The following is a 65,572-nucleotide window of genomic DNA, read 5'->3' on the forward strand; positions in this document are numbered from 1 at the left end:
TATGCTGTCCTATAAGCCAAAGTATCGTCCAGTCTTTTGGACCAATCTCGTCGGTTCGGGAAAAGTACCTTCTCAAGTATGCCTTTGATCTCCTTGTTTTCCAGTTCAGCTTGCCCATTCGTCTGCGGATGGTAAGCTGTAGCGACTTTATGTTTCACTCCATGTTAATCTAATAACCATTTCAACCACTTGGTCACAAAATGGGACCCTTCATCAGTAATGACGGCTCTTGGGGTTCCAAACCTTGTGAACACATGTTTTTGCAAAAACTTTATTACAACCTTAGCGTCGTTTGTCGGATATGCCTCTGCCTCAACCCACTTAGACACATAGTCTACTGCTACTAATATGTACTTGAGACCAAAAGACGGAGGGAAAGGACCGAGAAAGTCAATACACCAAACATCGAATAATTCTACCTCAATGATGTTTGTTCGAGGCATCTCATTTGTGTTAGTGACATTTCCGACCCTTTGACATCTATCACAAATCTTTACGTAAGCATATGCATATTTGAATAGTGTTGGCTAAAAGAATCTGGCTTGCAATACCTTGGTTGCAGTATGTGTACCTCTGAAGTGTCCCCCATTCGGAGCTGAGTGAAAATGGTATAAAGTCTTATGTACTTCATCTTCTGCCACGCATCTCCTAATCATTTGATCTGCACACTTTTTAAACAAATACGGTTCTTCCCAGAAATAGTACTTCACATCGTGAAGAAACTTTTTCTTTCGATGATATGTCTTACCAATCGCCATCAAACCATAAGCTAAAAAGTTAGCAATGTCAGCAAACCAAGGGGTATTATGGACATGATTTACCTTCAGTATGTGTTCATCTAGAAACGTCTCTCGAATTGGTATAAGAGGAGAGTTCCCTTCTTGTGGCTCCAATCTGGACAAGTGGTCTGCTTCTTGGTTTTCCACTCCCTTTCGATCTTGAATTTCTAGGTTGAACTCTTGAAGTAGAAGTACCCATCAGATCAGTCTCAGCTTAGTGTCTTTCTTGGCAAGTAAATGCTTAATTGTTGAGTGGTCCGTATAAACAGTCACTTTGGTACCTATAAGATAAGATCGAAACTTGTCAAAAGCAAACACAATAGCAAGTAACTATTTTTTTGTTACCATGTAATTCAGTTGAGCTCCTGTCAGAGTCTGACTCCCATAGTAGATGGAATGAAAAACTTTATTCCTTTACTGACCCATGACAACTCCGATCGTGAAGTTACTTGCGTCACACGTCAATTCAAATGGCAAATCCCAGTCTAGTGTGACTATTATGGGTGCCGAGACTAACTAACTCTTCAAATTGTTGAAAGCTCTTAAGCATTCCTCATCAAATTTAAATGCAGTGTCCTTCTCCAATAATTTGCATAAAGGTTTAGCAACTTTGGAGAAGTCCTTGATGAATCTTTGATAGAAACCGGCATGGCCCAAAAAGCTCCTAACACCCTTTAAAAATATTGGAGTGGTAGCTTCTCAATAACATCTACCTTTGATTTATCTACCTCGATTCCATGTCTTGCTATCCGATGCCCTAGAACAATACCTTCTCACACCATGAAATGACACTTTTCCCAGTTAAGTACAAGGTTTGTTTCTTCGCATCACCTTAGTACCTTGGCTAGATTGGCTAGGCAATCATCATATGTATCTTCGAATACTGAAAAATCTTCCATAAAAACTTCCAACTATTTCTCAACTATGTCAGTAAAAATAGACATCATACATCTTTGAAATATAGTAGGTGCATTACATAAACCAAATGACATGCGTCTAAATGCAAATGTACCGTACGAGCAGGTGAATGTTGTCTTGTGCTGATCTTCCAGTGCTACTGTAATCTGATTATACCCTGATTATCCATTGAAAAAATAGTAATAGTCTCACCCTGCGAGTTTATCCAACACCTGGTCCAAAAACTACAAAGGAAAGTGATATTTCCTAGTTGCCTTGTTCAGCTTCCGGTAATCAATGCAAATTCTCCATCCCGTAACCGTTCTAGTCAGTATCAACTCATTATTCTCCTTTTCAATGACCGTGATACCTCTTTTCTTTAGCGTGCACTGGATCGAACTTACCCATGAACTATCTGAAATAGGGTAAATTATACTCGCACCTAACCACTTGATGATTTCTTTCTTGACTTCATCCTTCATGATGGAGTTCAGTCTTCGTTGTCCATCAATCGTCCCTTTTTCGCCATCTTCTAAGATAATCTTGTGCATCCATACAGATGGACTAATTCCGCGAATATCGACTATGGTCCATCCGATAGCCTTCTTGAATTGTTTCAACACCAGGATGAGTTTCTCTTCTTGCTCAGTAGTTAATTCTGCTAAAACAATCACAGGTAGAGTAGAAGAGTCACCTAAATAAACATATTTCAAATGTGAGGGAAGTACCTTCAGTTCTAATTTAGGTGGCTCATCGATTGACAATTTTGGTTGGGCATAATCCCTTTTCTCTAACTCTAAAGATTCAAAGCGGGATTGCAGATTAAATCCCCTTTGATTAGCTTCTAACAAAGCTAAGTATTCATACTCTCTTCATCATTTGGAGTATATAATGTCAAATTTTTTTCAAATGGGTCCTCAACACAATTCAGTTCCTTCTCCACGATTAAATCCTCTAAATCAGACACTATAGAACAATCATCAATTGTGTCAGGAAATCGCATGGACTTAAAAATGTTAAATGTTACTTGATCATCCTGAACACGCATAGTAAGCTCGCCCTTCTGCACATCAATAAGGGTCCTTCCGGTTGCGAAGAGTGGTCTTCCTAGGATGATTGACACCTCTTTGTTTGCTTTAAAGTCTAGAATCACAAAGTCAGTAGGAAAGATAAATTTATCTACACGTACCAATACGTCCTAGATTTTTCCTTCTGGATGTGCTAAGGATCGATCTGTTAATTGAAGTGTAACCATAGTAGGTCTAACTCACCTATCCCCAACTTCCTAAATATTGACATGAGAATTAAGTTGATACTCGCACCCAAGTCACATAGTGCCTTACTACAATATTGCAAGGTATGGTAAAACATCCAGGATCCTTCAATTTTGGGGGTAGTTTGTCTTGAAGATATGCACTGCATTCATTCGTTAGGGCTATCGTCTCAAATTCTCCAAGCCTTCATTTTTTAGACAGGATATCCTTCATGAATTTGACGTAGTTCAGCATTTGTTCAAGTGCTTCAACCAATGGGATGTTGATATGAAGTTGCTTGAGTATGTCTAGGAACTTGAATTGCATTTCCTACTTTTGCTTCTAAAGTCTTTGAGGGTAGGGTGGTGGAGGTTTCTTTACTGGAACTGGTTGATTCGTTTTCTATCGAAATTTTGTATCTAACGGAGTTATTAGTTGATCAGAATTAGATGGTTCAGAAGTTACCTTATCGGATTTTGCAGATTCAATTTTCAGTGAAACTAAAATTTCAACACTCGATCGAACTTCCTTTGAGTCTTGAGCGTCAGCTGGCTCTTTCTCAACTTCGACGGAATTGGGCTCTAAAGTCTTTTCGCTCTTCAATGTTAATGCTTTACAATGCTCCTTCCCTGGATTCCTCAGATTCTTCGTATCATTAGGTAAAGTACCTTGTGGTTGGTTTCTGAGTTCAGTTGTAAGCTGGCCCACTTGATTCCCCGAATTCCTTAGAGAGGAATCATTTTTCGCCATGTATGTCTTCAATAGATTCTCTAGGCTATTGGATGGTTCGGCTTGGGTTGGTTTCTGAGCTTGTTGGGAAAAACTAGGTGGCTGGGTCAATCTAGGTTGGACATAATTGTTACTGGTTCCTGCCCCTTGGTTACTCTAGGAAAAATTCGGGTGGTTTCACCATGATGGGTTATAGAATTTAGATTGCAGCCCTTGCCTTCCTCGATTTTGGTTCTGGTTACCCATGTAGTACACAGATTCTGGGTTCGATGGACATTCTTCGAACAAATGTCCTTTCCCATAATAAACACAGGCTACGTTTTCAAATTGATTCAGTGATTGTGCTGCAAAACTATTACACCTATTAGTAGTAAGATTTTTTAAACATTAAGGATATTGATGATACTTGAGATGTGAGTGAATTAAGAGCGTCTACTTCATGTCTTCAAGCGACTCATCTTCCTGACACTACTCTATTGGTCGGCCATTGATAATTGTTGCTAGCAATCCTCTCAATGATTTCATAAGCTTCATTATAAGATTTAGAAAGAAGAGCACCATTAGCAGAAGCATCCACTACCATCCTCATGTGAGCATTGATACCATTATAAAATGCCTCAAGTTGTATGCAATATGGAATTCTATGATGAGGGCACTTTTGTAATAATTTTTTGTACCTTTCTCATTCCTCATACAATGACTCATCATCCATTTGTTGGAAAGCAGTGATCTCATTCCTCAACTTAGCATTCTTGCTAGGCGGGAAGTACTTCATAAGCAATTTTTCTGCTAACTCTTGCCATGTTGAAATTGAGTTTGGTGGTAATGACTTCTTCACTGTCGAAAAGTTCATTCAATCTCAAGGTCTACAGGGAGTAAATCAATGATTCGATCAATACTCATAAACACCTAAAATAATCATAGAAAAATTAACTAAGTTAAAATTTGAACAAAAAAATAAACCAAAATGCAAAACTAACAACTTCACAAATAATGACTTTTTTAAAACACTGTCCCCAACAATGGCGCCAAAAACTTGGAACGACGGAAATGTGCAAGTGTACACAATTGCAACAAGTAATAAAGTGACAAGTAAATGTCGAGTTATCGTACCCACAGGGACTGTGAAAAGAATTATTTATGAATGCTATTTAAAACACTTTGGTGAAGAAAAATACTTTATTTGAATAGGGTGATTAAAAAGTAAGATTTTAAACTAAGTAAACTAAATAAATAAATCTCAAATGCACGATTTCAAAATACGATTTTAATCAAGATGACATAACTGTGTTAGATTAATTACATTTCTTAACTTAGAATTATTAAACTCATGTTTATATTGTTACGAATAAGTTCACGGCAACTTGGTACTTTTCTAACTTATGAACATACTCACCTACCAAAATCCATTTATCTCTTGACTATATGCCTATGTCAATTCAACCGATTAAACAAATCTTAATAGGCAAATATGCTATTGCACATACATACTTATTAAATCGAAATAATCTCTTGTACATATCCTTATGTCAATTCAAACAATTAATTCGATTTAATAAGCACATAAAAGATTATGTGAGGTAACAAAGTATCCTTACCTTGAAATAGTTAATCATAATAATCTTGCAAGTTATGCAATGAAAATGTATAATCAGATACCGTTGCTAATCTAACCCTCAGCTACCTTAGATGATTAAACATGCACTGATTAAGTACTGTGTCCCTTTCCCAAGAGGAAAAATCGGCAAGAGAGCAAGGGAATTTTGGAATGGAAAAGAAGAGAGAAAGTGGAGAGAAGAGAGGAAAGATGTGAATGCTTGAGGTATGTTTCTAAAATGATCAGCCTAAGGGGGTTTTTATAGCTGAAGAGGGCTGCTAAAAATAGCAATAATTATCAGCAAAAGAGCCCTCCCTTGCCTAGCCTCACATGTGGCAAGTTTGATAGTTTTGACTTTGCTAATTTAGGCTTGGGGAAAATTATCAGCCAAAGAGCCCTCCCTTGGCCGGCCTCACATATGGCAAGGTTGATAGTTTCAACTTTGCTAAGTTAGGCTTGGGGCAATTCTATAAAGCCACCAATTGTGGAGGGGTTTGAATGCAACTTGAACAAGTCTTCAAGGGCCACTTTGCAAGCTTAAATAATCAGCTAATAAGTTGATTTAGTTTAGCTCTTAGGACGATTTTTGGGCTGTCCATTTCTTGGTCGATCAACTGGACCACTTTTTCATAATTAATTAATAATAATTTATTAACCCAAATTAAATTTGATATAAATTAAGATTAATTATATCATGAATTAATACATATAATTTTGGACCGTCTTAGGCTAAAATTTAGTTCACCTCGATGCTTCAAATTGCTTCTCGATTTTGTGCTTCTAGCAGTGTCCGCCGAGCCATTTTTCGCCCTTTGTGCAAATCTATCGAAAATAACCAAAATTCATCAAAATTAATTATAAAATTAACTAAAATTCAACATGTTCATAATTTAAGCACACTTTAATTATTTTGTAAAATTAATTATTTTTTGACAAGAATTTTATTGAAACTGTATGATTTTAAGTTAAAAAGGGTATGTAAAAATTTGTAAATTTTCATGTTTCTAGTCTCACATAAGGTCCAATTAAGAGTACTTTTGAAATTTTTGACCCAATACAATGTAATTTGATCCAACCCGATTTTATTTTTCTATTTCCCAAAATAAACTTCAATATTTATATAAAATAATTTTCTCATCCCAACTTTACTTTCGGTAAAATTATGACAATTTTACCCTTAATAAAATTTTGAGAAAATATATTTAATATTTCACCATTTATCTTGTTCATTATGATCGTATGATTTATTTTCATTTTGGATTTTAAAATAGCGCAAGAACGTACTCAATCTTTCGATCATTTTGAGAATTCCTTGTTCATTTGTAAATGCTTTCATTTCTTATTTTCATTTTCATTTCCATTTTGAGAAAACCACATTCAATTCCAAATTATTTCATTTTCTCCATTTTCATTTTCATTTTGGAGAAATGCATAATCATTTCTTGATTGTTTTCCATTTCTCCATTTCTATTCATTTTGTTCATTTTGTTCATTTTGATTCAACACGTAATTCATTTCTAGTTTCAACGAGTTAGTGGAGGGACCAATTGGACATATGCAATTGAGGCTCAAATGATTTATAGTTAAGTTCTAACTTTTTGCCTGTTCATTGTAAACTCATATAGTTAAGAAGTCATTCCACTATAGTATAGTGATTGTGTAACACCGTATTACCTAACCTGATTGTCGGATCTGAATAATAGGATGTCACATTCGTTGTCGGGGAAACTTTTGTCAAATAATTCAAACTTATATACAAATTATATAACTACAATTCACATAAATTACAAGTACAAAAAGTTGAATCTACATGTACCTAATTGTGAAATCCAGGAAGGAAATAGGATTGAATTGTAAATTTTCAAAATTTTAGAGTTGGTATCGATAACATGTACTTGTTTGTTTTGCAAAATCAAGGGTATCGATATTCATTTTCTGGTATCTATACTTTTTTTTGGAAATTATCGATACTTTATTAGGTATTGATATCATTTTGGCATTCTGTATATTTTAAAAACTATTCATATGGTCAAGTATCAATACCAAATGCCAAAATATTGATACTTATGCTCAAGATTGATAAAGATCTATCTTTAAAATGTCTATTTCATGCCCAAATCACCTAAATCTCAAATGGTACCCTTAGATATAATTATTGACCTGAAAAACATCAACCAAAGAGATACCAATTCATATCCAAACATCATCACATAATTACAAATTCACAATCAACCAAAATTATAAATTAGCCTAATTGATCAATTTCCAAGTATGTTCCTCTAAATTTGAGCAGTTCAATATGGTCCAACATCAACCTTACCGAAACACTTAGGTTCACACAAGAATAGCAATCATTCCATCACAACAAATTATAGCACCTAAAGCCTATAGATGGCATACCACTTATCCACTATTTTAGCTATTAAACACAATTGCCTCATTCACTCATCAAGATCACCAATCGAGATGCATATTCAAATTATTCGCATATAACCATTTCATGTCTGATATATAATAAACATTTCCTTTACCAATTCATAGTAATATTAACATACTATCCTAGTTATCCAAGTCACATATATCATTCATTCATCTCACTACCAAACATTAACATAACCTATTTAACATCTACAAGGTTTAAATCATTATCAACCATCTAAGATAAGTGTATGTACCATATCAAAATATAAAAATACCAAATCATAATCCCATAACATAACATCGTATAATAAAAAACACCCTAAGGTAAATGCCATTAACTAAAAAAATACATCACCAACATGTTGAGTCTGAGATCGTACCTGGATGTTGATTTCGACAAGTGTACATGATCAAAACCTAACCTGTGCACAGAAACAAAATGGCATGTTGAGTATGAACTCAATGGTGTTTCTATAATCCAAAAAGTAAATCATAATATGAATCATAATAGCCCATGAATTAAAATCATAAGATGCACATGTCAATTAATACTAACCTACACTATCACATAATTATTCAAACATGTTTCAACTTTTGATAAATTCATCTCATAGTTGCTACTTCAATAATATATAGTCCCATTTCTCATTTAATTTTGAAAATTTTTATATCATTGAACACAACCAATTTTCTTCTTCAACCTTTTCACAAATTCACTTATTCCATTTCCATAATTTAATTCCCTATTAACCTGACTCAGACTCGAATGAATACATGGATCCAACCATCACACCAAATTGGCACCCAGTACCTATTGGATAAATTCAAAATATTAAGTTGCGACTAGCGTTGGTCGGTATAATTGACAAATAAATGTGCCATGCACTGGTCAGTATAACCAAAAAGTAGGGTGCCCAACACTCCCCTACATATAGTTGTATAACCCTAAACTCTTCCTATCCTATGGCATGCCAATTATATCGAACCCTGCCCAAACAGTTACTAGGGTAACCATTTCTCAATTAAATTTATAATTCAATTTCAAAACACTAATTCATACATATAGCAGCACCATTCATCACCATATTGGCCCAACTTCACATTTATATCAAAGTACAATATTTCTTATAATTTTAATTTAGTCCTTATCGATATCAATCAAATCAAACCAATTCAATTCAAATAAGTTTTTTTCAATACCAACTCACCTTATGATCTTACCATGCAAATAATTCATAATGCAACAAATATTAAGGTAGTTTGGATTATAGAAACACTAACCATAAACTTCAAACTATTCATCGACAATTTGGTCTTTTTCTTTCTTTTCAAGAAATTTGGGTTGATGTTAGCTACGAATTAACATAAACACAAAAATTCATCAATATGCAAACAAATTTGCACTCAATCGCAAAATTATACAACTTTTACATTTGATTCAATTTAGTCTCTAAAATTGGAACAAATATAAATTTCACTTTAAACCTCAAACTTTCAAGTCATTTTTAGTAGAGTCCTTTTAGAACCTCCTATATTCACATTTATACCACACTTTTGAAAATTGTGCACCTTAGTTCCTATAAAAAAACTATCAATTGACTTTAAAGTTTAGTCATTTTTCACTTTTACACCTAAAATCTATCAATTTAGAATCTCAAACTTCAAATATTCATCAATGGAAACTTCCTAAATCTTTAACAGCTTCAAAAAATAAAACACAGCTCAGCTAAATTAAGCTCTTGGGATTCTAAAAACATAAAAATTACAAGGACTAAATTGAGCATACCAATTGAAGCATTAAAGTTTTGGAACCTGATCTGCCACAATTCATTGTGGCAAATTAAGGTCTTTTTGGCACTTAATGAGCTTGTTTGTTAGTTTTTTATATGTTTTTGTTTTGTTTTTGGTTTTTACCTGCTTATGTTTAATTTCAATAAAATAAGCATTTTTACGTCGTATTTAGTATTTTGACGACCCGTAAGGCCAACTCAGGCCTCGGTAGTGATTAATGGGTTATTTGAGTGTGTAAGGCATCAATTTAGGTTTAAGTATGCAAGGAAAAATTACCATGCCGTGACATCAACATCCAACATCGTGACACTGAACTTCGAAGCATGAAGGGCTAAAAATAGAGTTAATGTTGCAACGTGGATACTTCACATCGTGACTCGTGAAGTAAGTGTGACTAAAAATATTACATCAATGGCAGCGTGTTAAAAATTTTAAAGTTTTATTTTGTGTATTAAACTAGGGGTAATTTAGAAATAAATTACCTTAATGTTTCCCTAGGTTTTGCCTACATATACACTCTTATAATCACATTGGGTTGGTTGCTAATTGATGTGATTCCTAGCACCATCACCGAGTCCATTTCTAATGGAATAAATTTTTATGGTCCAACTTTTCAAGAAATGACCAAGTCCAAATCTGAACCTATGCACTTGCCAATTGGACCAATCACAAGGACCCGAGCCAAGTGCTTCAACTAAGCTCTTGTTGGGCTTAGGCGAAGACTTTGGGATCAAGCCCAAGTTGATCATGCCTAAGTTCGGCCAAGCCCAACTCCTATGATAACCCAAGTCATTCAAGTGTTGGACGAATCTTCTAATGGGCCTGATTGATTAATTGTCCAACTTTAAAGACTTTTACTTATTTTGAGTTTTCATTTCATTTTCATAAGTTTGCATTTCAGTCTATGTCACAGATTTTATTATGTGTGATATTTAAGTGTTTCATATGTCATCTTGTGTTTTATTATTGTCCTATGCATGTGTTATTCTTAACATGTTGCTATGTTTGTGTCATTTGATTATACGTGTGTTATCTGCATGTGTGTCTAGAGTCCAAGTCTAAGGTCTAGTTTTTATTTTAGAAGTCTTAGCCGAATTCAAGTGCGAGTTGTTGCTACTGCTTAACTCTTATTTATATGTGTGCAGGTGGTTGTTCTATTGAACCTTGGATGGCTCTTCAATATCCTTCACTAAGCCAAATTCATGCACAAGGGAGTATTCTAGAATTTTCAAGTCCAAGCCTTCAATGTTGATACATATGACCGATCGTATGGAAAGACCAAGTACATGTCTTCATGCATATCATAAATGGGAAAGATTCATTGAAATTAAGGAGATGCATGGATGGTGGCTTAAGGGAGGATTATCGTGGCTAGTCATCTCCCTACATGCATGTTTATATGCACGAATGGAAAGAAAGAAAGTGTAGCCATAAATGTGGGACAATAGATTGTGCCATGCATGCACCGAAAAGGGGAAACGGGACTTCAATGGGACTTCTAGAAGCATGTCACCTTTCATGAACCAACATGCTCATTAACGCGCTTTAGTTGTAAATGCATGTCCTATACATGAATACATTTAGCCAAGGAGGATGGAGAAGAATTAAAGATGTTTATTCATGGAACTTGGAGCTTCCTTCTTGTTTAAGCATGCATGAACGGTTCTAGGGGAAAGAACATGTCTATTCGGCTATGCATGAACCCATATCATTCATGAACATATTTTTTTTAATGCTTTTCTATGAACATGTTTATGGCTTGTGTGAACTCTTTTTGTGCCAAATATGATTAGTCATATTACGATCTATAAATAGATATTAATTGGACATTTTTAAGGTTACACATATTTTATCAAAATATCAAACTTATTGTGAGAATTTTCTCTCTATTTCTTGACCGAACTATCGAACTTATCAAACTTTTCAAGTTTGTGGCATTCAAATTGTCCGATCACTTCATTCCCCATCACGATTTGTGGCGAATTCACTATACCAAGGTTCTAGTAACTTGCGAGTTAAGCAGTTTAGAATTTTTATATAGCTATGGTTCCTTATACTACAACTACTACGGGTTGAGGTTGCATCCATCTTGTTCCTTTTCAAGACGATCCTAACTAATTCGATCAGTTTTCCTAACTTTAAGTTTGAGTCTCATTGGAATACTTTTGAGGTTCGACTCGGGTTCAAGAAATCACATCATTGATACTTATAAAATTAAAAAGTTTTATTTTATTTTTCTTTATAATTTATTTATGTTCGCTTAGTCAAAATTCTTCCTGTTCTGATGTAAATATGATTGCGAGTAAGGATTTCTCCGACACTACTCCTTAATTAATTATCAATGAAAAATTTATTTATTTATTTATGTTTTGTTTCTCTAGCCAATTAATATTTTTATGAATATTAGAATATATCTTATGCTTATTTCATATTTAGCATGTTTCAGTCACGAATCTGATTTATTAATAAAGTAATTATTTACATAAAATTGAGAGTTTATTCAAGAGTGCTTAGCAAATTAAGGAGTGATGCCTCTAATAGAATACCTAGATAGGTGAGACCAAGAGGGTATCTGTATGCCTAGGAAGAGACCGAAAGGGTGAATTAGGAGGTAATCATTAGTGAAGATGAGACCGAGAGGGTATTCTTAGCAAAGTGTAGTTTATAACTCAATTGAGGGTAATTAGTGATTTAATCGAAAATAGGTCAGGAACTCACATCGTCGACACTAGGAATAGGAAATTCCATTAAGTTATTTTAGACTAATTAATTTCATTTAGGTTATTTTAGGATAACTAATTTAATTTGTTTAATTAATATTTTAATTTGGATTTCCACTACCAACTTGTAGATCGATTAGGTTAGTAATTATTTTTTATAATTAATTTAATAATAAAATTTTTAATCTGCAATCTCTTGGGTACGATCCTTAGAATATTTATCGGTGTTCCATTGTAACACAAAACTATATTACAATTTGACCTGTTCACTTGCAGATACCGTTTAATTTTATATATTTTATTTACATGATTTTTACTCTAAATGTTTGCACGTTTGGAGGCAGTCAGAACCCTTGACCGATTCTTCTTCTCCTAACTATAGAGAATCGATTTTGCATGAAAATGAAAGAGTTTTTTTTTTATCTATTTCTCTCCACTATCATGCTAAAGTGTTTTATTTTACTTTTTTATGAAAGTTATAAATTAATTAAACTTAACAAAACATTAACCTTAATCCATTATGCCACCATCCACTAACTTCTTATAGTGGTAAAATTGCCACTTTAGGCCCTTCTTCAAGCTACAAATTAGAATTTCTCTTATAATTGAACTTTTACTACTTTTATGATTTAGTCCCTATACCTTAATTATTCACTAATTTGATAGAATTGGCCAACCAAAATCTAATTCACTTCTAATATAACTCCATAAATATTTAAAGTCTCGATTTATGGAAACGGAGTCTCGAAACCAGATTTTTTGACACCATTGACTTTGGGTCATTACAGACTTAGATCTCCCTAATGACATGCCATTATGAAAGCAACTCGATTAGTGCTCATCCAATGAACTTGAAATAAGTGTGTTACCCTCATAAGATATCATTAATCTCTTCGGGATCATATTCGTTCTCCCAATATGATCCTACTTTATCTCATGGTAACCATTACATCTTCCTTCATGAAAGTCAATTGCTATCAAATAGTAATCAAGTCATTCATCACAAAGACGAACGACTCGTGACCACGTTTACTTTTCATCAACCATGTAATGCCAATGAGAAGATACCATTTACCCATCTCACAGGCTATGAATTTCACTATTGTGAATGACATTGCATACTGCAGAGTCGTACTTAACCGCTATCACGTGTGCGCATTAAAACAAATGATTTTAGAAGAACTATTTTTGAAAAGCGGTTTTAACTACAAGCGTACAATGTCAGTTGTAATATTTATAGTTCCGATGGAACACAAAGTATTCCAAAGGGTCGAACCCAAGGGAGGAGGCGATTGAGCAATTCCTAACTAAGAGCATACAAAAGAATGAGTCTAAACAACTAATGGCTAAAATTTCTATTACAACAAATCATAAAATGAAGAGTGATTAAACTAATTATATATTAACTACCTAAAGGACTAAATTGTAAGGACTGTAAAGTTATGAAATTCACAAATAACTAACAAACAGTGGTTGGTAGACTTTGATGTGGTTCACTAATCATTTAGTTAAGGTTCCAATTTATTTTAACTCTTAAAGTGGTTTCGTTTTACCTCTCTGTCTCAACTTTACCAAATTAGCCTAATTTGTCAAGTTTATCTTTCGATCTCGATCGTTGACCTAAGACTAAAGAATTGGTGCTCAACAAGATTACCTCTCGGTCTCACTTGCCTAAATATTCCCTTAGGGTCATCAATCCTAAGTTTTTATTTTTTATTCAATTTAGTCCAATTTGTTGGAATTTAGTCCCCTAACCAAAAATCAGCTTACCCACATTTCCATCACCTAATCTCCTTAGGAGTTTAGTTACTCATGCTAAAAACTAAACTAACAAGAATAAAAATAACAATCATGGCAGTCATTAAAGAAAAGCTCAAGAAAAGTAAGAAAGTTTGGATTTTTAATGAAGAAAACATAAAAACAAAGTAAAAATGAACATCTAATAGTAAAATAAGAAGCAAAGAACATTAAAGATAAAAGCTTTAACAACTAAACTAGAGAAAACTGAAAATACATTAAACAAAGATGAAAATGTCATTACAAGTAAATAAATGGACTAGAATGTAAATAAACCTTAGCTACAGTATTAACTAACTTAACTAACAAGAACAAGAGTAAGCATAAAGTGTAGGGAAAATAAAACTATACTAAGGATGAAGATGAAAGAAAAAAACCCTAGAAAATAGGAAAAAAACCTAAGAGAAAACTAAGAGAAAACTAAACTAGTGTAGCCTACTCTCTTCTCAGCCAATTTTGGATGATTTAGTAGCAAATTCTAACCCAATTTGTTCACCAAAATGCCCTTGAATAGGCCTTCCCTATTTGGTGCTTTGGTTGTACAAACATTACCCTTAGCATCATTTTTTGTCCCCTCACTATAGTGATATCGTGATACCCTAATTGGTGCTTTGGTTGGACAAACATCAAAGTGTATGAGTCACGCATACATAGTTCGGCATCCACTCTGGATTTAGGTATGTCACACTATGGATGTCTCAAGTGAATAAATCTATAAACAGATTCAAGATCTATTCTTCTGTGGTCCTGTCCAATGTACTTTCAGTCTAGTCAGTCACATCTATATCTCTATCTTTTAGGAGTCATCCACTGTGTTGCCTAAGACAAAGCATATCAATAATTGGAATTGATAGATGAGAAATTAATCTTTCAATCGATTTGCTTGTTTTCGATTAGACTAAGGACATGTTTAACTTTGTCTACTAATACAAGTTGTCTTTCTATATTACGATCCAATCACGGGCTTCCATTTTGCTTTGCGTGAGAAAATCATACGAGGACAATCATAAAAATTATATTTGTAATAGCCTATTTTTTAGTGGTGACGGAATAGTGCTTTTGGGACCACAAATTTCCATCGTGTCAGCTTGTAAATATTATTTATTAGAATATTCACGGAGTCATTAGAGTCATATTAAAATTTTGTTAAGAAATTTTAACGTTTAGATAACTAATTAAGGTAAAAGGTGCAAAACTTGTTAATTATTACATTTAGATGATAAAGTAGCTTAATTAATATATGAGGAATGACCAATGAAGTAATTAAACCTTTTTAGGTTTGTAGACAAAAAAATGGAACAAACAAATTAATTAATTAAAGTGTCATTGATGGTAATTTTGTAAATAAATCAAAAATAAATAAAACAAGAAATGGACATTTATTCTTCATTTTTCTTTATCTATTTCTGAAATGCCATTGAAGGAGGGCTCCAAGCTTCGATTTCATCTCCTTAGTGCATGTGAGCTCAATTCTCACCTATTTCTTGTAATTTTTATGTTTTTGATATTGTTGCAACTAGGTCCAACTAACTCATACCTTTGTTTTTGAATCTATTAAAAGTTTTAGAAGTTTCCATTGATGAATCTTGATTGTGTTTTATGATAATTATATATTTGAAGCTTTGATTGTGGTATTTGGTTGTTTCGTGAAGTATTTTTTATTATTTTTATTAGTTTATGATTTAAGGATTAAATTGTTAAAATGTTAAAATTTTAAGGTTTGATGGTGAATTAGAGGTATAATTGGGATAGTTTCAAGGCCTAGATTATTCAGTTATAAATTTTGAACTTGAGAAAATGGTTAATTTGATAATTTTTGGTTAAAGGACTAAATAGCATAAATTGTGAAAGTTAAAGGAATTGTGTAAATTTTGAAAATAAAGGGTAAAATTGTAGGATAAATTGGAATATGAAATGTAAGCTAATAATTGGGAAATTTTACGTTTTAGATCAAGACCCTATTGATTTATGTGGAAAAGAGAAAATTATGGAATAGTCCTTGAACTTCTACAACTATTACACTTCATTCCAAGTAAGTTTGTTCGGTTTGTAGTTTAATATCTATATGAATTTTATAATGATATGATATGAAATAGTGGACATTAATTATTCTATTGATGATGTAAAGTTGTTTGGAAGATGTTATTGGATTTCGATGCTTAGGCCAGATAAATGTGAGTGTAATGCCCCAAAATCTCTTATAAATATTTTTGTATGTTTGTGACATACAAATTGTATGTCTGCTTCAGTGGTTAAGTGTTCTAGGAAGTGTTTGAGAGGTCCCAAGTTTAAGCCCTAGCTTGGGCAAATTTTTGTTTTTAAATGAATAAACCCCTATCTCTAATCAGTAGGCTTATAAATATATGTTGGGAAAATATGTTAGAATAGGCCTACTGGTTTGGTGGCTAAGGTGTTAGTTGGCATGTGGGAGGTCTGGAGTTCAAGTCTCTGCGCTAGCAAGGGGGATATATTTTTCCTAGTGGTGCCATGGAGAGTTTGAGTAGAACTGAAATGCCGATGTGGTAGAGGAGTAGTGGGAAGTGAAGAGAGAAAATTAAGGGATTTTGGATAGGGAGAGAGAGTAGTGGACGATTTTGGGGTGTTTGAGTTGTAGTGATGGAGTGAGGGAGCAGATTAAGGGATTGAGAGGTTATCTGATTTAGTTCAGATTTTATTTTTTCTCTCTATTTTTGGAAAAAAAATTTTCTCTCTCCCTAATTCCAAATTCTGATTTTTTTGTGTCACCTTACACATTGCCAAAATTCTCTGAACTCCCTCTTCAGACTTGTTTTTCTTTTCTTTCACTCTCGTCAAAATTCTCCTTGAATCCTCTCTTGCCGACTTTCATTATCTTCTTTTTGTTTGCTGCCAACTGCTTGTTAATTTTTTTCTTCTCTTCTCTCTGCTTTAGTTTCTCCATTTGTCCATTCCTTCTTTAATCTTTGTTGCTGCATTTTTTCATCTTCGATTTGCTTTCATGTATTGGTGGTAAGTTTCGTAACTGTGGTGTATTTTGATTTATGGATTCTTGTTAAATCGGTCAATCATTTCTTTGTTGAAAGTTAAGGGCTGGAGCAATTCGGTTAGCGTTGGAGCAGTGTGGTTCCACTGTTACTCGTTTAGTAGGTAAGGTGGTTATGTTTTGTGAATTAGGGGAAGTTTTTCTATTCTTTTGATTATGAGTATGTGAATTGTTGTTAACATTTGGTCTTTCAGAATCGTCAGCAGCAAATTGTGGGAGCGGTGACCTATCTTGCTCGAATTTGTAGTTGGGGGTTGCTCGGTTTTGAAGGTGCTGGTGACCTCGGAAGTGCTTTTAACTGACAAACGAACCAGGTGTGTAAACACAACTCTGGAAGCGAAAATCGGCGAAAAGCTAAAAAATGTGATTATCAACGCCACACTAGTGTACAGCCGCCCGTGTAGTAGGTCGTGTGATCGAACATGGGTGTGTGATCGACGAGGCTGGCCATGTGTGATTCATGGGCCGGGCTAAATTGGGCCATGTGGGCCACACGGGCACGTGAGCCTCACACGGGTGAACCACACGAGCATGTAGGAATATTAGGCCAGGCCGTGAGATCTATACGGCCAAGGCCATTTTAGGCCATGTGGGCCGCACGAGTGTGTGGTTACATGGGCATGCAACATGGGCTGTGGGCCCATTTTCACTGTTTGGCTGCTAAGGTTACACGGGTCGCCCAAGTCGGTTGTGAACCTACTATAGGGTGGGTAAGTTTACCTAGACCCCTAATTGACTGAAATGATTGAAAGATTGTTATATGCCTATATAAGATAGCTATGTATGTCTGTATGTTGAGCATGCTATATACATTATACTGATTATACATGATACCATGATATGTCTGTATTATGCATTACATTGGGTTGGGAATTAATATTGATTGGAGGAAGTATATTGAAAGGCTTCAAGCCTAAATTACTGGCAGCTCAACTGCAACTACTGTCTAGTGTCGTATATGGTACTATTTGGAGTGTAGGGATGGGTGGGTTGATTTTATCCCCACATGGAATGTAGGGTTGGACGGAGATGGAGTGTAGAGGCTGGTTGGGTTGGATTTTATAACTACATAACTATCACTGTTACTGTACTGTGATGGGCTAAGGCCCTAATGCTTACTGTTACTGAAATGGGCTAAGGCATAAATTGATACTGATACTAATATTGAAAAGGGCTTAGGCCCAAACCGAGATTATCTGTTATTGTCTGTTCGTTTGCATGGGGATTATACACTGAGTTTTCATAAACTCACCCCTTCTGTTTAGTCTTTACAGGTAATCCCCAAACATAGGCGGATCGATGCGACGGAGGACTCAGCGGGTGCCACACGACTCTTTTTTGCTATTTGATACTTATTTACGATTTTAAGTTTTATTTTGGGGTATTTTCTGTAATAATGGCCTCTAAGGATTTTTACCTAAAATATGGATTTTATACTGTTTTCTGGTTATATCTTTTAGAAATAGGTAAAAATCGAGTTTTCAAAAGAGATGAATGTTTTATCAAAATACCACACACACGCAAACTATTTTAAAAGCTTCCGCATAGAATAAACGTTTTGAAAATTTTCTACTGATTAATTAACTCGACTTTAGAATTAGTAAGTAATACTTAAAAGTTTCTAAGTGGAAAATGTTTTAAGCAAAGTTATGATTTTCCAACACAACATACGGTTTTCAAACATACTATCATGTGACATCACCAGATTCGGCCATAATGTCTAGGCTGGGTTTGGGGTGTTACATCGAGATAGAGTACAACTGAAAGATGGCATGTTATGTGGATTGGAGTGGAGATTGATGTTGCATACTTTATTTTTTTCTGAGTATACCGAGGTTCAGCATTTGTTGCGAATTCTCGTGTATACTATCCTATTCTAGCATGTTAAGAGGGCAGATGTATAGCCTACGGGCTAGGTATTTAGTGTCAAGGCGTGTTATCGGTTGGACTAGCTCTCATGAGCATTTGGCGTGTTTCTGTTGGACTACTTGTGTACTCGTATCTATAAGTCATTCATCTGGTCGTATTTATTGTATTAATAACTTGTTCAATGAATTTGATTGGCATGACTTGTACTTGATATCTTGAAGTGAGTTCGTTGTGGACATGTATGTTTACTGGAAATAATTATTTGAGCTTTGAATTGAACTATGTAGTTCACTGGTTTGCAATTGTGGATGAGAGGAAACATTAGTTGTTGAATTAAATTTTATTAATTTTTTATATCTACTTCGATAAGATTCATTGTTTTAATCTGTCGAACTTACTAAGCTTCAATAAGCTTACTTGTGTTACTTGCATTTTCTTGTAGATATCTTTTCGTGGGATGGACGATCATATTAACACTCAAGTCACACTATTCATCTGTTTTCTGTAGATTTTGAACATTTTTTTCAAATTATATGGCATGTAATAGGTCGTTATGTCAATGACCTCGTTCGATATGTATATATATAAAGCATATAGCTGGTTAATATTTTTATCGATGTTGTCTTGTAATGTGATGATAGTTACATGGATGCTAGGTTTGGTGGTGAATATAGTCATTTTGTGAAGTTGTGGTTAAGTTTTTGGTAAGCTTAGTTACGAATAAACATGGTACATGTTTGACCTTAATTTGGCTAGTATCAGGTTAGGTAATTTAAAATGACAAGATTGTATGTTTGAATGGTTGATGATTTATTACATTGTACATGTCTGTATAATTGTGGTACCAATGAGGGTACATTGGTTAAGCTCTTAAAATGGTTGAATTGGGATGATTTGAATAGGTTTAATGGTAATTTGAATCAGTAAAATAACTGGTTAATGTGTTGCTTGGTTTCCAAGAAAGCTTGAAATGGTAAACTTGATGTTTAAGGTTCATTTTAGTGCACATGGCCTAGGGCACAGGCTGCCACATGGCTATGTGCCATACACGGTCTAACACATGGTCTGCGACATAGCCATGTGTATCAAGTCAGTGAGTCACACGGTCTAGAACACGGTCTGCGACACAGTCATGTGATATAAGTAAGTGAGTTACACTGGCTGGGACACGGTTGTGTGTCCCAACTTCGATTACTCATATAGCCTGAGCAATACCACACGGCCGTCTGTCCCCTGTTTTGAAATTTTTCATATTTTCTTGAAATTTCCTAACTTGTTTCAAATTAGTCCCTAAAAGTTTTAAGATTATTTTTATAGTCCCTTAGGCTCGATTTAAGCCTCATAAATGCAAGTTATTATTGTAATTCAATTACTTTATGGTATTTGAGAAATTATATTGTAATGATCATGATTTTACCTGATTATTTCTATTAACTTGTTGTAGCATTCCTGTAACCCTATTTTAGTGACAAGTATGGGTTAGAGGTGTTACAATATTAATGTAATCTATGAATTTGTTTTATTATTCAATTTATTTGAAAAAATTACAAGTTTACAAACAAATATACTATACTCAAGGCACTAGATCCAACAAATCATTCAATACTGAAGTGACATGTGGCCAAATGGGAATTCTAGGTGAAGCACCATCATTGGTACTATTTCCCAAGTGTCACTGTCAGGTTTCGAAATAAATGTTCCTGAATGTACTTTATGTCCTTCCAAAAGGCTTATGCTACGCGCTTCAAATTTTTTATGATTGACATGCCAATAGTCGATTCCTTCCAAAGGATAAGTAAAAACAACCAAGCATTCAAGCATGATCCATCCATTTTGGTGGCAATTAAAGACACCCAGTACAGGAAGTTATATGCATAATCTTTCACAATATAGAAGACCATCTGAATATGGAAAATACCTTCCAAAGATCACATGCCATTAATAAAATCTCATGTTACGAACAAATACGATGAAATATAGCATAAAGTCATAGACACAAAAGAGAAGAAAATTATATATATTTTAAATTTAAATAGTATACAAGGGAGAAATTACAAAAAAAACCTATAAAAATAATAATTTTATACAAGTTTATTATACAGTGGGACCTTTCCCTTTATTCGAGAGGTGTTTGGATCTGCGGGACCTAAAGGTTCCAAAAGGCATGGGGATCAATGTCATCATTGTCAAAAGAGCTCAAAATATCCTCACTAGCAACACCATCCAAAGTTTCCTTCTTGGATGGTCCTACTTGAGTTGCGGCATCCTCAGGATGAAGAAATGAATTCAAGTGAGAGCACCCTCTGTAGTACACTAGCCTCTTGAAATAAGCCTGGAATTTATCCCATTCAAGCCTATGAGGGTAGTATACATCAAAACCAAGATGGTGACCCTCCAAGAGCATGTCAAATAAGGATTAGAAGTTCAACGAAATAAGATTCAATGGCCCTGATGGGCATCGAAACCACCAAAAATAATTCTTACAATTAAAATGACTCTAAATATAGTAACGAGTGGTAGTAGGGTCGAGTCCACAGGGATTGGTATTATAATCAACTTTTGCATTTAGCTTGTGAACAGAATTTCTGTCGTGTCGATAATCATGGCAATAGTCTGGCCCATGACTTCAAACAGACCTGCTAAAAAATAAATAAATAAATCAGGGGAGTTTTGAAATGTTTAGAAATTAAATAATTGAAACAGAAAAAATAAAAAATTAAATGAATTGGAAATTAAATTAAGATTTTGTAATTAGAGATAATAAGCCTTAGCCCTAGACTCGATGGGTTCTGAATTTAGAATCGATCCTCGAAAATTAATTTTCTCCTCCAAACAATAAGCTGCTTATAGCAATTAAGAACGTCCTAACAGCCGATTCTTCCTCTCGTAGCTAGTCCTGGTACGACTTGCAAACCAAACCTTATCGATCATCTAACCAAGATACACGCGTTCCTGATTCAAGATTTCGGCAGCCTTGCACTTTAAAGAACACAACTCGGATTAATGGCCTCAATCATGTGAGTTGTTTAAACCCAATCACTTCTCCCTTGATTTTTTCTCGGAGATCCAAATACAGTACGGTCGACTCGTTTCCCCAACTGTCCACAAACACGACTTCAACCCAATGCGCTTTTTGACTTTAAATATAGTTAACTTTTAGGGATTAGTTGTCAATCCCGATACCCAGGAAAAATATGAATATCGATTGGAAGTTTTTTTAGTACGGATTCGTATCTCACAATTCCTGATAGGAAAGAACACCGACCTAAAACTAGGTTGGAATTTAGTGAAGCATGGTGTCGCAACCATTTTTTGACAAACAAAAAATTAATTTAACCAACTTTTTAAAAAAGAAAATTGGGAGTCGCCATCAATCTTTTAAAGAGGTGTGATCAGATCACCTTGAAAACGAATTTAGGTCTACGAATTTTGAGAAGATAGGTTCGGGAGTCGGTTACGCACGAGGAAGGGTTAGCACCCTCGTAACTCCCAAAATTGGAACCGAATTGATTTTTTAATGTCTTAGTGTCGAGAATTTGAAAAGATTTTAAAATACAATCCTTCCTTTTTATTAATGTTAATTTTATAAAAGATGCTTGGGTAAATTGAGGCGAATGCTAAAAACCTTCTTGTCTCAGAGTAATAAAATGTCACACCCAATACATTAGGACACGACATTTTTAGTCCTCGAGAATAAGCTTGTCTTTTCATTTTCAGAACTCTTGCGGTGAAGGTAAAAAGGGATATTCAATTGCTTTAAGTCAGATGAACAATTGAAACCCAATACGTTAGGGCACAATCTCTCAAAATTCCAAGCATTGAATATAGCCCTTGTTATTTTTTTTAAAATCTTCTTTTCGAGAAAACGACATGTCACATCCAATACATTAGGACACGACGTATCGAATTCCCGAAAATGAGTTTTTGGTTTATATGTTTTGATTGATGAAAATTTTCGATTATTTAGATTCAACGAGGAAAGTTGGAACCCAATACGTTAGGGCTCAATTCTCTCGAGGATTCCAAATTTCAAGTGTTGCATTGTTTTATGGATAAATCAATTTTAATGCTTAGAATAGAATAAAGTCATTTTAATAAAACGCAATAAGACAATATGTATCGCGAAAGAAAAATTCGTAAGCTAAGTGTAAGCTAATCAACAACAAAGAAACCTTAAATATAAATAAGCAACACAATACATACAAGAGTAATAACCTCACATCATATATTATGCTAACATTCAAAGGCTAATGAATCTAAAGTCAATCAAAGCACCAAATTATAAATTAACACACATAAAATTGTACAAGTTTTTTTAAAAAATAACCCAAGAAATATGAAAGAAGGAAATTATAGTTAAAATAAATTTGAAATAGATAATATATACATTATATTATATATAAAAAACTAAACAATACTAATAATAGCATATCATGGTTTTAAAAGGTAATAATATAAGAAATTTTAGAAGAAACTTAAAAATAATGTATAGAATGAAATATTGTATATATATAAAAAGGTAAATATATAAGCAAATATCATAATAATAATCTCGCTATTACTAATAATAATAATAATAATAGTAATAATAACATTGATGTCAAATTAGTTAATTTCCTTTTTTTTTAAAACACGTATACGAAAAGGATTAAAGCAAGTGTTTGGGGAAAATTTGAAAATAAATAAAATAAAAGAGAACCAATTTGAAGTTTGTTTGAAATTGAAGGGACTAATGCAGTAATTAAATGCACTAGTCTAGGAAACCAGGTCAGATCATTGGAAACAACATCGTTTTGGACGTATGTCTCCTCAACTGATGAGAGGATGAAATTGAAAACAAAATAGAACTACATAGCCGAAATAAAAAAACAATCGAGAAAATAGGAGGATTCATTACGCAAATAAACCACCAATAAAGCACGCGAATCCTCTTTCTCAAATCGGGTCACGCACACGGGTACTGCCCTATACGGCACCGTTTTGAAACCACTGATCAGGCTCCAAACGGTGCCGTTTTGGGTTACCTAAGGGTCACAAAAACCCTAAATTAGCAGCTACTTTACCACTCTAAAGCAAACTCTAAAAAAAATCTCCTCTAACGCCGCTCAGCAAACCGATGCTTGGAGACTCGGATCCCTCGTCCGACTCCGATTGCGACGGAGCGAACGACATCTCGGCTACCAAGTAAGTTGCTCTCCCTAACCTCTCTTGCTCTTTTATTTCTTTCCATTAATGAACATAGCAGTAAAAGAGGGAAAGTGAAGAAGAAAAATAATGAAAAATCACCTTACAAAATTCTCTTTCTTAAATCTTTCTTGTTTTTTGTATTCAATTCCCTGTAAAAAAAACTTACAATGGCTTCTCTATTCATTTTTTTATATCCCTCTGTGTGAAAAAAAAACAATAAAAATAAAATAAAACCAAAGAAAAACCCCTGTCTCTCTGCTACGTTTTTTGTTTTATTTGCAAGTGTGGCGTACGGATGGTGGACGTGGCGTGTATGGTGGCCAGCAGGAGGCGCGTGGAGCGCTCGACACGCGCGGAGGTCTTGGCTGTTGTGGCACTGGGAACTGGGTACTGTTAGGGTTTCAGTGGATTTTGGGCCTGGGATAAATTAGGTTTGGGCCAGTAATTGGTTATTGGGCTGGATTTTTTAATTTGGGTTGCTAGGGTGTATTGGGTTAGTGATTTGGGCCCAAATTTTGTAGTCTGGATTGTTATTAGACCATTTAATTTTGATTTTTTATTTGGTTTATTTTACTAACGGGCCGGGCAAATTAGGTATTACAGCTGCCCCTCTTTGCTCGGTGTAGTGTAACGGGAACGAAGGAAAGACTTCAACAGGACCAAATTTGTCTGGTCTTCTCGGGTCTTGACCTCTCTTGGTACCTTTCTTTCTTCACGTAGCTTCATTCCATCCTGCTGTTTCTTCAGAGGCATAGAAACTAATCTTTCACCTATTCCACTGTTGGTTAGGGAGATAGGACTTGTAATCTTCAACCTATTCCACTGCTGGTCAGGGAGATAGGACTTGCAATCTTCAACCTATTCCAATGCTAGTCAGGGAGATAGGACTTGCAATCTTCAACCTATTCCACTGCTGGTCAAGGAGATAAGGCTTTCAATCCTCAACCTATTCCACCGCTGTTCAGGGAGATAGGACTTGCAATCTTCAACCTATTCCACTGCTGGTTAGGGAGATAGGACTTGCAATCTTCAACCTATTCCACTGCTGGCTAGGGAGATAGGGCTTACAATCTTCCACCTACTCCGCTGCTGGTCAGGGGGATATGACTTACAATCTTTCACCTATTCCACTACTAGTTAGGGAGATAGGACTTACAATCTTCCACCTATTCAACTGCTGTTCAGGGATCTAGGACTTACAATCTTCCACCTATTCCACTGATGTTCAGGGAGCTAGGACTTACAATCTTCAACCTATTCCACTGTTGGTCAGGGAGATAGGGCTTTGTGATTTCACCGATCTGTTCTCTGGGAAACATGACCTGTTTGATTCATTTTATGAACCTAATTATGCGTAGTGATTAGGATCTCATGATTAGAATGAATCAAATGCTCCTAACTAGGTATGTATGGATGATGTTTGCATGAATGTATAATATCATTTTTTAGAGAATGATGCTTCTTTATCACTTAAGTTGTCGTTGCTTGACATTTATTAAGGTTTTATCACTGACGCGCTATAGCGCCTTCACTCGGCTGGCATCTTCGAAGAAACGCTTAATCAGATTGCCGCCCAAGGCTCAATCCACTAGGGCACAAGATTTGCACCCCCTTTCTATTGCTGTAAACCAAGGGTAGAAAAAACTAGCCTTTTCTCAATCCTTCTTTTATCATAATTCAAGGATATAGAATGTGAAGCTCTTTTGTCCTTTACACCATTCCTAGGGTGTCATACCAAATGCATATGTACAAATTAAAGATTCTCTCCTCCAAGGAAACTCCTCTCGTTGCTTGGTGATTATTGCTTGTTTGTTCATTGAGCTTTATCACCAACACAGCCTCGTCATTTTGTTCAACCAATGTTTTGACAACAAAATTTGAAGGGATAGTCCTAATATTTCCTTCTTAGATTATTCAACCTTTAAACTTGGCGCGTTCTAAATAATAGTCCCATTTCAGGTTACTATATTATTTAGAAATTTCTAGAGTGATATGCAAAACTTTCCTTGTGAAAGTTTTATTAGTCCATTAATCATTATTCTAATGCAACATGCTTGCGAAAAAGAACAAATTGATGGATAAAATAGAAATGATTTGAGAGCATGGCTTGCAATGAATAAATTATCAGGAATATTGAGAACAAAAGAGGAATTGACTTGTATCTTGAAAAAGACGGAAGTATTAAATATAAATAGTATAAAGACTAGGTGCCCCGAATATTGCAGCTTGAACTTCTCTGTACAAACTTCCTGGAGACCCTTCTGAGTTTGACATGTGTTTAGGAGATCTACAGTACTCTGTCGATGCCCTAAGATGTCGTGTATCCTTTCTGTTGATTCGGGTATACCGAGGTCACCACATACCCTTATCTGACCAAAGTTCGAGTTGTTCTGATCACCTCATGCCCCATTCTAATCAATATTTGAGCCGCCCTTTTCGGGTTTTCAACTCAAATCCCCTTTTGACTTAGGGCACCCTTTGCGGGTTTTTACCTTGGCCTCTCCATTTTACTTTTTCTCTCTTTTTTTAATTATTCTTTCATTTATCATTTTTTGGACTCAAAGGGCCCTTTAAGGGTTTTCACATTGGTCTCTTTTTTTTTTGGACTCAAAGCGCCCTTTGAGGGTTTTCACCTTGGTCTTCTCTCATTTTTATGTGAAGTATTTCTTGACTAACTCTGAGTTTACTGGATTAGTCAGACTTTTACCATCCATCTTGTTCAAAATCAAAGCTCCTCTTGAAAAGGTCTTCTTTACGACATAAGGACCTTCCCAATTTGGCATCTATTTCCCTTTAAAGTCTTTTTGTAGAGGAAGGATCTTTTTCAACACCAGGTCCCCCTCATGAAATTCTCTGGGACGAACCTTTTTGTTATAGGCTCGCATTATTCGCTTCTGGTACATCTATCCATGGTGAATGGCTTTTAGCCTTTTTCCTTCTATTAGGTTCAACTGATCATATCGAGATTGGATCCATTTAGCCTCATTTAACTTTAGTTCAGCTAGCACTCGAAGAGAGGGGATCTCAACTTCAATGGGTAATACTGCCTCCATCCCGTAAACTAGAGAGAAAGACATTGCTCTAGTAGACGTCCTAATAGATGTTCGATATGCAAGAAGAGCAAATGGTAACTTCTCATGCCAGTCTTTGTAAGTCTCAGTCATTTTCCCTACAATCTTCTTGATATTTTTATTAGCTGCCTCCACTGCACCATTCATTTTAGGGCGATATAGTGACGAGTTGTGGTGTCTAATCTTGAATTGACTGCAGACTTCCGCTATTGTGCTGTTGTTCAAGTTCAACGCATTGTCAAATATGATTCTTTCAGGCATTCCATATCGACATATAATCTTTTTTTTCAAGAACTTGCTGACTACTGATTTAGTGACATTAGCATATGAAGCAGCTTCTACCCATTTAGTGAAATAGTCAATAACCACGAAGATGAAACGATGCCCGTTAGAAGCTTTTGGCGATATGGGCCGGATAACATCCATTCTCCACATGGGGAAAGGCCATGGAGAAGTCATAACGTGAAGAGGTGACGAAGGTGCGTGTATTTTGTCTGCATAGATTTGGCATTTATGGCACTTCTTGGCATAATATATGCAATCTCCTTCTATGGTGGACCAGTAATAGCCGAATCTCATAATCTGTCTAGCCATCGTGAATCCATTAGCATGCGTTCCACAAATGCCCTCGTGGACTTCTTCTAGGATTTTCTTGGCTTCCACATTATCCACACATCTCAGTAGTACTTGATCCTTCCCTCTTTTGTATAAAATCTCTCCATCTAGGACATAGTCTATGGCTAATATCCTTAATGCCCTCTTATCATTCTCCGTTGCCTGCTCAGGGTACTCGCGATTCTTCACGTATTGTAATATGTCTTGGTACCAAGGATGACTAACCTTTTTCTCTTCCTCGATATTGTAGCAATGAGCCGGGGTCTCATAAATGCTCATCTGGATAGGTTTCATATCTTCTAGCTTGTTCACCTTGATCATGGAAGCTAAAGTGGCTAATGCATCAGCCATTTGGTTCTCATCTCGTTGGAGATAGTGGAAAGTAATGTCATCAAACTCTTCCGTCAATTCGAGGACCAACTTTCGATACCTGACTAATTTGAGGTCTCTCGTTTCCCATTCACCCTTGAGTTGGTATATTACCAATGCAGAATCCCCATATACCTCTAACATCTTAATTTTACGTTCTATGGTTGCACGGATGCCCATGATGCACGCTTCATATTCGGCCATATTATTTGCGCAATCGAAATCCAATTTACTGGTAAAAGGATAGTGGTCTCCATTTAGGGATATCAGGACTGCCCCAATCCCATTTCCTACGGCATTTGAATCTCCATCGAAATTTAGCTTCGAAGGATGATTTTCTTGAGAATCCTGTTCAACAGTTGCCATGCACATCAAGTCTTCATTTGGGAAATTAAAATCTAAAGGTTTATAGTCTTCTAAAGCTCGGCTGGCTAAAAAGTCTACTCTTGCACTCCCTTTAACAGCTTTCTGATTTATATAGACTATATCAAACTCGGAGAGCAAAATCTGTCATCTAGCCATCCTCCCATTCAGCGCAGTTGACTCCATTATATATTTTAAGGGGTCTAATCTTGAAATTAGCCAAGTGGTGTGGTAGAGCATGTATTGTCTCAATCTTCACGTCGTCCAGATCAAGGCACAACATAATTTTTCAATAGGCTAATATCTCATTTCACAGTCGATGAATTTTTTACTAAGATAGTATATTGCCTTCTCTTTCCTCCCCGTCTCGTCATGTTGACCTAACACGCATCCCATGGACTTATCAAACACCGTTAAGTGTAGGATCAGCAGTTTATTCGAATTAGCCGGTGACAATACTGGGGTACTGGACAGGTACTGCTTTAGTCTGTCAAAAGCTTCCTGGCATTCTTCATCCTATACACCTGGGTTATGCTTCTTCAGAAGACGAAATATGGGATCGCATTTCTCAATTAGTTGTGAAATGAACCGAGTAATGTAATTTAGTCTCCCTAGAAAACCTCGAACCTCTTTTTGAGTACGCGGTAGAGGCAATTCTTGTATTGCTTTGACTTTGTCTGGGTCAATCCCAATCCCTTTTCCACTGACTACAAACCCCAGAAGCTTTTCGGACCTAGTCCCAAAGGTACACTTGGCTGGGTTGAGCTTGAGCTGGAACTTTCTTAATCTTCAAAACAACTTTCTCAGGACTTGCACATGTTCCTTCTCTGTTTGAGATTTGGCAACCATGTCGTCGACATAGACTTCTATTTCTTTATGCATCATGTCATGGAAAAGGGTCACCATGGCTCTCTAGTATGTAGCTCCTTCATTTTTCAACCCGAATGGCATCACCCTATAACAGAAGGTTCCCATAGGGTTATGAATGTGGTCTTCGTCATATCTTCAGAATGCACCTTAATTTGGTTATATCCCGAGAAACCGTCCATGAAAGAAAATAATGAGTATCCTGTTGTGTTGTCCACCAATGTGTCGACGTGAGGCAAGGGAAAATTATCTTTAGGGCTGGCCTTATTTAAATCTCTATAGTCTACACACATTCATATCTTTCTGAGTACTTGACCACTTGTAGGATTCCAGCATCGAGCTGCTTTTCGACCTCCTCCTTTATTTTTAGCACAACATCAGGCCTTATTCTCTAGAGTTTTTAGCACAATCATCTCTTATAGGAAGACAGTGTACTACAATGTCTGTATTGAGACCAGGCATATCTTGGTATGACCATGTGAATACGACTTTGAACTCCTGAAGTAATGCGATGAGGTCTCGCTTCGTTTCTTCAGTTATGCGTGTTCCCATCTTTACTACTTTTCCTTCCTCTAGGGTCACAATCTCCACCACTTCCTTATGAGGTAGGATCTATTTCTCATCCTACTCTACCATTCTCAACAGGTCTGGAGATAAGTTACTATCTATGTCGTTTTCAAAGTCCTGAGATCCCTCTAAACACATGTCTCGTTCAAAAGGGTTCTCTGAGTCCATAGCAGAGTCACTCATGTCATTGATATCCGGAGACCTGTTACAGGTGCCAAGGAGTATACAAAGAATGTGAAAATTGTAAGTATATTTATTCGTATGGTATGATTATAAAATAGATGAAAGAATGATTTGGAAGAATATGAAAGAATCCGCAGTAATTACTCATATAAAAGAATGAAAGAATCTTAAAGGAAATATTTGTTCCAAATATCTGCAAAGATGAATTTCATTAAGATAATGATGTTCGAACATAAGCCGATTTCACAAAGGAATTCTTATTGTTTCTAGGCTAAAACAACAAGTGTGTTCTGAATATTACTCTGAGAAGGCTCTAAAAACTTCAGGTATCTCTTTTGCAGTCCAATTATTCAAAACACTCGCAGGTTCATAGGGACGGATATCCAATAAGGTCCCTTCTTCATTTGTGTCCTCATGAATGGCATCGATGTGAACATTTTCTAACATCTCATTGATGCTTTATTTTATCGGTATCCTTCTCTGAGGATCAATAATTCCTCTCGATACAAAAGTCTCAGATATGTGGGGAAAGGTCATAGGCTCCCACTTGACTTCTTTTCCGCTCAAATGTGCCCTTCTTCTCTCCTGCCTCTTTTCTATTTCTTTCTTCTTTGTTTCATATCTGGTCTGTAGCTCAGGCCAAAGCGATCAAACTTGTCCTTCAGTACTGGTGCCTCAACTCTTCCTTGTAGATACCTTCCAAAACCTTTTCCTGTTAAGGCTCCCATTCCTACCATCAACTGCAGACCCATCTTCGTGGTCTTGGATATTCTTAGTATCGAGATTCTATCTCCCTCGGTAATAAACATTGCGTTCACGAATTCTAAGGACTGGAAAAAACATCCTAGTGCCTCATCATCGGTCTCAACATGTGGTGCATTGTTAGTTACTGTCGCAATGATATCTTCTTCAGCACTTATCGTCACCAATCGACCTTCTAACACTAACTTCAACTTCTGATGAAGTGATGACGGCAGGGCCCCTGCCGAGTGTATCCAAGGTCTTCTTAACAAATAGTTGTAGGAAGGTTTGATATCCATTACCAGGAAGTCTACCTCATAAGTGGTTGGGCCAATTAGCAACGGAATCTCAATTCTTCCCATGACCCTCCTTTCAGTTCCATCAAATGCCCTCACTATATTCTGACATGCCTTCATATGTGAGCTATCCACCGGTAGTCTATCTAAGGTGGACAGGGGCAATACATTCAATGCAGACCCATTATAAATCAAAACTCTCGGCAACATGTACCCTTTACAACGGGTGGTAATGTGCAAAGCTTTAGTTGAGCCCCTACCCCCAAAAGGTATTTCATCATCATTGAAGAAGATAAAATTGTCAGCACTTATATTGTTGACCAACCGATCCAACTTATTGACTGAAATGTCATTAGCTACATACGTCTCATTCAATACTTTCATCAACGCACTTCGATGTGCCTCAGAACTTAAGAGTAGAGTGAACACCGATACACGCGCTGGTTGTTTATGCAGTTGTTCCACAACACTGTACTCACTGTGTTTCAGAAATTTTAATAATTCCTTAGGTTTTTCTTCTTTTATTGGCTCATTGATCAATGGTTCAGGCACGATTGCTTTTTTCTCTCTTTTGCTTTTCTGTTGAAGCTCCTTCTTTTGTCCGTTCTACACGGGGGTTTATCAAGTCATAGTACTTCCCACTACGCGTGTGAAAGCCTATACCTTGATCCCCTTCTACCATAACAGTCGAAGTCTCCTTTCCTGGAATAGTTGTATTGCATTCATAGTTCCATGGGACTTTCTTGCTATCTTTGTAAGGGAAGGTTGCAGGTTTCTGAATGATGATCTTCGACATTATATATGTTCTAACTTCACTATTCTTAGGTCGCGAAATGATGACCACAGGATAATTAGCTTTTGGAACTCCCGCTGTTAATTCTGATGTGCATATGTTTCCTTCCTCTTGAACTTCTTCATAGAACTCTGTCTCTTTGTTATCTATCATGCCTTGAACCAAAGTTTTGAATTCTGTACATTCTTGTATCTCGTGTCCTATCTCATGGTGGAACTCATAGTAGTTCCCTTTCTGTTCATAACTCTTTTCTGAATCTGCAATGATTAACCTCATTTTTTTATCTCCTTCCAGACCCATCTCAAAGGGGTTCTAACCTCTACAACGTCTGTCTTAACATTTCTCCCTATGTTTCCACTTGTCATGTTCACCTCGTTATGATTAGGCAATGGGTTTTCTGCATTAGGCGAATCATCCAACTTGACAACACCCATACCGATCAGCTTTTCAACCAGTTTTTTGAAGGCTATGCAATTTTCTATGGAATGTCTCATAGTCCCTACATGGTAGTCGCACTGTGCGCTCGCATCGTACCAATTAAGGTACGGCGGTTGTAGGGATTTTAGATAATGAGGGGCAACAACATGTGCATCGAATAACCTCTGATACAGCTCCTTATACGACATTGGGATTGGCGTGAACTGGAGCTTCTCAGTGCTTTGCCTTGTTCCAGATTCTTGTCTTGATGAACCTAGCTAGTTGGCTGTCACCTTCTTCAGTTGATTCACCGTAATCGACTTTGAGTAACCTTTGTTATATATACTCGCGTTGTTCACCTCATTCTCTATTTTCTTCGAAGCTGGCCTTCAGTTACTTTCTCCTGCATCAATATTCCCGCTTCTGATAGCATTTTCGATCATTTCACCATTCATGACTATGTCAGAGAAGCTTTTGGTGGCACTTCCTATCATGTGTGTGATAAACGGGGCTTTCAAGGTGTTAATGAAGAGCATTGTCGTCTCTTTCTCCAAGAGGGGTGGTTGAACCTGGACTGCAACCTCCCTCCACCTCTGTGCATACTGCCTAAAACTTTCGCTTGGCTTCTTTTCCATGTTTTACAAAGTGATTCTATCAGGAACCATATCTGTCACATGACTATATTGCCTCATGAATGCTTGAGCTAGGTTTCTCCATGAACCAATCCTGGTACGGCTCAATTGATTGTACCATTTGAATTTGCCCTACCAAGCATCACAGAAGCAGTGTATTAGCAGCTGATCATTGTTAATGTAGCTAGTCATCCTTCTACAGAACATGGTGATATAGGCTTCGGGACAGCTAGTTCGATTGTATTTTTCAAATTCAGGCATTTTGAATTTGGGTGGAAGTACTAGGTCTGGGATTAAGCTTAGATCCTTAGCGCTAATTCCCTGATTACTATTAGTGCTTTCCAAGGCTTTGAATTTTTCCTCCAACCATTTATATCTATCTTCCCATTGTTTTGGTAATTCCACGTTCGCCTTTCCTTCTTCAGCTGTTTCATCAAAATCGGGAATAATAGGATTAATTGGGTTATCTCTCGGGCTTAAACTAAATCCTCCCTGGAAAATCGTGGGGATTGTGACACCAGTTTATAATTGTTGTGGCCTAATTGTGACAGACGGTCTTCTTGGGTATATTTCAGCTTGGGTTTGTACATTTGGTGGAGTAAAACCCGGAGAACACAACGGATCCTCATTACCTTCTCCAGGATTGGCCATAAAGCCCTTTCCCTTATCTACTCTCCCCGTCAGTAGATGGGTCAATTCAGCCATCGCATCTTTTTGAGCCTTGATCAATTTTTTCATCATGTCTTCTTGGAATTTATCTAGCTGCTCTTGCATTTGTACTTGTAATCGTTCTTGCATGTCCTTTTGCATTTGCTCCAATTTCTCTAATCTTTGGTCTATTTCCTTAGTTTTCCAACGAGTACCGTATTGATGCTTAATTGGTAAGCCTTTGTCGGTTTCCAGATTAGCTGTAATGATTTTAACCGATTAGGGTCTTTCGGTGGACTCTAATGCATATGATGCAATGTAATGCGAATGCATGAATGCAAAGAGTCGTTGATTCTGATTCAATTTCATTTAGAAAACTTTACTAGAAAACAAAATTCATTACATAAAACAGATTACATATATGGTTTTTCCTAGTGCACAGAACTTTAATTTTCCTAAGTAACGAAGCTAATTCTTGTCCCCGACTTGATTCCAGCTCATACTTTACGCTCAGTGCATCGGCTTGTACCGCCAAAGTCTGCAGGTGTTCAGCTACCTCTCGAATTTGAACCGAACTTCTCCCATGATACGATCTCTGTTTTCAACTTGATTCTGAAAGTGGTGAAGTTGCTCCCTCTGACGACTTTCGTTGGTTTCTAGGTGCTCAGTCTGGATCTCACAATTTTGCAATGCCGATTCCAACCCTTCTATTCTTTCTTTCATTTCTTCGATCTTGCTCAAGCTCGCTCTCAATTCCATCGCAGAATTTTGACTTTGGGACTGATGAAGAGATCTTTCTAACTCAGCCACTCTATATTTTAGTTCACATTTTTCCTTTTGGTTACCTGACAAACTCAACTCTAAAGCTCCATTTCACGCCTGAACCTCTCGGAATTTCTCTTCCCATCCATCAGCCTAGATCTTTTCTTCCCAAATCTCTTGACGCCACTATTCTGAAGTTTTCCCTAGCCCAGCAGTTCTTATTGATAACCTCAACTTCTTATAGTCTGTCTTCAAACTGTCCAGATCTTCCTCAGCTTTGTTCTTACCTTTTCTTAATTTCTCAGTCTCTAACTTTTGAACATCCCCATCTAATCCCGAGTGCATCTTTTCTTCTTCCAACTCTTCGATCTTTTTTTCAAGCTCTGCATTCCTCTTCTCAAAATCTTACTTTATAATTTCCAATTCAGAGGGAACAACCCGCAAATGTTCTTCTATCGATGGACTGTCTCCTTGACCTGGTCTTGGGATATTATCATTGATTCTTCTAACCCACCATTCATTATATTCAGGAGTCGTCATCGGGCCTACGGCTAATCTCTTCATCCGTCGAGTTTGGTCTCATGCACTGGTTATCTCTCGAATCTTCTTTTTATAGCCATTTTCTTTATATGAGAATTCAAACTCAGCTAAGCGTTGGGTTGCAGGTATAAACTGCCTTGACCTATACTGTCTTAGCACCATCAATGGAGCATAACCAACAGCTCCCCAGATTCCAAGTAACGGGACCCAATCAAAATTACCACATCGGTACAAGATCTCATCCAGAAGCAACCACGGGGCTCTCCACTCGATTTCCTCCTCCTGAAGATTCTAAAGAATGACCAACCATTTCTTTTCCAAGATGTCATTTCTCCTTGGTGTAGCCGCTATCTCTTTTAATGGCAAATAATTTTCAGAGAAGACTCAATACGAAACCTTATCAATTTTCCAAAAATGACTGCGGAACCATGCAAGTAGAAGCTGCACACATTCGATGAATCTGCCTTCACCCGCCCTTCGACATGCATTCAGTGACCTGAAGGTTTCTGCCAAAATTGCAGGAACTGGTGTAACCTCTTATCAAGTCGGTCAAAGAGATCTGAGGTCGCCTCATCTACGTGTCGTAGTGCCTTAGGGAAAATTACTAGCCCATAAATGCTCAGAGCAAAGACATCGACCTTTTTCCTCGCATCAGGGTGCCCCAAAATCAGCTCTTGCAGGTTTTTCCAAGGGATGCATTTGCTTTCCCCCTTCTGCTTGATCCGTGCTGTGACCCACTGCTCACTCATTCCGGTGATGTTCATCAACTTCTTTACAAAAGTTGGGATATTAATGGCTCTAGAGTAGATTTTATCAACTTGGATCTTCGGGCAATGAAGCAAAGCTGCATATTCTTCTATAGTGGGCACTAAATCAACCCTTCCAAAGGTAAAACAACTATATGCGGGGTTCCAATATTGAGCGAAGGGCCGGAACAAATGTTTGTCTACCTTAATGTCGAGTAGATACGGCAAATCCCCATAACTAAAGTTGAACAATTGCTTAGTTTCGTCATTCCAATGATCCCATATTACCTTTAATTCCTGAAGGCTATTTTGCATTACACTGATGCGGTTGTAGTCCCATAACTCCAACGTGCACCCCCCGGCTAGACTATCTCCTTTCTCTAATTGTGTTTTCTCTGACCTCATACGGATAGCAGCAATGTCCTCCACTTTTTCAAGAAATCCGTTCTCCATGCCAAGCTTTCTAATTTAGTAATCGAACTTGAATCGACACTCTTTTGAATATGAAATGACATGCAAACATAACAAAAACACCATAAGTTACTGCAACATAAAAACACAACTTCAAGTAAGTAAAGGAATCAAACACCTATCGGGGCAACCGCTAGGGTTTCCATAGCACGATCAAAGGTGGGCTCTTAGGTTTTTCTATATGCAGCTCGGTTCTAAAGTTGAGGTACCCGAACCAGTAGATTCCTCGATCCTCACCCATTATAGGCTCATATGGACCGAGTTTGGTTCAGGGGAATACATTTCCCTATGGCTGCATAGAGATGAAAATCTCACGAAGACATAGGTACGGATGTATCTCGGAAGCGGTCCACTATCCTGCACGGAGGTGAAAACCTCACGAAGGACTACTTTCTCACTTCCACTTAAAAGGGTAAGACTAAACAGTCTTTATGCAATATGATGTCAAAATATAAAACTCGATTTACAGTGATCATACAAACAAGTGCAAAGGGAGGATCGTAATTTTTTAAAACAAATTTTCAATTTTCGACAATAAGAAAAAAAACAATAAATTTTGCGGCTTCACTCTCTAAATGTCCCCAGCGGAGTCGCCAAGCTGTTGCAACCATTTTTTGAAAAACAAAAAATTAGTTTAATCGACTTTTTAAAAAAGAAAATTGGGAGTCGCCACCGATCTTTTAAAGAGGTGGGACCTTGAAAATGATTTTAGGTCTACGAATTTTGAGAAGATAGGTTCGGGAGTCGGTTACGCACGAGGAAGGGTTAGGACCCTCGTAACGCCCAAAATTGGAACCGAATTGATTGTTTAATGTCTTAGTGTCGAGAATTTGAAAAGATTTTAAAATACGATCATTCCTTTTTTATTAATGTTAATTTTATAAAAGATGCTTGGATAAATTGAGGCGAATGCTAAAGACCTTCCTGTCTCAGAGTAATAAAATGTCACACCCAATACATTAGGACACGACATTTTTAGTCCTCGAGAATAAGCTTGTCTTTTGATTTTCAGAACTCTTGTGGTGAAGTTAAAAAGGGATATTCAATTGCTTTAAGTCAGATGAAAAATTGAAACCCAATACGTTAGGGCACAATCTCTCAAAATTCCTAGCATTGAATATATCCCTTGTTATTTTTTTTAAAATCTTCATTTCGAGAAAACGACATGTCACATCCAATACATTAGGACACGATGTATCGAATTCCCGAAAATGAGTTTTTGGTTTATATGTTTTGATTGAAGAAAATTTTTGATTATTTAGATTCAACGAGGAAAGTTGGAACCCAATACGTTAGGGCTCAATTCTCTCGAGGGTTCCAAATTTCAAGTATTGCGTTATTTTATGGATAAATCGATTTTAATGCTTAGAATAGAATATAGTCATTTTAATAAAACGCAATAAGACAATATGTATCGCAAAAGAAAAATTCGTAAGCTAAGTGTAAGCTAATGAACAGCAAAGAAACCTTAAATATAAATGAGCAACACAATACATACAAGAGCAATAACCTCACATCATATATTATGCTAACATTCAAAGGCTAATGAATCTAAAGTCAATCAAAGCACCAAATTATAAATTAACACACATGAAATTGTACAAGTTTTTTAAAAAAAATAACCCAAGAAATATGAAAGAAGGAAATTATAGTTAAAATAAATTTGAAATAGATAATATATACATTATATTATATTTATAAAAAATAAACAATACTAATAATAGTATATCATGGTTTTAAAAAGGTAATAATATATGAAATTTTAGAAGAAACTTAAAAATAATGTATAGAATGAAATATTGTATATATATAAAAAGGTAAATATATAAGCAAATATCATAATAATAATACTGCTATTACTAATAATAATAGTAGTAATAATAACATTGATGTCAAATTAGTTAATTTCCTTTTTTTTTAAAACACGTATACGAAAAGGATTAAAGCAAGTGTTTGGGGAAATTTTGAAAATAAATAAAATAAAAGAGAACCGATTTGAAGTTTGTTTGAAATTGAAGGGACTAATGCAGCAATTAAATGCACTAGTCTAAGAAACCAGGTCAGATCATTGGAAACAGCGTCGTTTTGGACGTATGTCTCTTCAACTGATGAGAGGATGAAATTGAAAACAAAATAGAACTATATAGCCGAAATAAAAAAATGAAAGGGATTACATCAAAACCAATCAAGAAAACAGGAGGATTCATTGAGCAAATAAACCACCAATAAAACACGCGGATCCTCTTTCTCAAATCGGGTCACACACACGGGTACTGCCCTATACGGCACCGTTTTGAAACCACTGATCAGGTCCAAACGGTGCCGTTTTGGGTTACCTAAGGGTCACAAAAACCTTAAATTAGCAGCTACTTTACCACTCTAAAGCAAACTCTAAAAAAAACTCTCCTCTAACACCGCTCAGCAAACCGACGCTTGGAGACTCCGATCTCTCGTCTGACTCCGATTGCGATGGAGCGAATGATGTCTCGGCTACCAGGTAAGCTGCTTTCCCTAACCTCTCTTTCTCTTTTATTTCATGCCATTAATGAATAGAGCAGTAAAAGAGGGAAAAGTGAAGAAGAAAAATAATGAAAAATCACATTACAAAATTCTCTTTTTTGAATCTTTATTGTTTTTTGTATTCAATCCCCTGTAAAAAAAAAAAACCTTACAATGGCTTCTCTATTCATTTTTTTATATCCCTCTGTGTGAAAAAAAAAACCAATAAAAATAAAATAAAACCAAAGAAAAACCCCCTGTCTCTCTGCTACGTTTTTTGTTTTGTTTGCAGGTGTGGCGTACGGGTGGTGGACGTGGCGTGTACGGAGGCCAGCTGGAGGCGCGTGGAGCGCTCGACACGCTGGAGGTCTTATTTATTCTTGACCTTGAACCTGGTCTTGCTAGGGTTTCGGTGGATTTTGGGCCTGGGATAAATTAGGTTTGGGCATGTAATTGGTTATTGGGCTGGATTTTGTAATTTGGGTTGCTAGGGTGTATTAGGTTAGTGATTTTGACCCAAATTTTGTAGTCTGGACTGTTATTAGACCATTTAGTTTTGATTTTTTATTTGGTTTATTTTACTAACGGGTCGGGAAAATTAGGTATTACACATGGATTTAATCATACTTTGGTTAGCTATGGATTGGATTTGAATGAAAATGGTGGAAATTGGGAAGGGAAGGGACTTGAAAAGCAATTAAACAAATTTTGAAAAGAACAAGGAAATGAAAATGGAATTGTAGTAGCTATTGACATACGAATTCAGAAAGGAAATAATATAATTCTTATTTAATCCAAATGAAATCAAGTGTCAAGTGTGTCTTCCAAGCTACCTTAAAGCCCTATTTATATACATATCACTTACTAAATTTGGCTTAACCACCCAACACATAATTAAAATTTAATAAAAAAATAAAATCAGATTTTTTTTTCTAATTTTGGCTTTTACAAAGTCAAAAGAAATCTGATGAGTCCTTGGCTATTTTCACGTTTTTTATTCGACCCCACTTTATTGATTGTGCTGTAAATTGGTCATTTTCTACTCATTTTCAACTCATAGCATCCCAATTGCATCCCTGACAAGATTAAAACATAAAATTACTAATTTAGTAGGGATTAATTCAAGAATTAACCGATTAAACACAAAAAAAATCATGCAAATTTAACATGTTATCAAATCCCCCTACTTAGCTCATGGTTGCCCTCAAGCATATTGTACTCTCAAACATTAGAAATTATTTAATAATTTATTAAAAATTGAGCCTTTTTTTTGCATCCATTATCAATGTAAACAATATAGGCAAAAAATAAATAAATGCTCAAAATAACTAGTCTGATCAACAGGTGTCACAAAACTAAAACATGTGAACTAAATCATTTCACTAAATTGAGTTCGAACCAAATTTTGCAAGGTATTATTAATTAATCATGCAGTAATATTTTTTTTTAGACATGGTCAAATCTTTTTACATTGGTCAAATCTTTTTACGTGAACTAGGATGACAACCCAAGCACCCTACCCCGGTTACTGAGTTCAAATAGTTTTTTTTTAGGCTTGGTTAGTGGAATGTCTGTAAGTTTTTGGTTTGTCACTCGAACCTTTTGACGCGAGATGAGATGACAACCCAAGCACCTCATCCCAGTTAGTAAATTCGGTCACTTTTTCAAAACCTTCACTCACAACTTGAGCCTTTATTTTATTTTTTTTTCATTTTGTTTATTTATTTATTTACAAGCAAATATTTTTTTTTTCAAACAATCAATTTTCACGAAAAATCTAGTTACATATATCAACTTTAAAATACACATGCTGATTATTCTCGATACTTGAACACTTTAATTCAAAAATTACCCAATTATTGTAGCCGAAAATTGGGTTGACTTGGTCCCCACTTGGACGGTTTTGCAATTAGAAGAAAATCCTTAGACCTGTCAAAAATAGCAGATAGTTTAGAGGACCAATAAATTAATTTAACAACTTTAATTAATCAATTTACTTAATTAATTAAACCCAATTTTTATTAATGAAATATTTAAAATAAGTTATTAAAATATAACATTATATTTTATTATTTAATTTAATCATGCATGGACCACTTCATAGCTTAAAATGTAATATGCTTAAATTAATATAAAATAAGCCATTTTATGCATGAAAACTATATAATAAAACATAAAATCACATTTTAATAAATTCTATGTCCTAATTTCATATTTTCACATATTTCATTAATTTAATAAATAATTACTTGGTTTTAACAACAATTTTAAGTAAAAAGGTGATGAATTATATAGGAAAAATCCTATATCTTTTTCCGTTTACAACATGTCATTAGGGTTACCATGTTTCGGGTGCTGGTCTTGAATATCCTATTGATGGCTGAGTTCTGGCATTTGTTGCGGATACTCGTTAGCTTGTGTGAGTAGACCCATTTATGGCTCAAATGAGCATCTATGTAAAGGAAAGGAAAGGAATGGTTTCGACCATGTGTTTAGCACACTTTGTGTAAGCTTCCCGCGTACCTGATATTATTCTAAATGGTTCAACGGGAAATAAAATGGAAAGAACAATAAGTGTACCGAAACCTAGTTTAAGAGCTCATGAAAAGATATGAATTATTGATGATCGAAGTATGAACACTCGTGACTATGAAAAGTATGAATTAAGTGATGTTATGTTCATGTACTATACCTTACCATGTTATGATATTGCTAAGTTATGTGTTTAATCACTAACTTGTGTTGTTAATGATGCTTAGGCTTGTGCCAAGCTATTTTGGATTGATTCATGTCTATTTTATGATTATGCATTGAAATGGTAAGCTATGTTCATGATTTACGAACTTACTAAGCATTATATGCTTACGTCATTTTTCTTTTCTATGTTTTATAGATAATCGGAAGCTCGTTAAGTTTGGAAGCTCGTCGGAGACCTATCACACTATCCAACGATTATATCGGTAGATTTTGATGTTTTGGTCATGGTTATAATGGAATGTATAGGTGAATTGTGTTTGATGAGATGGTTGTTAAGTTTTGCTTGTAAATGTGGTATTATGGTTGGTGAACTTTTGGCGTTTTGATGCTTTGATGGTTGGTGTGGAAATGTTCAAATGATGGTATGTTTTGAATGACCAACTTGGTATGTTTGCATGTGTTTTGGCATGTGGTTATTATGGTAAGTTTTGGTATGGAAATAGGTTAGAAATGTATGGGTAGTGAATGGCTAAAGTATGCATATGTTTCAGTATATTTGGTTGTTGTGATTGAGGTGGCTTTTAGGCATATTGGTTGTATGGATAAATGATTTATTGAAGTGATCTTATTATGCATGTTTTAAAGGCTTGATTGTATGTACAAATGGATTGTGGGTGTGAGCTTGATTAGGGTAAAGTGAATGTCTTGAAATTGGCCTATTTCTCGTCCACACGGCCAAAGCCATAGGCGTGTGTCTCAGCCGTGTGTGACACACAGCCATGCAACACGGCCGTGTGTCCCCTATAGGTTTCAAAGGGTTGCAAGTTAAGCAGTTACACAGCCTAGTACATGGCCTCGCACACTGGCGCGTGAGGCCATTTCGAGAATTACACGGCTTGGCACACGGGCATGTGGATTGGCCGTGTAACCCATATCAGAGAGTTACACGGGCACGGACACAGGTTGGGATAGGTCCGTGTGTCCCTATTTCAAATGTCCACACTGCTGTGTGACCCCTACAGTGTGAAATTTTCTATATTTTTCCATAAAATTCTAAATGTTCCCGACTTAGTCCTGAATTGATTCTAAAGTGTTTTTAAGGCCTCGTGGGCGCGAACAAGAGGCGATTGCATATATTTGAATAGATTTTGCTATGATTATGGAATGTTCGAAAATGATTGATTTTAGGTTACGTTTTTATGGTAATGCTCTTTATCCCTATTCCGACAACGGATACGGTTTAGGGGTGTTACATCAACACCTTATTTAGGCCTTTTTAAGCCTATAAAATGACATCACCTACATAATGCTATTAGTAAAAAGGTTAACTTCAAAAAATGTGCAACAATGGCAAGAAAAGTTATCTGAAAAACTGTTACCAGATTCGTCGTTGTTAGTAGCGAGAGGCTCTAGAACACCCAAGTGGCAATCATCACGAAATTGAGGAATAGTTTGGTTAGTATACTGAGTTACTTTCGAGTTGCGATCAGGTAGGTGACAAAGTTTAGTGATATAAAAAATGGGCTCCAATGTCGTTCCCAACAAGCACTTAGTTATCCCAAATTTGATGTGAAAAGGAAAGGAGTATGATGTTAAAAGTACAGTCCCGTTGTTCTGGAAACCATCCACCATGTCTTGAGGTTTGTACCCGCTAACAGCTTTTTCCTAAGGCAATACTTGAATACACCTCTCAGAGTGATTTCAAGAGGGACTACTAATGTCCCTTTTTTGTTTATGAACTTAAACTAGTGGGAACCTCCAAGAATGTTGTGTAAACTTGGATAATAGTAGCATTTCCTAGCAAAGGGTCGTGTCCATTCGATGGGAAATTTGAATCTCCTACCATATCTCAACTCTACAAGGATATACTTGTTATAGTCAACATTCATGATCATCGGCTCACTATAGAACAAGTTCTCTATCCAATAAAAAATGCCAAAAAGGCAAACTCAAAATAACCTGGGAGTTTATCTTCTTTCAATTCCTACATAAAGTACATATCAGAACATCCGGTTGGAAGGATATTGCCCCTTTTGTGAAACATGATGAAAAATCCAATAAGTAGCCACCAAAAAAGACTTATCAATTGCCTCAATGCTACGTTGAAGTTGCGCACAACATCCCAAATTCATCCGGAAGGGGAAGAGTAAAACCTATCTCCAATGGTAAAATCCTCTTTAAAAAATCATCACTAAAAACCTGCCTTTCTTTTTTACTATTTTTATTACTAGCTTGCTTTAAAAAACCACTAAAATATTTTAGCAAAGATTCCTTTAGGTTAGCATATTTTCTATTACCTTAAATTTCTTACAAATATCAAATATTAAATAGTGAACTTGTTAATGTGTACAGATAAAGAAAAATGACAAATCTAATTATTTTTAATTCAAAGTTATTCGAAAACGTATAATGATAATTCATAAATAATTGAATAACAAGACATATGATGTGACTTAAAGGTCACATCTCAAAGTGCTTAAGCATATTCTTTTCATATTAAGCTAAGATTTTAAGGTGTTGATGAGAAGTTAGTATTAGCAAGTTATTCGAGTTTGATTTAAAATAAAGATTTGAATCCAATTTGATAATTATCAAGTTGAGCTTGAGTTAAGTAATTCGCACTATCAATTGAGCATATGTCTACTATAATACTCAATTCGAATGGCTTGCAAGTTTAATCAAACTTTTCATTTGATATATCTTCATATTATGAAATTATATTTTCACATTTATTATATAAAAAGAGTTTAAGTACAAATAAGATTGAGCTTGAATAAGAATGAGCTTAATCGAGCTTGAGTTTAAGCTTCAGTATGAAAATTGATAAACAAGTTTAATTAAGTTCGAGCACAAATAGCTTGATTGGCGCGACACCATGGCTAGTAGGAGCCCTACTCCCTCCCCTTAAAATGAAAAAAAAATCATTTTTAAACATTTCAAAAAATTTTAAATTTTAAGTTAATAATGATAAAATTGCACATTGACCCACAATAATAAATTTTTATTTAATCCTTATTAAAAATAGCAAATTTATAAATTAATACAACAATAAAATTACATTTTATCTCTCATAAAATTTATAATTTAAATCTCAAAAATGATCGGTTTCATCCACAGTAACTTAGGTGCTATTTGATAAATTGGGAAATTAAGTACGAAAAAGATAAATGTTATGAAATATAAGTTAAAAATTGTTTGATATATTACTTAAATTAATTACGTAATATAATTAGGTTGTTTGATAAATATATTTTTAAATTATAAAAATTATGTTCTACATTCTATTTTTAATTTTAAACATTTGACCTTAGAATTTAAGGTTTTATTAAATAATATAATATTAACACAAATAAAATAGAATTAATTGAAATTATTTTCCATTAAGTGAAAAATAACTTTTTCTACTTAATATTTTTCATATTATTTTATAAATTTTTTATGAAATTATTTTTATTTTATATCATTAAACATGTATAAAACATTAAAATATTGAAAATATTAATTTTAAATTGATTTCAGTGTTTTTTCAACAATCAACCAAATTAAATCTCAAAACAAATTCGAATACCCAACTCAAACTTAATATTTCATCCAAATTCAATCTTGAATATCAAATCGACCTGACTGATAATTTGATGGTAGACTAAAATAGCCTTTATATAAAAAGAAAAGTCAAAACCATTTAATGACTGTGGCCCATTCATTTACATAAATGATATGGGGATAGAAAGGATAGGGTTTTTTTAAAGATGATGGAGTCTTACATAGTATTCATAATAAAAATGTTGGAATCCAACGGCCCAACCTTCCTACCAATCAAGTTTACGTTGCCCTTCCCCAAAAGGACTTCCTCTGCCACTAGGGGTGAGCAAAACTTGATTCGACTCGAAAAAATCGAAAAAAAATTCGAATTTTGAGTTAAACGAATCGAGTTATTCGAGTTAATCGAGTTATTCGAATCAACTCGAATTTTTTTCAATTCGAGTTGAATCGAGTTAAATTTTGAATTGAATAACTCGAATAATTGAATAATTCGAATATCAAACTATAATATTTGACAGTTTTACCCTAAACTCCCAAACCTTTTTACTTTTCCCTCAAAACTTTTACTCCTTCCCACTTTCCCCCTAGAACTTTTACTCCTCCTCCCAACCCTCAATCTACCCAAAATACATTTCCACCAAAATTTTACTCTCCATTTACTTTTTCTCAAAATTTTACTCCCAAAAACCCTCAAAACTTTTTATTTTCTCTCAAAATTTTTACTCCTTCCCACTTTCCCCCTCAAACTTTTATTCCCTTTCCATCCCACCTCCCACCTCCCATCTACCCCAAACCCTCCCCCCTCCAAATTTTTTTTTAATATTTTCCTCCAAAATTTTACTCCCCTATTTACTTTCCTCAAACTTTTATTCCCAAAACTTTTATTTTCCCCTAAACTTTTACTTCTCACTCTTTACTCTCAAATAAAAATCAAAATTATCCAAAAAATCACTAAACATAAATAGTAATAATTTTATTTATATTTACTATTTATATTATTAAATTAAATTTCACATTTTATATTATTTATATTATTGAATTGTTTAGTCATCTTGAATATTTATATTAAAATTGAATTATTAATTATGCCATAAAATATTCGTGTTAAAATTTTATATTGGTATCAATTTCACATTTTATTTTGAAATAACTTTTATTAAAAATCATATTTTACATTTAATATATTTTTAATTCCAAAATACATAGTGACAAGAATCGAATAATTGAAACAACTAAGCAAGCAAATAAACTAATCAAGTATATAAAAAATTAATAAATAAATTATGAGGTGATGAAAGTTAATAAAAAATTTGATTAAGGTAGACAAATTTTATTACGATGGGTGACAACGGTTATAAGGACCCAAAATTATTTTTTAAAAATTTAACTCGAACAAATATATTCGATTCGATTCGATTCGATTCGAATTCCATCTCACTCGACTCGATTCAAGAAAACTTCAAATAAAGTTAGGATGATAAAATGAGATTCGAAAACTCGATTAACTCGAAAATTTTTTATTCGATTCGATTCGATTCGATCGAATGCTCACCCCTATCTGCCACCCGTTCATGTTTTCATGATTGGAAAATATAGAAAATAAAGCTGTCATTTTCTTATTCTAATCGTGAACAAAATATAGGAAAGTCGTGAGAGATTTTAAAGCTTGAGATGCAACATTTTTCTTTTAATTCCATATCCCTTATACCATGGAAAGCAACTTCTTCCACATTTCTTTACCTTCAAATTTGCTTTCCCTTTTTTCTATTTATTGAATTTTCAGCCATATTGGTTTGAAAAGTTGATGCTATTTTGTTTTTAATTATTATTCATACTTGCAATGCACAGACAAAATCACCACTTGTCTCTATATCATCTATATCTGCATCAGTATCTAAGTCATCAAGCTCCATACTACCACCAAGTAATTGACTCCCAATTTTTGGACCCTCACCAGGTTCTCTAGCCTCTTCAATTATAGACAACACTTCTTCAATACTTTGAAACTGTTCATCTTCTTCCTTTTCCAGGTTTCCTCCCTCTCCTCCCATGAATTCCTTTGGCAAGTGCTTTAAAAACCAGGGATGCTGCTTGATTTCTGGTATGGTTATTCTCTATCACAAAAAATAATAATAATAAAAGTAAATACAAAGTGAAGTTACATATCAACAAAGCTGTAAACATGACAAAACTTATATAATTACCTTTTCAGGGTCTGCTACAAAAATCCTTGATAGGAGATGTCTGCAATCCTTTGAAAGTCGAACATAATCAGGAATAGAATAGTGGACACTCAGAATCCGCTGTCAGAAGTCCATCCACATTAGTTTTTAATCTAAACATAATGAACTATCATGGTCATGGCTGCTAGTAGCAACTGACCTGAATTGTTTTTCTAAAGTTTCTTGGATCTTGAGGGTCTTCAAAAGGATAAGCGCCAACCAGCATGACATACAAAGTAACCCCACATGACCAAACATCTGCAATCTACAATTTTTTTTTCTCCCATAGATAAAGCACTGATCATCAATATTTGGAGCTGAAAACTAAGGTCTTAATAGGAGTTTTACCTTCCCATCATATTCTTTTTTGGACAAGACCTCCGGTGCAATATAGGCTGGGGTTCCTACAGTTGATTTGGGCTGGGAATGTAACACACTCGACTGAAACATGTAGTACAAAGTTAATAATTGACTTTATAGTATGTAGATCATAAACAGAAAAGGTTCATTGCCTTAGAGTAGCCGAAGTCACATATTTTTAGTCTGGGTGTACTGCTCCCATCTAATAGAGTGTTTTCCAGCTTAAGATCTCTATGACAAATTTTCTGTGAAAATGGGGATAAAAATCTCAACTTACCGAGATAGCCAAAAAGAAAGGGGGGGGGGGGGAATCCAATAGACAAAGTAAAGCCATATTTACCATTGCATGGCAATAACTCACTCCTGATATCAGTTGTTGAAAGAAAAACCTTGCCTGATGCAGTAAAACAATGACAGTAAGGTAAAAAAATGAAATTCAATAAGCCCAACTTTTAACATGTGAAAAATTAGAAAAAGAAAAGATGTTTATAAGAATATACCTCATCTTCACCAAATCTACCAGCGTTGCATATTCTTTCAAAAAGTTCTCCACCAGCTGCATATTCCATGACTATGGCAAGATGAGTTGGTGTTAACAGGACCTGCAAAAAGTTGTGTTTGGGATTGGATCAAACATACCATGGACACCATTGACTTTAGCTGCCCTGTTGAAGATCACAAACTCCCATATCGTTTGTTTCAACCTTTTTAAGTTAATTTTCAATCAAACACTGGTGTTACCTAATATGAAGCTAAAGCTAAACTGGAAGCTACATCTCTGACCATGTAGGTTGCTCTCAAGGCTAAGTTAGCTAAAACAGAACAAAAGATAAATCATTGTAAAGCCTGTTCTGTTCAAATCAACTCTGATTTTTAAAGAGAAGAAAAAAAATGCAAAATCCTTCACTGCTCCATTTAAGGAGCTCTGAAACTTATACAAGTAATGCTTGTCTTGACTTGAATACCTGAAACTTATGAGGAACTATAGATATTTACCTCTTTGAATTTTATTATATTTGGATGCTTCAAAGACCTATGGTTCATAATCTCCCTTTGCACATGCTCATCAATCTGCATAGACAAGAAATCTCTTGAAATCCATCCAGAAGAAAATATTGACAACCCAAACAAGATGATGGGCATGAACAATGGAGAGCCAATAGGAAAATGAAGCTAAAAACAAAATCTGATACCTTGGGGCCTCTTTCAATATACTTGACAGCATAAAGCTCACCAGTCCTTTTATCCCTAACCAGCTTAGCAACACCAAAGTTCCCTGATCCAATATCTTTCAGTATCTCATAACGCTCCATTTTCCAAACCCAAAAACTCCCAGCAAATATGTGAGGAAAGAAACAGCAGCACTTATATGAATCTTATATAGTTGCAGCAAATATATAAAACCTTTTGTGTAAATTTTTTTTTCTTATATTTGGTTTAGTGTTGGAGGAATCTCCATGATTTTCAAGGACTTTTTGATGTTTTAGTTGGATGGGTGAAAGCAAAGGGCAAAGGAACTAGGATGATAAGGAATCATATGAGGCTGTCCAAATGGTGTCAACATCAAAGAGACAAGAAGAATGGACATTACACGTGGAGGAAAATTAAAAGCTAGAAATTGAAGGAGAAGTGGGAAAGTTGCACACCGACGTTGCTTCGTTTTTGGGTTATTCTCGTTTTGGTTACCCCTACTTACTTGGCTCTCTTCCTGCTTTCGAAATGTCGCAAAATATCCTCTCATCCTTTTGTGTTGCTCGAAATATAGAATCAATAAATAACAATCAAATACCGTATTAAAAGAATATTTTCTTAAAGTACTAAATAAACACTTATAACTAGGGGTGAGCATTCGATCGAATCGAATCGAATCGAATCGAAAATTTTCGAGTTAATTGAGTTTTCGAATCTCATTTTATCATCCTAACTTTATTTGAAGTTTTCTCGAATCAAGTCGAGTGAGATGGAATTCGAATCGAATCGAATCGAATCGAATATATTTGTTCGAGTTAAATTTTAAAAAATAATTTTGGGTCCTTGTAACCATTGTCACCCATCGTAATAAAATTTGTCAACCTTAATCAAATTTTTTATTAACTTTCATCACTTCATAATTTATTTATTAATTTTTTATATACTGGTTAGCTTCTTTGCTTGCTTAGTTGTTTCAATTATCTTGATTCTTATCACTATGTATTTTAGAATTAAAAATATATTAAATGTAAAAATATGATTTTTAATAAAAGTTATTTTAAAAATAAAATGTGAAATTGATACCAATATAAAATTTTAACACGAATATTTTATGGCATAATTAATAATTCAATTTTAATATAAATATTCAATATGACTAAACAATTCAATAATATAAATAATATAAAATGTGAAATTTAATTTAATAATATAAATAGTAGATATAAATAAAATTATTACTATTTATGTTTAGTGATTTTTTTGGATAATTTTGATTTTTTTATTTGAGAGTAAATGGTGAGAAGTAAAAGTTTAGGAGAAAAATAAAAGGTTTTGGGGAATAAAAGTTTGAGAGAAAGTAAATAGGAGGAAATAAAATTTTGGAGGGAAAATATTAAAAAAAATTTGGACGGTGGAGAGTTTGGGATAGATGGGAGGTGGGATGGGAAGAAAATAAAAGTTTTAGGGGAAAAGTGGGAGGGAGTAAAAATTTTGGGGGAAAATAAAAGGTTTTAAGGGTTTTTGGGAGTAAAATTTTGAGAAAAAATAAATGGGAGAGTAAAATTTTGGTGGGAAATGAATTTTGGATAGATTGGGGGTTGGGAGGGGAGGAGAGTAAAAGTTTTGGGGGGAAGTGGGAAGGAATAAAAATTTTGAGGGAAAAGTAAAAAAGTTTAGGAGTTTGGCGTAAAAATGTAAAATATTATAGTTTGATATTCGAATCATTCGAATTATTCGAGTTATTCGAATTCGAAAACTCAACTGGATTCGAACTCGAAATTCGAAAAAAAAAATTCGAGTTGATTCGAATAACTCGATTAACTCGAGTAACTCGATTCGTTTAACTCGAAATTCAAATTATTTTCGATTTTTTCGAGTCGAATCGAGTTTTGCTCACCCCTACTCATAACTGAAATCTTTCAGTACATTGGATAAGATTATTGAAAGTAGAATTATTTAAAATTTGAGCAAATTATATAAATAGTCATTTAAATATTAGTGTATTTTTTATTTTAATCTCACAGATTTAAAAATTTTTATTTTAGTCATTAATGTTATTAAAATTTAAAATTTAGATTGCTTTTTCATTAAATCATTAATGAAATATTGATATGATCTTTTTTTTTTTGGTATAATAATAAGTTTAACTTCCAATGTTTACAAATTTGATCAATTTGGACATAATTCTAAAATTTTAATAAATATAACCTTTAACTTTACATATTTCATCAATTTAGTCTAAATTCTAAAAAATATTGTGCAAGCCAATAATGGATATATTGAGTTTTTTTGCAACTTTTAGAACAACATGAAATCTTATTCATTTCATGTCCCTTGTTCTTCTCCTTGATAATAATCTTCTTCGTTGTCCTAATTTGTCCGATTGACAGAACTAAGCTAATATTACCATTGTTGCCATCAAAACTCCCAATCATCAAAAAGTTCCACAACATCAGATGCCACCCTTATCGCTCGCTCTACATTTTAGCTCAACAATCTGACCCTCTCATGTCGCTCTGCTTCACTAATGTCCCCGTACACTTCATCTCCTTTGTTGACGCTACCTCAAAGATCAAGAGAACTCATGGTTGAACATTCATAAAACATTTGAGGGTTAAATTCAACAAAGTTATAGTCCTAATTCAACTATACATATTCATCGTCTTAATTTATTTTATTTTCTCTCAAAAAATATATCCAATAAGATTTTTTTGATTGATGATGATCTGGATTTTTTTTAATAGGTAAATTTGGATAAAATGTTTTGGTCTAGGCCTTGCTCATAAGCTTTGGCCCCAACTCTCCCCTTAGAGCGGAAGACCCAAATTATAAAGGCATTAAGCCTTGAGATGATGCTTTTTTATGGTAAACAAAGCAAGTCAATTTGAGTGGAAAATGTTACATATAGGTTTGTCATTTCTCAAGTTGATAAATATACTACCTATGGAGGTCTCTCTAATTTTTATATGTTGAGGCAAGTTAATGAGAAGTGGTTTGTTCAGTACCAATGGTAGTGGCCACTATCGATAGCATTGCGACAGGCAACATGACTTGCCATATTTGGTATAGTCAATATTTTAGAACAAAATCATTGGGCTGTGCAATTGTAGATATTGTGGAAATATAAAATCTCATTTATAAAAACCTATTCATTTGAAATAACTTATCTTGAGGATTAGATCAGATCAAGCAACTGAATCCCATAAATTATGGAGATTGAATTAGGGCTGCATTAAAGACTTATCTCAAATGATCCTATTTATCCTAAACTTTATTATATTCTGTATGCTATTTTAGTTGCAATTTTATAGGGGAATTGATTGTACTTGATCTAGCATGTTAGTAAGTATCGAACTCTTATATATTTGAAAAGATTTTTATTGGTTTTATATTGAGAGTTGAGAACATTGATCTGTTCATTAAGAAACTTTTATTTGAAAGTGCATTTGAGAGTGTAAACAAGTTTAATGCTTGGTTTACAACCTATGTTCTCAAGGGTAGGACTTAGAGGTGAATGATATTAGATTTTTAGGTACAAATGTAAGGCTGCTATACTAGAGTGTGATAGAACCTAAATCACTTGTTGTATTGGATTGAAAGAGAATGGATTTACTCATTAAGCTAGGCTTTGCAGATGTAGGAAAACTGAACCACGTAAATAACTTGCATATCTATTACTGTATTCCATATTTTTTAAGAATTAGGACTAATTTAACAAAATATGCAAATTTGGGAGGTTAAATTTGTTAAACTTTTTAAAATTATGACCAAATTGATAGAATTTGTCAACAATAGAGGGATAAACTTATTACTATTCCAATAAAAAGATTACATCATATTCCATTAATGATTTAATGGAGTGCCCTAAATTCTAAATTTAGATAATGTTAGTGACTAAAATAGAAATTTCTAGATCTAGATGACTAAAACAAAAACATGCTAATAATTTGGTGATTACTTGTGTAGTTTACCCGAAGTTGTTTTTAATAAAGTTGAATAATCTAATTTTAGGTTTAATTTTTCTCTTAGTCCCTATACTCTTCACACATTAAATTTTTTTTTCTAAAATTAGCAAAATTTCTTTAACCTCCCTAACCCGACCTAGATGTTATGGCCAAATCATGAAGACTACATTAGCACCGAAATGGCCAAGTAATTCATTTTACTCACGAAAACCCTAATCAATCTATCTTTAGGAAAATCGCTACTTTTGAGCTCGAAGCATGTTAAAACATTCATTAATTAGGCCAACTTTACTTAGAGTCTATCTTATTAATCGGTCGCGACATTTTTGGAAAAAAAATTGAATTGTCATTTTTATTTATGAAAAACCCATTTTGTTCTAATGTAGCGGAAAATTGTATGTCGTATTTTACTTTAGGTCGAGTAACATGCAATTACTGGTTATTAAATTCAACTACTCAAATGAATAATGCATGCATAAAAATCCCAAACCAAAACTACCAAGCCACAGTCCAAATAATAATTTTACAATCTGAAACCAGTGAAAAATTAAAAAGAAATTAATTCGATATAATTAAAATAGTCCGATGTCTGAAGAGTCATCCGCATGTCGGGTCCAATCCTAGTCTCGAGCATTCCTGAGAAGTTTTAGACTAAATGGGTGAGCTTATGAAAGCTTAGTGTGAGTCAATATAAGGTACAACCGTACAAGCAATCATAACAAATAACATTCAACAGTATCATTTTAAACTGTACATGGCAAAACCAATCAATGTATGAGCATATCATGTGTATGATGCAATGTAAAAGGTTCTTACCCAACCACTGTTACACACCACGAGTTCCCCAAAACCCGTCTATCTAACTCCAAATGGTGCAAGTCGAAACTTGTTGTTGATAAACCACTGATATCAATAATACAGTTAATCTACCAGTATAAGTGCAGACGAGCTGCCAGTAGTGTGGACAAGCCACCAATAATGGTAATGCAGATGAACTGCCAATAGTGTGGGCGAGCCACCAATAATGCAGACAATCTGCTAGTAATGTGATTAAATTGCTCAATCTCCACGGTACTTCGATGCAATGCATTGGCAACAATATTGCGGACTTTAAATGTCGTCAGTACTCTATGAAACTCCTCCGTCAACCACAAATACCCACCCCTTGCATATGCAATATGTCATACAATTGATAAACACATGATGCTTTTAGTAAAAATTTTGGTATAATGCCATGTTTAGCATGCGTGTCAATATTCGGTGTCAAATACACTTTGTATACTTTTCGTTTAATAGTAACAATGACATGTTCACATGGTTTCATACAGTCAATACCAATCATGACATAAAACATGCACCTCAATTCGTGTTTCAAAATCTAGCATGCTATTTAAGCATTCAATACACAATTTCATCACCCAAACAGAACCATTATCAAATAGGCTTTCTAATTGATTACGTTACTTGTTCAGCACCTCACTTATTTGCACTTAGGCCATTTGGCCAAACCAAAACTAGCAAGAAAATTTAACATTTAAGAATATATATATATATATATGATTTTCAAGTTAATTAGACATAGGGGAAGACCGACACCTTAAATCACAACCCGTAGCACTAAACTATAAAATTCACACTTTCATACTTAAGCCTTAGATGAGCCTAAAAACAAAAATAACATTAATACGTTAATAAAGTTAAACCAGCCTTGAAACACCCCTAAGGGTTCGACCAAAGCATTGCCACATTAACAAATTTTCAAATTCAAAACGACAAGCGAACTTACACTGAGTTGATGCGAAACGAGAGTGCGGACGATAACTAACTTCACTACTGATCCGGGACATTCTGATCAACACCTACGACTAAAATATCACTAAAAATTAGTAACTAATGATCAATTAAAGGTCTTAGAGAATTCGACCAAACTATAAATTTAATGGAATTAATCAACACAATAACTCACTTAAATCCGCACTTACGCCTCACGTTAACTAAATCTAAGATGTAACATCCCAGAACAGGGCCTAAGAGTTTCAGGTTTGACGAGATTGTGTACACCAGTAGGTCTGGTGAGCTAATGTTCGCTAGTTGGTCTGACGAGCTGGTGTTCGTTAATGGATTCAGCGAAATGTAATCGCTAGAGGGCTTGGCGAGCTAGGGTCTCCAGTGGGCCTAGTGAGCTATAATCATTGTTTTGGGCTGAGAGTCAAAAGTAGGAGTGGTAAAAGAGTAATTATACCAAAAATAGGAAGTTAACTTACTTTTGTCTTCGTAATACCATCCATTCACGTAACTCTTTCCTACTTCTACTATGACTAAGGTATCCTGAGAACACCAAAACACTTAGTGCCTATAAATTAAGTCTTTTTTATAAAAAATTCCGTATTCTTTTGAAAAGACAAAACTCTCTCAAAGTCCTTCATCGGTTATCTTATTGTCAAGATTCTACCCAGAAACTTAGCCTTTAGAACATAAGGTAAAACTTTATTCCTTTAGAAACTCTCAAGAAGGTTCGCAATAAAATGAATTAGCTTCGCCAAAAGACTAGCATGTACGAACCTAGGTTTGATTGTATTTATGTATGATTTTCAATGTGCCTTGTTTGTTAGTAACATGTGTATGTTTTTGAAATTGTGAATTGATGGAACCATCAACAAGCAAAGACAAGGCTAAAACGAAGCTTGTATAAAGCTTTCAGCCAATTTGGTGAGTGTTCAGGGATTACCACATGTATGTGCGAACCATAGTGTTAATTAGGAGCTTAGGGTTTGAACATAAGTCCTGAGAGTAAGCCTTCTCTAAAACTCTAGTTTGTGTTTGTGATTAAATATATGTTTTTATGAACAGAGATATACAAGCTTTATAATGTGAGCTAAGTATGAATAGTGATTTACGAGCTCCTCATGATTTACGAGCTCTATATTTTAAGTATATTTTTTGGACACTATAATATTCTAAAATCGTTGGATATAATAACATGTCAGGATTGTGAGTACTCACCCTTTATGTTTAGTGATTTGGGCGAGAGGCCCTAGGATAGGATGGTGAGATAAGAGAATGTTGCTAAGCTCCATTCAGTGAGACATTTTGGTGTGCTAGATAGTGTTTAATTTTATGCTACACTTATGGAACATGTTAAGACTCACTGAGTCATTCTGAGGAGTTATAAGGAGATCCGATTATCCAATAGTAAAGAACATGTGAATAAGATTATGTTTTCTGAAAAATTATGTTTTTAAGCTATCTAACAATGAGTATCTATAAACCAGACTTCACGTAAGTATGGTTAACTTTGTTCTCAGTTCAATAATTTTACCAAAGCTTTTGTTTAACTTATGATTTGTGCGTGCTATGTGGTTATAATTTCGTGTATGTTTACTGAGTTTGCAATAGCTCACACACTCCTTCCTAACACTATAGATAGTTAGACCGCACGGGGTGTAACGACGAGGCAAGTGATCTAGGCGAAGCATAAAATTGGAAAGGTGATACCAGCAAACTCTGGATTTAAAGGCAATGTGGGCATCTTCTTGGTCTTAGAGTTATCTTTCTGTTGACCTAAAATTATTTTAAGACTTAGTTGTTTTTATGATTTCTTATGTTTTCTTTATGTTTTTATTTACGCACCGATAATACTTTATAAACACATAAATTTAAGAATATGAATATAGTCCAAAATTGCTTAAAGTTTTCTTAATTTTACCAGTTCCTATTTAAGAAATTAATTTCTAAACATAGTTTTCACCATAGGCTATAACCTGTAATATTCAAAAGTTGTCAAACTTATATAGAGTTAGCCAATGTTGCTGCGAAGTGATAGGATTGGTGAACTGTGCAAAGTGTGAACCCTATCAATTGCCAATCTAGTTTTGCGAACCCTTAATAACTTTTGATATACTGTATAGGAAGAACTCTACAAACCGTGTTCGCAACATCTAAGCACCTAAGAGGTGGTTCGTGAGACTTATCCTGTTTAAAGAGTCTTACTCTGCGAAGATTTAGTATGTCCAAGCTAGCAAGGGTACAAACCCCAACGTCAAATAGTTGAACAACCGTATATCATTTTGTGAACTTAGGGATCGCTTTTTCTTAATTCCTTTCTTCAAATCTCTATGACTTCAAGAAAAAGAGTAAGTTAAGTCCTTGCATGCGAGTAGGTTCGCATGTTATTGGCGTTGCATATCATGAGCAAACGAAGTGAGTTCGCGAACTTGTGCTTTCTTAAACTATGCATGTTGTTTTATTTTAACCTGAGGTGTGTTGGAGGTTAGGTCAGTTGTTAATGAAGAGTCACTTAGGCGGCTAATGTGATGTTCCATAGCTCGGGTTCTGCAATCGGACCAAGTATGGGGTGTTACATGAGATGTCAAATGAGCAAGACCGGATACACACCTAATTGGAAAGGTTAAGGGTTTATTTAAATAGAGGGGAAATGAAGAAAATGTTGTTGTAAATGTGTGACAATAAAAAAATATAACAACTCAAAAGTGATGCACAAAGGGGCAGCACACCACCACAAACAACGACAAGAAATGGATGATTTGGGGGTCGCACATGAAGGGATTTTGGCTTAAGAAAAGACGATTTTAGAGGCTAAAAATAGTAGTAAGATGGCTGTAAAAATAGTAGCAAAAATTGACAAAAAAAAAGGAAAGAAGAGAGGAGAAAAAAAAGAAGCAAATCGGCACCACCACACAAGGAGGAAAGGGCAACAATGCAGGTTTAATGGAAGCAAGGTGGGGTGGCCATTGTGATCAAAATAACATATTTTGAATGCTAGATTGCAGCAAAACAGAAGAAATAGAAGAGCAGATGGACGACACAACAATGGTGAAAAACACCCTTGTTTGGGCAGCACAAAGAAGAAACAATGAGGAAGAAAATGGGAGATTTTTTTAGAGAGAATGAGGGTTGGACGACAAGGGAGGCAAAATAGAATGAATACATTGGAAAACTTAATGAAAAATAACATATATACCTAAGTTATACTAGGTTGGACGACACACGCACAGGGGAGTGGGAGAAAAATAGAAAAAATAATTAATTCGCAAGGAAAAGGATTCAAACTCGAGTCTCTAAGCTAATTACACTATCTCCTTATTTTCTCTTAGCCATTAAGCCAGTGGTTCATTCTTGAAATAAATTTACGAGCTTATAATTGAAAGTCAAAGCGTGACATCTCTTGGTCCACTAACTCAATTTCTTTTAACCCAATTTTTGGGATGTGACAATTTCTTTTTTTCTTGTCGAGCGTAAGAAAATTACTCAAGATTTAGAGATTGAATATGTGAATAGAGATGCTTGCATAAATGTTTGTATCCTTTATAGGAAAGAAATATGAGAATTCTTGATCTTGTCCAACTAGTGGTGAATTAAGATGGAGTGATGACAAATATGAGAATACAACTACTCAACATATTACTAAGGAAATGGTTACTAAAAAAATTTATGATAATTTTTTTTTTGTTAGTTCCACGCTTGCAAAAGGTATACATGTTATCAAAGATTGCTAAAGAAATGAGAAGACATAAACAAAATCCTTGTAGTGATAGATTTGTGGAATATCTAGTAGATTTTTTGGCTTGAAAAAGTTTAATTTATTGCTCCCTTCTTTTGCAACAAGTCCACGTAATGTTCAACATGATTTAGCAAGTGATGGTTTTAACTAGAGGTGCTCATGGGCCGGGCCGGGCCTATAAAAAAATTTGGCCCGGGTCCTAGGCCCGGACCCGGCCCGGAAAAAATATGGGCCTAAGATTTTGCCCAGGCCCGGCCCGGGAAAAAAATATAAGCCCGGGCCCGGCCCAGCCCAGCCCATTTTTATTTTAAAAATTTTAAAAAATTAAAAAAATATATTTTAAAAATATTTTAAAATTTAAAAAAATTAAAAAAGTATTTTAAAAATATTTTAAAATTTAAAAAAATTAAAAAAATATGTAAAAAATATTTTAAAATTAAAAAAATAAATATATTTATTATATCGGGCCGGACCGGGCCGAAAAAGTGGTGCCCGAGGCCCGACCTGTTTTCTAAACGGGCCTCGTTTTTTTGCCCAAGCTCATATTTCGGGCCTATATTTTTACCCAAACCCTCCCATATTTCGGGCGGACCGTCGGGCCGGGCGGCCCATGAGCACCTCTAGTTTTAACTCATGCAACAACATGAGCATGTCTTATAGTGTATGTTCAGTTGAATTGATTCATTATAACTTATCACCATGGATGTAAATAAAGATCCCTATTTATGATGTCGCTTATCATTCTTTGTCTTAAATTTGCTAGAAATAATATTGATGTGTTTTTAGAATCGTTGATTGATGAGTTGAAAGAACTATTGGAAAAAGGTGTAGACTTGTGAGGCATTTTCAAAAAGTAACTTTCAGTTACATATAGTTCTTTTATGGAACATAAATGATTTTCAACCACATGAGATTTATCAGGATAAAGCTCAAAAGGAAAATTAGCTTATCTTGCTTGTAATATGGAGACATCATTTTATAGGCGTATGGACATAAAACATGTTATTTAACTCATCTTTGTTGCTCGCAGCTTAGTCATTCATGGAGAAATAATGCTAAATTGTCAAGTTTAAGTACCAATTTTAAAAAAATGTTAAATTTGGGTACTAAATTGAATTAAAAAATTTATGTATCAAATTAGAAAAAATTGTCAAATTTAAATACCAAATATTATATTAAACCTAAAAAAATAAAGTTGGAGACGTGTTAGAGCCTTAGAGGTGAAGGCTTTTATTTAGAGTATATGTCAAATTATGATCATAGTCCCTCTATTAAATTTAAATTTAATTTATATTTCAATTTGACATGATTTGGTCCTGTATTTTCATAATATCATTAATTAGTCTAAATAGTTAACACTCTTACCTATTCTGAATAAAATATTGAGACCAAAATTTTTCTTAAAAATACCTACCAAATTTTCATAGTGAAATAAATATTGTTTTGGTGTGTTAGAAAGATATTTTAAAAATTTACATTATCATTTTAACCAATTAATGTCATTGTAAAAATAGATAATCAAATTATATCAAATTAAAATATAAAAATAAAATCCTAGGTGAACATAATAGAAAAATAAATATACTCGGCAAAAATGTAAATTAAACGCGTGTCAGGAGAAAAGCCATACATAGAGTATAGATTATTATTTAATTTGAAGCCTCATCGTCATCTTTAGAAGATGAAAAAGCTATTGAAAACGATAGCTAAGAAAGACGCATATATGTCTTTAAAAAATAAAATACAATACAATGTATCTATCAACCATCAAGTATCATCGACTGCAATTGGTCTTTTATTTTATTATATGTTCCTTTTATCGGATAAATCGATATTTGGTTTCCCTCAGATAATTTTATCTAAGGTCAAAAGAATAAATTTATTTACCATTTACTTTTGAACTTAACGTCAAATTTGTTATTATGCGATTTTGTAAATTAAAATTAAATATTAAATAATGTTGTAAATATTTAGAAGTCATTTAATGAATATGCCAAGTAACTTTTAATTGCCTATACGGCTTTTAAGTTAAAACCTGGCTAAACCGTATTTAAAGGATTAATAATAAATAATTTTCATTAATTAAATAATTTTATATTTAATTATTTTATGTAAATAAACTTGCGATCACATTCTTTTTTTAGTAAATAAAACAATAGAAGGAAATATTAGTTTAATGCGGACAAATTAGAATCCACTGGATCTACAATTTTGGTCAAATGATCTGCCACTCTATTATGCACCCGAGGAATATGTCTGACACAAACCTCCCAAGGTCAAATAAGCATGTTATGTATCAGTCTAAGTTCCGTCAGCTTGCTATTCGCGGCACCACCAGCAAGAATAATCTCAATTAACAAGGCATTGTCACACTCCAACTCTAACTCCAACTTCTAAAATCCTTTGTTCCATGCTAAACGAAGCCTTTCAAGCATCGCCCTTACTACCACCTAAAATATTGTACCATCTCCAATTGTCATTGAGAAACCACATTGCCACACCCCATTAGTGTCTCTAATAATGCCTCCAACAGAGGCACGGGCCCTTGAAGAGAGTACAACACCATCAGTATTAAGTTTAGCATAACTCTCTTCAGGACGCGACCAAGTTGAACCTACTACCCGAGGATGAGAATAAGAAAATTCGAAGTACGTTGATAAAGCACTCCACGTCCAACTTGTGCCTTTATCCACAATTTCTTGAACATAACTATGGCCATCAGAGAAGACAAACATATTCCGATTCTTCCATAGTAGCCAACAAATAATGGAAAATAAAGAATGACAAATAATCCAATCGTTGATACAGAGATTAACATATTTTAAATTCCATTCCAACCAATCCTCTAAAGGTAGAGAGAAAAAATGTACTTGGATCTGAACTGGCACTAACGTCAACCAAACTTCCCTTGGAAAGGAGTAATCCCTCACCGCATAGATAATAGATTCAACCCCACATCCACATCTCAAGCATCAGCTATCTGTGATCACATTTTAATAGTTAGGATAAATAATGCAAAATATATGATAAATTAATTAAAATGCAACAAAATTATAATATGAAAAAAAATAAACACCACATGAACACATAATTTAAATGACGTGACTTAATCTCTTAAAATAAATCATTTACGTTAGTGTAAAAATCTTAGTTGCAGCTCACTATAACATCTCCTTTTACGTGTACTTTGTTTTTGCAATTTTTGACTGGTTTTGTGCAATTCCAATTTCTCAAGCGATATTGTGTAGAAAATTACGTGGTATTACGAAGGAATCCATATTAACAAACAAGAAGACTCAAATGTACTAGTGTTGTTATCTTTCCTTTTATATATATATATATATATATATATATATATTACACTATAATATATGATTGGAGGAAAATATGGATAATTATCACTAATATTATTTTACACTATAATATGTGATTTATATGGGACAGAACTCTAGTGACTCAATCTATTCATTGGAGGAAAATATGCCATAATATGTGATTTATATGCGACTCAATTTGTTCATTAAGAGCAGCATATTTAGTGCAATGTACTGGCAATCAAACTATTTTAGCAGTTTCTACTAAGCTTAGGGAAAATCATAGTGAGAATGTAATTGTATGAAAGAGGTTGGACTGCATGCGTATAAATAATTTATTGTGTTTATTATTTATAGTTTTTCTTATAAGTATTCTTAAGTCTCACCTCAACAAACAACTAACTTAATAACTTCAACATTTACAATTTAAATAATGCAGACCAACCCATGAGTGTTTGTATGGATTAATTTATTCAAAAATATCAATTTTTGAAGTTACAATTAATTGAGCAACTATATCAATATCTTGAATTAAATTAAATTATTACAATAATTTAATTCAATTCAAGCTAACTACCTAAATTCAACTCAATTAACTTGCACATAATTTTCATAAACATGATACTTAAACTTCCTGAGCTTTTGTCAACACAACCAAGAATTCATTAGAAATTTAAATATATCTTTTAGAAATTAGAAAGAAGAAAATTCCAATGGATTCATGTATTGATCCAAAACTGACCTGCTACTCAAAAATCCCTTAAAGAAGTTGTATTAAATTGGTACCCAATTGAGCCTTTATTGTTAATCAATCCAGTCCCTCCGTTAACGAAATTTGTGGTTGACCGTTAAAATAAATTTACGAATCAATCAGATGGCAATATAGGATTGATTAGTAAATATTAAAAACATAACAAAACATTAAAATTATAAAATTTATAAAATTTATTTAAAAATTTAAAATTGATATAAACTTATAAAAATATAATAAATTATAATAATTTTTTATAAAATTAATAAAACATATTTAAAATTTTATAAAAACAAATAAAAATTCTTAAAAACTTATAAAAACTTATAAAAATATTTAAATTGATATAAAATTATAAACAATCATAAAAACTTGAACTGGACTAGATCAGTCGGTCGAATTGGTTAGATTGAAATCAACAAGATTAATTGTCCGAAGAAAGCCATTAGATCAGTTGACCTAAGAACCGAAAGGTTGAACCCATTTTTAATATATATTTTTTATTTTTTATTTAATTGAACTGGATGGACCGGTCGAACTAGTTGAATCAACAAACTGATGGTTTGACCAGTTCGATCACAAGTTCGGTTCTAAAAACATTGGTTAAAATATTTCAAATTGGCATATACTAATAGCTGGATAATGAAATTTTTTGTTTTGAGAAGTGTACCAAAAATACTTTATATCATATTGTTCTTAAATATTCAGAGATAAATATTTTAAAATAAAATAATAATTTATCAATAAAATTGAAAAGCTCCCACAATAATCGTCTTATTTGTAAAATATCAAGAACTTTTTATTCAACACGAAAATGATCCAAACGATCATTAGAATTTTAGGATTCATATGACTTTTTTTTATAAGTTTTAATAATTTTATATTTTTATAATTTTATAAGTTTTATAATATTTTAAATATATTTTATAAATTTTATAATCTTTATAAGTTTTATAATTTTTTATGATTTTTATAAGTTTATCTCAATTCTAGTATTTAACTTATTTTTAATATTTGATAATATTTTATGATTTTTAATGATTTTTTATAAGTTTTAAGAATTTTTATATGTTTTTGCCACACCCTAAAATATAGGGGTTAATTGAAATAATTAGCTAAGAAATGAATTAGGCTTGATGGTTAACTGTTACTCCCCTATCTTAGAAGTCCTAAGTTCAAGTTACCTTTCTTCTTCTTTTTTTTTTCTTTTTTTTCAGCAACCCAGAGTCTAGGATAAAAGACACACTAAAATATATACTATTGGGGATTAAAAACTAGACAAGAAATATACCTTAGGCTTAATGGTAAAGAGCTTGCTTCTCTTCCTTGTGAACCTGAGTTTGAGTTGTCTAATCCCTCCTAGGGTTTAGGGTTTCCAAACCCTAGGTATTTAGCCCATCTCTTTCTAATTAGACTTAGATTTTGCTTTTTTTATTATTTTAATTCCAATTAGAATTTTGTTTTCAGTAGGTGTCATTCTATATGGAGCTATCGACATCAGAGAAGTTCCTAGTATTAACTCAATCACAAACTCATCCTCTCCAACTGGAGGTAACCCTGGTAACTTTTCTGGAAATACATATGAGAACTCACAAATAGTTTGAACTAATTCTAATTTCAATTTTGAAGCATTGGAATCAAATATATAAGCTAAATATGCCTCACAAACCTTTCTGACATATTTCTGAGCTGACATAGCTAAAATTATATTAGCTGAACTATCATAACTATCTGATTCAACTCGAACTATTTCATCGTTCTAACATTTCAATAAAATTTACTTTCGTCTAAAATTCACAATAGCATCATAAAAAGTCAACTAATTCATGCCAAGAATCACATCAAACTCATCAAAGGGTAATAACATCAAATCAGCCGGAAAGTTGCAATCTCAAATTATTAGAGGGCAATTTCTACAAACCTTATCAACTAACACATACTGACCTAAAGGATTCGTTACTTTGATCATAAATTCAATTGGCTCATAAGGTATTTTCTTATCCGACACTAAGGTTATGCATATATATGAGTGCGTTGACCCCGGGTCAATCAAAGCATTAATATTAGTATCAAAGATAGAAAATATACTAGTAATCACATTAGGTGCCGAAGCTTCCTCATGAGCTCGAATTGCATAAGCCTTAGCTGGTGCTCGAGAATCAGATCTAACTGTAGAATTTTTCATTCCACTTTGACTATTTCTCGCATTACCATTGTTTCTGGGTGGCCTCCCTCTAGTAGTCTTGTTACTCAACTGGGTGTTCTGAGCTTTCTCTCTATCAGATCTTTCAGGGCAGTCTCGAAAAAAATGATCATAGAAACCACATTTGAAGCATGATCCATCTCTCAATCTGTACTCTCCAAAATGTCATTTATTGCACTATTGACATTCAGGTTTATTATTTCGAACACCCTCCACACTTGCTATAGAAGTAGCCTAAGGTCTCAAACTTGAATGTTGCTTTCCTTTATCTCTTCTCAAAAGTCCGGTCGTAGCTGGCGTGCGACTGTGAAATTCTTTCAGTTTCTTCGATGGAGATGAAAATAATCTTCCCATAGGTCGTTTACTAGTGTCACGAGCCTCAAAATCTGCCTTTCTTTTAGCTTTACTAAGTTCTTCAGCTTTATGTGCTCGATCCACCAATACCAAAAATTCTTTTAATTCCAAAGTCCTTACTGACAATTTGATCTCTTCGTTTAAACCATCTTTAAACCGAGTGCACATAACAACTTCAGTTGGTATACATTCTTGAGCATACTTACAAAGTTGTGCTAATTCTTTTTCATATTCCGTTACAGATCTGCAACCTTGCTTTAGTTCTAAAAAATCTTTCCTTTTCTTGTCAAGATACCTTTGACTAACGTATTTCTTTCTGAATTCTATCTGAAAGAAATCCTAATTCACACGATCCCTAGGTACCACAGCAATCAAAGTATTCCACCACTGATACGTTGAGTCTTTTAATAGAGGTGCTGCACATTTTAAACAATCAACTGGAGAATAAGACAGTTCATCAAAAACCCTCACAGTGTTTTCTAACCAAAGCTCAGCTTTTTTAGGGTCATCTTATGTTATTCCACGAAATTCTTCTGCCCTATACTTACATATTTTATCAACCGGAGGCTTGCTTACACGTACTTGTTCTAGTCCTTGAGAAATAGAAGGGATTGGTTGGGGTACGAGAGGGGGTGGAGGTCGTTGAGCCATAGGGTTCGTTCTAACGAACTCAGAGAACCATTCAGACATTATCTGGAAGAAGGGTTCTTTCGCCTCACTTCCCTGGCCTCAGCTATGGGTCCAGTACTAGTTATTCCTTGAATAAAGGCTTGCGCATTACTTTAAATTTCATCGAAATTAGCTTAGTT

The 65,572-nt window shown here is 34.4% G+C and overlaps 1 protein-coding gene and 1 non-coding gene across 4 annotated transcripts; one reads left to right on the plus strand and one right to left on the minus strand.

Annotated features, from left to right (window-relative positions):
• The first annotated feature begins 4,296 nt into the window (after nucleotides 1-4,296).
• Nucleotides 4,297-4,403, plus strand: LOC128035061 (small nucleolar RNA R71). The gene has a single exon (XR_008191465.1). It is a non-coding gene; the product is annotated as a small nucleolar RNA R71 (small nucleolar RNA).
• Nucleotides 4,404-46,670: 42,267 nt separating this feature from the next.
• LOC105804170 (serine/threonine-protein kinase SAPK2) lies at nucleotides 46,671-48,983 on the minus strand. Of its 3 annotated transcripts, none has more exons than XM_012636660.2 (9): nucleotides 48,658-48,983; nucleotides 48,461-48,535; nucleotides 47,965-48,066; nucleotides 47,826-47,858; nucleotides 47,617-47,709; nucleotides 47,453-47,545; nucleotides 47,265-47,369; nucleotides 47,087-47,185; nucleotides 46,671-46,996 (listed from the first exon to the last, which is right to left on the minus strand). In XM_012636660.2, the coding sequence occupies exons 1-9, from the start codon at nucleotides 48,775-48,777 to the stop codon at nucleotides 46,712-46,714; spliced, it is 1,005 nt and encodes a 334-aa protein (XP_012492114.1). In that variant the 5' UTR covers nucleotides 48,778-48,983; the 3' UTR covers nucleotides 46,671-46,711. The 3 variants fall into 3 exon arrangements, with proteins under 3 accessions (XP_012492114.1, XP_012492113.1, XP_052480473.1); XM_012636659.2 differs by having other exon boundaries at nucleotides 47,805-47,858; nucleotides 48,658-48,982; XM_052624513.1 differs by lacking the exon at nucleotides 47,617-47,709 and having other exon boundaries at nucleotides 47,805-47,858.
• Nucleotides 48,984-65,572: the final 16,589 nt, after the last annotated feature.

This window comes from Gossypium raimondii, chromosome 11 (genome assembly GCF_025698545.1).
Source record: "Gossypium raimondii isolate GPD5lz chromosome 11, ASM2569854v1, whole genome shotgun sequence".
NCBI lineage: Eukaryota > Viridiplantae > Streptophyta > Magnoliopsida > Malvales > Malvaceae > Gossypium > Gossypium raimondii.

What these genes read in the sequence shown, in the direction of transcription:
- LOC105804170 (XM_012636659.2), bottom strand. Translation starts at nt 48,777, where the DNA reads ATGGAGCGTTATGAGATACTGAAAGATATTGGATCAGGGAACTTTGGT. An exon ending in GTGACTTCGGCTACTCTAAG is followed by an intron (nt 47,546 to 47,616) that starts GCAATGAACCTT and finishes TACATGTTTCAG; the next exon opens with TCGAGTGTGTTACATTCCCA. An exon ending in ACTTTAGAAAAACAATTCAG is followed by an intron (nt 47,186 to 47,264) that starts GTCAGTTGCTAC and finishes GACTTCTGACAG; the next exon opens with CGGATTCTGAGTGTCCACTA.